The sequence below is a fragment of the Sebastes fasciatus genome, chromosome 23, assembly GCF_043250625.1.
Source record: "Sebastes fasciatus isolate fSebFas1 chromosome 23, fSebFas1.pri, whole genome shotgun sequence".
Taxonomy (NCBI): Eukaryota; Metazoa; Chordata; class Actinopteri; order Perciformes; family Sebastidae; genus Sebastes; species Sebastes fasciatus.
The window spans coordinates 18,711,782-18,783,870 of NC_133817.1; the positions used below are offsets into that span (position 1 = coordinate 18,711,782).

Here is a 72,089-nt window from a genome sequence, read left to right on the forward strand (position 1 = left end):
TTTCGAGAGATAAGTTTTCTATGTCAATATTGAAGCGAAGGCAGTGCTCCTTCGAACAATTCATTTTCACTAGAGCTATAACGTGCTATTCTCTTTCATGTCTTGATGTATGAAGCATTCATGCAACCTAAGCCCCAATTCCTTAGCATTAAGCTATGTATTATGGTCATGCCAATGTACTTCATACATGTATGGAAATGCAAGCCCATTTCAGCGTATAGGCCACCACACCATACCACGATCAACATTCAATTATCTTTGCTATGTGCATTGGGATTAATCATTCATAATACTACGTTGCCTGCGCCGAATTTTTCCTCAGTTCTTGTGCCACTTCTGTCACATAGATATAACAGCTCGGATATTATACAGGGAGAGATGGTTAGCTGTGAGGAAGAAACGTGGTGGGTGCAGTGCTTTACCTGATTTAATGATATGCATAAAAAGCCCCGGCGATGGAGATGCCAGTCTGATGTCGCTCATTAATTCCTCAGTTCAGTGGGCTGTGGACAGACGCGGCAGATTGACAGGGGATGAGGAGACTTCGCCGGCGTCTCCTTAATGCTTTGAAATGGGAAGTATAGTTTAGCTTTGATGCCTCCTACCGCTAAATGGACATGCACCCCCCCACCACACACACACACAGTCAGTCAGTCATCCCCAGTGTGAATACATGAATACAGTAAACTGTACCGACAGGGTAAATTACCATGTGTGCTATCAAGCCACAAAACATCAAAATGCTTTATGACTTCCTGTGAGTGTGAATATGGAGATCAGGACGCTTGGTTTGGTACAGCCTGGAGGCAGGTGGGGTATCTTTTTCCAGGTGCGGCAATCATTGCGGTTCCCATTTAACTCTCCCATGTGTTCAATTAGCGATCATTTTCTCTATAATCACTCACAAACCGAATCCGTGTTTTTAGAGCGTAGCTGATTGCACAATATCGATCAGTGGCAGCACTTACAGTAGATGTTCCTGCATTATGCATCTTAGATAAATAACCTGGCCGCCTCCTCTTATGCATTCCTCGCCCGCCGACACCACACACATAAGCAGGACACCATACATTTTCTCCACAAAGAGCACATTTTATCATAGAGCAGGGAGATGCAAGTGTTGCTCTTGTGCCTCTCAGATCCAAAACACTGCTGGCCCCAGCATTCATAATGCAAGCTGAGCGAGCCACATTCAAAGTGAATCACTGAAAACTTTGGACTTTGTATGGAGGACGTACTGTATATTGAATGCAAAATATGTTTAAAATTCTACAGGCTCTGTTAGGCTGTATGCAGTGGGCAATCTCTGGGTCTGAAAAGTGAAGCCAGTGCAAAAGTGCCTTAAACTTGCATTCTTTCTAATAGCCAGCAGGGGGCGACTCCTGTGGTTGCAAGTCAGTGAAAAAATGAGCCTACTTCTCACTTGATTTATTACCTCAGTAAACATTGTAAACATGAGTTTATGGTCTCAATCACTAGTCTCAAGTCTTCTTCAATACAGCATGATGTTCATTTAGTAAATTATGGTCCCATTTAGAGTCAAATAGACCATAAAGCAGGGTATGGTTTTTAGGGCGTGGCCACCTTGTGATTGACAGGTCGCTACCACGGCGTTGTCCGGTCTGGGAGTTGTCAGCATTTTTGTCTTAGAACTTTAACCCTTTCATAGTGTGTTTTCAGTTCATTAAAGTTAATTGGTCATCTAAAATGTCTTATTCGGTGTTCATTTGTACTTAGCTCTCCCCTCTTGTGCCACTTCTGGTTGCAAAAAAAACAAGATGGCAACGGTCAAAAACCAAGATGGTGACGGCCGAAATACTGAATCCGAGGCTTAAAAAAGGCAGTCCACAAACCAATGAGTAACGTCAAGGTGACTATGTCCACTTCTTATATACGGTTTATGGCTATTTGACACGGTGGTGCTAAATGCCAACATCAGCATGCTCACAATGACAATGCTAACAAGCTGATGTTTAGCAGGTGTAATGGTTACCATGTTCACCATCATAGTTTAGCGTGTCATTAGTTTTACAGGTATTTGGTCATTTGGTCATTTGGTCAAATTAAGAGTTGGACCTGATGATGATGCATTCATCCTCACTCATTTTATATTCATCCTGAGGGCGACATGACATGTTTGCACCAAATATCATGGCAATCCATCCAATAGTTGTTGACATGTTTTAGTCCAGGACAAATCAACCATCGCCATCCCTAAAGCCACGCTGCTGGCAAGGGTAAAAAAAAATCTTCATATATTGAAAAGACAAAATGTTCAAAAAGGTCATTTTTTCTTCATCTTTCTTTTCATCATTATTGTTTTATTACAAATATCACCATCAACAAATACTGAACTCAAGGCCTCTTCAATGAACTTTACAGTGAAAAGCAGCAGGTTTGAGTTGAAAGGCTGCTTATATGATACATTACTTCCACTTCCCTTTCAAGGGTAGCCACTTAATGTGAAACATTTATCAGACGGACCATAAAAATTAATTTACAATAAATAGAAATAACAGTAAACAATATAAATATGAATCTATTTAACATTTTAAACATAATTCACACATTTATGGTTCATAGTAAGGGTTACATAAGTCAACGATTGAATTAACCAGGTATTCAACCGCTTGATGTATCAGAGTTTTGACTGGAAGGTGAGGTAAAACTGTTTCAAAAAGCCCTCCCAGCTTTTGAGATAGCATAATTATATTCTCAGTGCTTTAAATTTTTCAGACGACTCAACTGACATTATCAACACAATGAAAGTGTTTTATGAGATCACAAAGTTTCTCATTTCTCTTTGTGTCGGTCTGGCATACAAGGCGGCCTACAGTACAATCAAATAGTGTCAACTCTGACCTTGATGGTTTGGTGAGACAAACATAAATAAGAAATTACAATAAATTGTTTACAGTACATTGACATTCAGTGTAAAAAAAGTCCTTACAAAAAGTTACAGAGTTTACAAAGTGTGAAAAATATTGTATTTTCCCCATTATAAAAAATGCCACTTTGAACAAGGCAAGTAAAGTCGCTTCATACGCAATGAAACACAAGAATATGAAGAGACAATACATAGTGTACATGAAGTTATTGTGTTGGTTCTGCACTTTTTTTCCCAGTGAATCAGTTTGAACCAATATGCTACCAAAATCCTCTGCTATCAGAAGCCAGCGTGTTACCAAAAAGCCAGTGTAAAAACCGTGAAAAGTTTTGAATGGCTGAGGTCTTGTAATGATAGAGTTAAAGGTGCAGTGTGTAGGATTTGGCGGCATCTAGCGGGGAGGTTGCGGATTTCACCCAACTGAAACTTCTCTCGTGTGCCAATCATTTAGGAGAACTACGGTGGGCGACGCAAAAGCACGTATGGCCATCTCTAGAGCCAGCGTTTGATTTGTCCGTTCTGGGCTACTGTAGACGTGAAGACGACCCGCTCATTCTAGGGTAACGAAAACACAGCAATTCTTAGTTTCAGGTGATTATACACTAAAGTAAACAGTTATTAATATTATATTCCATTTTTGCCAATAGATCCCCCTAAATGCTACACACTGATCCTTTAAAGAACTATTCAAACATTCGTAAAGTGAGAGTTACAAAGTTGCCGTAGGAATGCTACAGAAGTCCTCCAGCAGTCACGTTTTTAATTGAATTTCACAAACGGACACTTTTTTTACATAAAGCAGTAGTTCCTGAAATGCTGATCTTAAAGTGTTCAGTACTTAGAAATTTACAGTACTGTATGTGTCCGCTAGACAGTTGTGACAGATAGGAAAGCGTTATGTACTTTGGAGCCCTCTGGGACTCTCGCCCCATGGGTCATCAGCTCCTGGATGGTCATCCAGTTATCCAAGATCTTTTTGTTTCGTTTCTTCATCATCTTTTTGTGACTGAGCTCCAAGATATTGATCTCCTTCCTGCCCTCAGCTCCGCTGGCCGGCCCCTCCTTTAGACACTCGAGGCGGCTCTTCTGCATGAACTCCCTCCTCTTCCTTTGCTCCCTGGCCCGTGCCAAATGCTGCTTCCTCTCCTCTTTGCTCCAGTAGCGGCCCATCTTCATCTCGCTCATCGCGTCGTCGTCCGTGGTCATGCCTCCGCTCCTCTCCTCTCTGATCCTTAGCGCCCGCTCCCTCAGGATGCGGTCACGAGCGGGCCTCCGGGCCACGTAGCGTGTGCCGTCAGCCCGAACTTTGACCTTCCACTCCAGACGGGGTTCCCCAGGGCGTCCACTCCGGTGCACGGGATCTCGACAGACACTGAGCAGACTCAGCTGGCTCTGGGAGTACTCCAGCGAGGAGTGCTGTTGGAGCAGCTGCATGTAGCTCTGCAAACACAGGGAACATTGTTAGCACAGAATTGTCTTCAGAGGTGCCTCACTCAAAGGCATATCAGCATTCGGTTTTCACGTGTCTTCTTGATTACACCTACCTGAAGTTGCCTGGATCCTCCCTGGCCTGGATAGGGGGTTGTCTGATAAGAACCATAGGGAAGCGCCCTCCTGGAATCTCTGGTCCTCCCTTTCTTCTCACACCTCTCATCGTCTGCAGGCAGGGCAGCGTCTGACTCAGACCGGGAAGGGTTGCTCTGGTCTGGGCTGCTGGAGATAACGGGGCCTGGGTCTGCTGGTCTGCTACGACTGGGTGTACTCTGGGGTTTGGGGATAGGGATGGGGCTGGAGGGTATGGAGGAAGCCAGTCTGAGGTTTTTCTGGTTGGTGATGCTGATGTGTCTCTGCAGAGAATGATCAGGAGATCTCTCCATACCTAGCGGTGTCGATCGCGCACTCTCCGCCGTGTTGTAGGCACTGGAGCTGTCCTTCTCCCGGATCCTGTCGCTGTCCGACCGCTCTGGGTATTCATGGATGTCGGCCAATCTGCCGTGACGCTGGTGTCCGTCTTTGGGGCTCCGTCCCGGTGACGCGGGTTGTGAGGCGTCCAGCTGGTGGGCCTGGCGGAGTTGATGCGCCTGCATGATGCTCTGGCACTCGAGCTCAATGCTGCGCAGTTCCTCATTTAGCATCCTCAACTCCTGCTCCACTCCACTCCCTCCTCCAACACCATCTATGGCATCTCCATCCACTCCTTGCTCAGTGACACTACACTCTATACTGTGTCGAATGGAGTACACCCCACACTCGCCTCCGTTCCGGATTTGACACTTGAGCTCCAGGAGTTGCTGGAAGCGATTTTCTAAACCTAGGACCCCGCCGCCACCACCACTGCGAATACTGACTACCCCTTCATGGCCTTGGCCTTTGGACAATGTCCTCGGCCCCTGGGTGTCCTGTTGCACTACAGTCCCTCGTCTTGTGTGTGGATGCTCTGCCCGCCATCGCTCCCTCAGGCAATGGGCCGGGTTCCTCCTGTGGAGTCTAGCCAGCAGTGGTTGGTGCTCTGGGCTGTCTGTACCGCGACCAAACCCACTGTCTTTGTCTTGATTGTTGGAGGAACAGGTGGCTGTGTCTGTTGTCATGTCTTCTTCAGCTAGATGCTGGTGTATAAAGAGAGATAAAAAACAGTTAGTCCTCCTCAAGGGCAATTTAATTCTTGCAAGACCTTATGTTTGTTGCAGTTCATGATTGTGTTACATAGTGCATTGTGAAGGGAGAATGATCAGCCAAGTATCCCCAGGAATTACGTCCATATTGGCCGATTCTGCAGCTTACGATTTAGGTCCAATCCCAATGCAGGAAGTAATGTGCCCTATATGAAGAGAGGCTGAAAGTCGGGGTGTGACGGTCAAGGTGATGATGATGATTGATGGACGTGTAGCACGTCTGATTTTCATGCTGGAGACTAGAGTTTTCCCTTCCATTTACCGTAACCATGATCTTTCCATCACCATAGCGTGGTGCTTGCCCAACCTTAACCATAGTTTGTTTGCAATAGCCTTGATCTTTCCCTAACCATACCGAAGTTGCCATGCACAGATATTGTAGAAAGCAAGAACGTTGGCAATGGATTTTTGGAGTTTTGTACAATCATACAATATCGACGTTCTTGTCTAGAAAAGGGGTTGGAATGACGGTAAGGTTACATACATCAAATCTTGTGCTCTCACTATCCTTCCTTTTTCTGCCACCTTCTCAAATTTAGTCTCTCCTTCTTTCCTAGCCTGCAACCTTTCCTCCCACTTTCTGACACATTTCTGTCTCTTTTATTGGACATTTTTTCGCCTCTTGTTTTAATGCATTTCCTCTCAGCTTACGCACTCACCTCATCTCTCCTGTCAAAGATACGTTCCTTCTGCTTTCTCCTCTCCTCCAGGATCTCCATCTTCAGCTCCTCCACAAGCTCCTGTTGCTCGTCATCCAGCCATACTTCCTCCTCCAGCTGAAATCACAACATCTTGTCAAAAACCTGTATCTCTCTACCCCTCTGGGTTTGTGTGTGTGTTTGTGTGTAGAAAACTCCAGACAATCACACTTGACAGTTCGAAGGAAAGCAAAAGGCACTTAGCAGGCAGCTATTTGACATGACAGAGGTTTTCGAGACAGGGCAGAGAGCCTGTGTAGGAGTGGGAGTGTTTACCTGGATTTCTGGTCTTGTCACCAGTAGTAGGATGCTCCTTGCTTCTTCGCTTGACAACAAGGCAACGGCTTTCTCTCTGTCTTGCACTTCACAGCCATTAATCTGTACGTCAAAGACAAGAATAAATGGTCACGTTAAGAGGAACGAACTCGCAGAAAGTCCCAACCGCACACCCAAAGAAAGAACCTGTACTTTTATCATCATCATCATCATCCATTTAACTGACATGAATGAAAAGATGAGTGTAATAACCATTGTCCCTATTCTTGCAAGACACACCTTGAGTAATGACACCTTTTTTTCCTCACTTATTTCTGCCCATTTTCTCCCTTCATTAGTCTCTTTTCACACCTTTCTTTCTCGGATCTCTCCATCTGTCTTTCCTCCTTCCACCCATCACTTCCTCCAACTCCACACAATCCCTAGGAAAGGCATGGGCAGGCTGCGTGCTCGGTAAGGGGAGTCAATTGCAAGTGGGTAGTCGGACCTCACGAGAGTCTGCTCTCAGCACACGTCCAGACACACAATTAACTGTTCTCTGACAGGTGGCGTTCATCTTTTCCTCACTAGAGTAATGGGGCTGTCAGCAGAAGATAATAGGGCCAGCGGTACAGCAGGCCCTGCTCTCCACAATCACTCACACTACACAGAAACACTTCGGTGAGAGAATGGAGGTAATCAGAGAGTGCTATGTACAATAAATATGGAGAAGAGGTAATGTTGGTACACTGTTGTTTCAGACTGGAAGCAAGTTGAGATGTTGCTTACTGAGAGGACATCCAGGAAGTGTCCATCAAACTATATTTTAGCATTTTTTATCCATCATGCTTACTGCTTGCTTATTTCAATGATAATCTTATCTCAGAAAATCTAATTTACATGATGCAACAAACATAAATGAGCAATTAAGCTGTACAAGGTGGTGCTCCAATGACCCATATTGGTAGTACATATCAGGTACTTCTCTGTCGTGTGTAGTTCAATTAACTTTTTCTTAGTTTGTGCCTTTTATGTTAGTTTTGTAATTTTCTATTAATCTTTTTAGGGTTAACACACATTCTGGGTGCATGCATAATGATTTTAAAGAATATAGTGACAAACATGCCATCGTTAGCTAAATTATTCGTAACTACAGACCACAATCTATCGACTATTAACCACCTGGCAACCAACCAAGTACAGGATCTCTACCAATCCAGCTTTCGCCCTCAACCATACAGAAACAAAGTCTCCATTTTAGTATTTTGGGATTTAAGTGCAGCATTTGACACTATCATTCGTGATATCTTAATGAGGAGGCTTGAGAGGTGGGTTGGCCTATCTGGGTCAGCACTGGACTGGTTTTTATCATACCTCAAAAGGACATGATTTTAGTGTCTGTCTTGGGAATTTTTAACCTTGCATGGCAGCTGGATTCTCGTAATGTCAAAAGAGAAAATCGGCAAATCAAATATCACATTAAATTCCATCTTGTCAGGCTTCAAGTAATGCGTTTGTGGCTGGCAAGCCAGACCACAAACTTGTTCTGCTTGTTCCGAAAAAAAATTGTCACTTTTTTTATTATATTCTTTTGGTTTTAATTCTTACTAGTTGATTGCTGATCTTGATTATTTTCATTTTTATTCCTACTTCTTAATGGTTTTATTCACATGTATCATTTATGTGCCCATTTTGAATTGTGTTTACTTATGTCTAATGTCTCATTTTTTACAATAGTGTTTGTGGCTGCAACTTCCGTGGTTGCTCACGCATTGTGCAGCACATTTTTGCTTGGAAGGAAAAGTTTTGCTCGCTTGCTATGCATTAAAAACTGGCATTGTGTGTGTATGTGTGTTTTATAACTTGACCAAAATGATAAATCCATTGTAATTGTGTATAGTTTAAGTGAAGAGCCTTGAGTACACTGAAAGTAGAGATATGATTTTGTTTGTCTCAGCACATTGTTCCCCAACAAAACCACTCGGTTCTGTATTACAACGGCCCTATCATGCAGGAAAAATGCTTTATATGTCAACAAAGAACTGAGAGACTCTTAAGCTGCAAAGAGGTCTGTAAGCCATCAGCACAGCTTACAGACAGTGTGGCACTAGAGGCTCAAATAGGCTCTCAGAGTAAAGGCAACAGCCAATCAGAAGGAGGGCAGAAGGTGTTTTCAATGAACTCATCAACTAGTTGGGTGAGGTCAGGCCTACAAGTTTGTGTCTGCATACAAATATGCACAAAAAAAGACAGAATTTCATAAATTTCCATAAATGGCTCACATAATAGGAAATATCGTCAACATGTATAATTAGAAAGATCAGAACTGAGAGTTGTATTCACACAAGGTTCTGTGCAAAGGACGTTCTTAGACACAGACAACTTCTCATTAAGTCTTAACGAGGGACTGTTCACCTTGGCTACTCACACCTGGTGCCACTAATTTGCTGAGCCTGGAGTCAGGAGTGCAAAGCTCTCCTGTATTCCAGCGGGGAAACAATGGGCTCTTTAACTATTTTGCATCAGTAGTAGACTGGATACTGATCCAAAGTAGAAAAACTGTTCGTATAAAAGGTTGCAAACATTTCAGCTGTATGTGTTTAGAGAGAGCTACTGGGTGTTTTTTTCCGCGTAATGAGACAGACTGAGACGGAGAGGAGTGCTAGAGATGATGTAGTGCCTGGTGTAACTGCGACTAAGGGCTTTAATTTCCCCAGTAAAACGAGGTGATTAAATATACATATGCTTGCCCGGACTGGAGACACCAGCTGCTTAGCAATCCCTCTAAAAAGCCTGCCTTGCAAGCAGCTTGGAGGATCTACCCAGGCATGTTTTAACACAGAAAAAGACATGGGAAATAGGTGTTTTTATGGGATTTTTTTTGTAAATATGAAGCTGATATCAAAGATAACATCCTGCTAGTGATGTGAAAAATATTGAGGGTTAAACCTATACATATACGCTCATAATATAACCTGGTGCGAATGAAAATAAGCACCTGTAGAATCCGATCTCCTTCCTTGATGCGTCCGTCTCTTGCCGCTATGCTGTTTGGCTCCACCTGCACAAAAAAAGCATGAAAATCAATGCTGACAGCCGGTCATAGTGCATCTCTGTTTTCACCAAAAAAAACACCACTGATGTACCATTTCATCTCTGCTGTGCTGTCAGGTTCAAACGTCAGTTTTTTCCATAAAGAGAAGATGCTTATTTTCTCTGTGACAACCTCGTATTTTTCATATGATACAGGTTCTTGCCGCTGACATGTATTTGTGCTTCATCCTGGGTTTAGCAGCTGCTGACTTATACACTGACTGAGGTAACATGTAAGTCCTTGACACACAAAAGAGCATGCGATTTATAAATGAAAAAAATAATAATAAAAGTCGCACAGACATGGCTCTATTTTAGTTTTGAACGAATAAACATCTCATATTTTTTCAAAATGCATCCCAGTGGAAATGCAACAACAATACAAGCCCTCAAATTTGATAAACTTTGTTGTTCTTGCTTTGAAGATCAAGAGATATAGCTACATGTGGGTAAAAAGTAGAAATGGGGAAAAGACTCTTCCCAAAGTCGCACCGATGCGATCCATACATACATTTTAATGAGGGGAATTAGCATTTTTATTGTCAAACATACAAAAATAGACGTCGGTGGGGAGACTGCTTTCACAATCTGTTGAGGTTCAGCAGGTTTTTTATTAACATTCAGATTCTTCATCTGGTTCAAGACGAGCAGGTGGAAAACCAGAGGAATCGCTGGCAGAGTTCACAGATTTATACGCATGTAATTCTATAAAGGAGCTAAATAGCGTTACCATCTATATCCTCATAGCAGCTCTTACTTTTCACACTCCTGCCTTTTTTTTGTTCATAATGGGATTGAAACTGCACCTGCAGTCAGATTTTCTAATTCAGTTTTGTAGTGCTTAAAGCCCTCATAATTCATTCAGTTTTGTCTGGTGAAAGTGCAATAATTTGTTTTCATTTTGTCTTATCAACAATTGTGCAAGAGGATTTCTTTTTCCCCCTGTAATATATATTCTCTCTTTGGTATTCAGAGGGGGGGTTCAGTAAATGTGCCATTTAACATACTGAAAGAGAAGGTTGTCGCTCAGAGCTAATTAAAACCTTCAATTAAAACACGTCAAAGGAGGAGGAATTGAGACTGGCAGGACGGGAATCACATTTCAAACCTGACTTCCTCTTTGGCCATGCGTGGCTCATTCAGAGTCGATATTTGACTGGCAAACAATTTTCTTTCCTTCCTTCCCTCAATTCAGTTTTGACTTGCTTCAGGGTGTAAAGATGGGAATTCAAATGGGATTTCGTGCCATCTTTTAATAACTTCCTGCTCCAAAAGGAAGCTGATCATGGGACCCTGAGTTTGATTTAACAAACATGCAGACCTCATCGGGGAGATAGGTAATTGTGTGACAGGAAAAAGCAATCACTAGTAAATCCTAAAAAACAAAACCATGATAACTAGGGCTTTCAAAGTTAAAGCCATAATAACGTGTTAACACAAATTTGTTTTAACACCACTAATTTCTTTCACGCAAAATCACAACTTGTGATTTTTAGGTTGTAGCGGGCTCAGTTTTAAAGCTAGAGTGATAATACTGGTAGCATATGAAACTAAGAAACCTAAGGAATCCATTTGTACCAACCATGTCATACTAGCTTGCAAGAAGAAGAAGCGAAGCAGGATAAATAACGCTCCAAACTTCAAATTTTGGCAAGGAAAAACTGGCTTGGCCATTTTCAAAGGTGTCCCTTGACCTCTGACCTCAAGATATGTGAATGAAAATGGGTTCTATGGGTACCCACGAGTCTCCCCTTTACAGACATGCCCACTTTATGATAATCACATGCAGTTTTGAGGCAAGTCATCGTCAAGTCAGCACACTGACAACTGTTGTTGCCTGTTGAGCTGCAGTTTACCATGTTATGATTTGAGCATATTTTTTATACTAAATGCAGTACCTGTGAGGGTTTCTGGACAATATTTGGCATCGTTTTCTGTTGTTAATTGATTTCCAATAATAAATATATGCATACATTTGCATAAAGCAAGCATATTTTCCCACTCCCATGTTGATAAGAGTATTAAATACTTGACAAGTCTCCCTTTAAGGTTAATTTAGAACAGATAAAAATGTGTGATTAATTTGCGTGTAATCCCGATTAACTATGGGCAATCATGCGATTAATTGCAATTAAATATTTTGATCGATTGACAGCCCCATAGGGATTATACTATTTGTCACCTGTAAGTGTCAGTGTTGGAAGATCAAATAGCGGGAACATCTGTCCCTACCTGGCTGACATAGATGCCGCTGTCCTCCTCATCGTCGGTCCTGTAGCACAGCGTCAAGCCAAGCTTCTCCTGGCTGTTCTGCCTGCACAGCTCCACCTCCTGTGTCAAACACACACAAACAAACCAATAATGTTTTAAACTATAAAATGTTTTCCCATGGTGCACCTGTTATAAAATGAGCCACACGTTTTTTTCCCAGCGGATCTGATGGATTCCAAAACCGTGTCATTTCAACACACCGAGTTTACACATCTGTTTTACAGAGCAGCTGAAACGATACCACCCATGGGAGATGAGGTCCAACTTGATTTTTTATGCTCTACATCACCGTCACTAATCACTCTGGGAGCGTTTTGTTGTTCTGCAGTCATAAGTAGTGAGATTGCTTTAGGCAAAGAGGATCTATGTTAATTTCCTACTGATATATACAATATGCAGAAACCTCAAATGCCTCTCTCTCTCTTTTACACACACACACACACACACACACACACACATACACACTGTTGCATCCCGAAGCCCCTAACCATAACCATAACAACAACATGCCAACCATCAAACATAACCAATATGAGCATTATTCAAGATATAGTTGCTGAATTACTAGTTTGAAGTTACTAATTTTAATTGAATGTTTTGCAGATGCATTCATTAGGGGACATTGTTGCAATACTGTACATGTTCTTGATTGCCTCAATTTCAATTTATTTTATTTAACACAGCTTTTCTTTGTTTCTTTCATGTCAAGGCTTGGCCACTTTGGCGGCAGCGCAACATTGATTGCCCATTTTTCTGACGGCCCATTATTCTGAAACTCAAATTATGCAGAATAACATCGGATCTTCTCGATTTTTACCCTACTGGTGACGGCATGACCGACCACTCTAACTCGTTGCCTTCGTTGGTTGGGCTGATTAGGTTTAGGCATGAGGAGTGAGATTAGTTAGGTTTAGGGTAAGAAAATCAGGGTTAGCCAACCAGAGGCAGAGTAGAGCAGGTCATGCCTTCGCCATGGTAAGAAATAAATATTGCAACCAGAATGGTCCAATGATGTAATTTTGCATAATAATTAGCCATGTGCTTCTGTTCATTGCACGGAGAGTTTGTATTTTCGGAGCAATTAGCCTTCGGAACAATGGGGGTTGGTTTTTTGGGATAACGGGCTGTCGGACAAATGGGCTTTCAGTCCATTGAGACTTTGTTCGGACTATTGGGGTTTCGGGACAATGTCATGGCACCGCGCAGCAAACAAACACTGACATATTAGCACAACAGTCGCCTATTTACACATCCAGCAGACAAGGAGCAAAATTAGCATTCATTTGGAGTCAAGTATTAGATTCTTCTTTTAGCTCTTCTTTGGTCTCCACCAACTCCTGAGGGAGCTATCTATATTATAGCTGCTAAATGCTCCACTGTGTTCACCAGCTAGTTGCTAAATTTGTCTGTCGTTTGGTCCCAAGCACACTAAAGTGGGTTTATCAGAGCTTTTACACTGAGAAAAGCTGCCTGCTGTGGCTGGAAATGGGATTGAATAGAGCAGCGAGAGTGAATCAAAATGCTAAAATTGTTGGCAATAAAAACATTTAGATTAAGCTAACGCTCTTTCGAGCTGAGGGAAATTGCAGTCAACAACACTGTTCCCATTACAGGTTGTCATTTATTTCATTGCTAATATAAACATGAGAATTAGTGTAGCTTTAAGTATGAACTTCCCTTGGATTCTACACAGACTCAACCCGATTAACACCTAAAGTTGCAGTAGTCCCCACACTAGAACAACCCAGCACAACGAACATGTGCACGCGACACAGAGCTCACACAAAAACAAAGCCCCAGCATGCGTCCTGTGCATCAATGAAATGAAAGCCTGTCAGTATCAAACTGCACCCAGCATGTGGCCGCATACAGGGGCAGGTCTTTGATGGCTATAGCGATGGCATTTAACCGTCTCGTCCCGTCCCACAGGAAATGTCTCTAAATTTAGCCCGACTCGCTGCCGGCTTCCTTTTGATGTCTGCCGTGTATAAAGGTAATCACATAAAGATAACTCAAGGGGTAATCTTTATTAACCCCATGCTGCCAAATTCATTTCAGCGCTGTGAAGTTGTGAAAGGAGGGGAGTGGGGTAAAAAAGATGGGGGATGAGGGGTTGGGGGCAAGAATTAAGTCCCGGCGCTCTTTTTTTTCTGTCATGGGAAACCACGATAGCAGTGATTGACAGGGGAAGTAATTAATTTCTGTGGCATTTAACCCCCTGTGCAGACAGCCCTGACCTTCAAAGGTTGGGGTGTGTTAGGAGTTTGTAATATTGTTACTCCGTGCGCTGGTCTTGACTACCCGCCCAGTTTAGTACACTGGCTGATTTGTACACTCCCTGACAGTGAAATAACAGCTGCATACAGTGAGATCAGACAGCATTAACGCCTTTATGTCAGTGCACATTGGGGTGATACGCTGGATTACTGGAGTCAGTTATCGCGCTGTGAAGCGCACTAGTGAAGACGCACGGAGCCGTGGGTGCTGCAACTGTAGAGGCGGCTCCATTTGTGATGATTGGATTTTAATCTGTTTAAATTATGGCCCAACAAAATTCATGTGGTTTAAAATGCATTGGGACAATTGATGGAATTTCTTAATTTACAATATGTGGTTTTCCAATTTTAAAATGGGACAAATCCACCACATGTTACTATTAAGAATGTGACAATAGGTGGCGTGCTGCCTTTTAGAGCCACATTAAACATCTGTTTGTAACATTTTCAGTCTAATATGCACTTACTTCATGTTTCACTCAAAAGAAATGACTGCCGTGCCTAATGTTCATTGGCTCATTGTTTCCCCATTGGAGATGAAGACATCCTTTCAGCTGCCATTATTTTATTGCGACAGTCTTTAGAGCGTAGTGATGATAATTCAGTCAGCCAGGAAAAGCTCAGAAATGAGAAGTTTCCCATTGATACGTTTGGCTTGTTTCAGATTTTCTCATCTGTTTTGATGCTACTTGGTCTATATGCAAACCAATTTGGTAGTACATTATGGGAGCATGGCAGCTGACAACCTCAACACATTTAGCGTTGGCAGCTCTTTAAAGTGTGACAAAATAACCCAGATGATTTCATCGGGATATCTTGGATTGGGTTAAAGACTATTGATTTTTAAACATAAACCTGTATTAAGAACTGGGGATGTAGATTTTGAAAGATGTAGGCATTTATCAGCCAGTGATGAAAATATTATCTAGGATTTTTGGTGCTTGGCCCATACTAGAGACTGGATATTTTGGCCTGTGCTGCATTGGTGTTGACCATTCTTCATTTATGATTTATAAAAAGTGGTACTATGTCTTTCTTCTTTATTTCATTCCCCTTCTCAACTTGCACTGACAAAAGCTCAAAAAGACTCTTTAATCTCGTAGCACCCTGTGCACCCTTGTATTTATTAATAAACCGCAGCCTTTGATGATCCATAGTTAACACATGGTTTATTTTGACTAATCCGGCAAACAGCTAACTGCTGTTTTCTGTTGTCACTTCATTAACAGCTCTGTGTGTAAGCTGATGATCAAACAGAGAAATCATTAAAGGAACAGTGTGAAACATTTTGGGGGATCTATTGGCAGAAATTGAAAATAATATCAATAAGTCTGTTTTTCTTTAGTGTATAATCACCGGAAAATAAGAATCATTGTGTTTTCATTACCTTAGAATGAGCCGTTTATATCTACATAGGGAGCGGCTCCTCTTCACGGAGCCGGCCGCCATGTATCTACAGTAGCCTGGAATGGACAAACCAAACACTGGCTCTAGATAGGGCCATTTTACATTTTCACGTCAGCCACCGTAGCTCTCCTACACGCTTGGCACATGGGAAAAGGTCAATAAGTTGGTTGCAATCTGCAACCTCACCACTAGTTGTGCCAGACCCTACACACTGCACCTTTAAATGCAATGTTAAAATGATTAATTACCTTGCCTGGGAAGTATATATAACTATCCAAAAGGGGTTGCGACTTAACATGATATCCATGACAGTATTTTTAATAACTGTGGATATTGGAATTGGAGTAGCTTGCTAACAATCAAAGATATAAAAGTGTTAGCTCTGAAACTCATTTTCTACATCTGCTGTCTGCTACTTGGCAGTAGTTTGGCAGATTTGGCAGAAGTAGCAGTAGTAGTAGTATGACAGCAGGAGTACCCATGTGGACAATCAGTTGGAAGTGAAGCTAAACCTGTCAGAAGTAATGTTCCTGGGAATGGCAGCCCCATTCTGTTTCATCCAAGAGGAAAGCCATTCGTGTTTCAGTTAGATACACATGGATGGACAGAGGTAAGTGAGGACGGCTGATTTGGTGTGTGTACGACGTCTGGCAGGTGGGGAGGAGGGGAGGGATGGGGTGGGGAGGTGACTGTATGTGTGCGTGTGTGTGTGTTGTAAAGCCGACCTTGTTCTGATACTACTGCTATTACCACACACAAGCCCTCCACCCCCACCCCCCCATCCCACCTCTGACACACGCCGGAGACTCTCTCATCCAGATGACGGCATAAGGTAGAAGGCCACAGCTGGCAGCAGAGGAATCCTAATGACCCACAATGCAGTGCACTGAACCAGGAAGTGCCTATTAAACCAGGGGGGACCATCAATAGTGGCAAACGTCACCCATCACTGTCACCTAACATGACCTCGAGGTCCATCCACTATCTGAGTGGCATGATGCATCTGTTACAATGGAGACACTTGTGGGTGCAGACTGTATTAAGGTAATTAGCAAATGTTAATGTATTTCAACATCTTACGAAAAGTTATTCCTAATTTTTTGTGTTTTTCCTACGAATGTCCAGAAACACGTGATGAATGTCCGTCAACACGTGTCAACTTCCGGGTCGTTTCATGCATACAGTCTTTTCAAAATAAACTTAGATAAACTTAAACTTTAGGCAACAAAACTACTTAGGTTGAGGAAAAGACCGACTTGGTTAGGTTTAGGCAAACAACTATTTAGTTTAAAAAAGATTGTGGTAACTCCGAAAGTGGTATAACTTAAGTGACAATTAAATCAACGTTGATATTTGGTTTCACATGGGGTAAGAACACCGTATCCTTGGCGAATGTCCATGTTTTTCGACCACCCCGACCTCGTCCTTAGGCGCCTAAGTATTATGCCTAAGGATAGCCTTAAGGAACCACTAGCATGGCTGTACATATAAGGTCATGTATTAAATATTAATCCTGAAAAGATGTTTCATCGTCAATATATGTGTGTGTAATTAGCGGCAATATGGACTTGTATGTATTAACACATGGTAGAACCATATAATAATAAAAGAAATGCAGCGTTAATGCATGTTGTTTTGCAAAAGAAGCACAAATTGTGCCGTTAATAGTAATGTATAAGCCTTCTATTTAGAACTGAGGTTTAGCTGTTTCAGTGTTATACAGTATTTCGCATAATGCAGCATTATCGTCTTTTGATTATTCATTAGAAAACGGATTACTCTGCATGTCGCTACCAAGCTACCAGTCTGTAGAAAACATCCTTTCCAGCACCCACCAATGAATGATGATTGGTCCGAAATGGAAAGGGTTCATCCTCTGGGGAGACATACTGTCTCAGGACAGCGTACACTCATACAGCAGAAAGATGCCGAAACCGTACCTCATACTCGTACTCTTCAGTCCTCTCCACCTCTGCTGGGATATTGGACAGGTACTCTGGACATTCATAAAACTCATGCTCCATGGTGTGGATGGAATGACAACTAGAGAGAAAAAAAGAAGTAGAGATAGTTATGTTAAAGATCGTTAATGTATGTTCCCATATGCGTGTGTTTTCGTGGTCGTGGTCACCAATTTGAAATAAGCCAATAAAGTATTGATCGCCTTTTACTGTGTGAGAATGACGTGAGCGTATACCAGTTAAATTAAGTGCATGTTTTAAATGGTTTTCTCGGAGAAAATTAAACAAAAACGTGCCCATAAAATATCCTGATCTTTATCTCATTTTGCAACAAAACCCTGAACAAGCAGTGTAAACATCAACCGATCGCCCCATAAAAGCCATGACCTCTGGAAATTGTCACCGTGATAATTTCCCCTCCATAATCATTGACCCAGACTGGCAGATTTGTAGTGTTATAGGACAAATTGATTTCATCTCCTGTCCAGCAAAGCCCTATAAATAGCCCCAGAATGGACGTAGCGCCAGAATGCCCGCTCCATCAGCCCATTGGCTTTTAATCGCCCAGCAAAAGCTCCCATTAAAGAAAATGGATGTAGCACACAGAAGCAATTATTGCATGCGGGTTTGGCTCCGCATAATGATATCGTGGGGACAAAGTGCTCAGCTATGCTGGGGGTTTCCACACTATGATACAACTGCTTAATTACTACCATGAAATGAAAGAGAACGACGGAGAAGCCTCCGGGAAGCTTCAGGCTCATTTGAGATTGGAAAAAAATATTTTCTGGTTCCAGTTAACAAAATATGGGGTAATAATTTTCAACCTATCATTTCAGTGTGTACATCCAGCTACATTTCAGTAGATGGAAAACTTTGTTGTGTCTAGAAGGTAACCTACAAGTTGCGAAATTCTCGCGAGATGGTTGAGGTTAGGCATTGACCTCGAATAGTTAAGGTTAGAAAACTTCTTGCATTGGTTACATCTGTACAGAGAGTGTTTGCCCTCACCTGTCGGACAAAAGGAAAGGACAGATGTCGGGTACGGGTGGAGTGGCAGGCCGGAGCTTTGCCAGCGCCATGATGTGCTCGAAGGTGATGTCGGTTTGCGTGCAAACGTCCACCACGCACACGTCCGGTGACGAGCCGCCGTGGTTGTGTGCAACAGCGGCCGTGGCTCTGGTGGGGGTTCGCCGGAGAACCTGGACAACGATGGGGTCTCGCCTGATGGCCTCCACCACTGCTTCCTCATGGTCGACCTTGGAGAAGTTGCGCCCGTTCACCTGAAGGACGAGGAGACCAAATCATTAGGACACCCTGGTAAAAAGAGGCAAACCATATTCTGTTCCAACGTCTGAATTCCCTTGTCAGTGACAATAATTACAATATAAACTGTCTCTGACAAGAGGAGACTAGTCGGTAGAAAGTGAAAGCACACTTATTAAATCACACTGCCATTTTTCAAACCCCCATCCATCCAAGGACGATCTGACAGACATGCCTGCTCTTTCCAGCAACAAGCTGTTTCACATTCACACCTGGGAGCCTCGCAGTACTTTTACACGTCTCCACAGTTAGGTGCTGAATAGCTTCCAGTAAAAGCAACTACAAGTTAAGTGCTTTTATAAAGGGCACTTTGGCAGTAATTCCTTGATGGAGGGGAGCGCATTGCATATTCTCCCTTGTTTTTACCCACACGGTACACTTTCCCAGCAGGCTTCAGACATTTTAACTGCTGACCAGCTCCTCACACGCGCTTCTCTAACCTTTTGCCAAATTTACACAGACTGTATAATGTACAAGATTGCAGAATTTGCTGAAGGAAGGAAAAAACTCTTTAATGAGCTCATTCTATCTTGTTCTGTTTTGCACCAATATATTCAAATCAATCTAACTCAAATGCATTATTTACATTGCATTCCTACCATTAAGCCCATTAGACGTAGAATAACAATAGTACTGATTTAAGCAAGTGAGCAGCAAAGTGGTGGGCGTAGACCATGCTCCGTTGGGAGCGTCAGTTTTTAGCAAGCGGCGCCTACTTAATTTGCCAAATCAGAAAAAGGTTGAGCCACGAGGGAATCAGTGGAGAAGAGATGTCACACTGGCAGCTGTCAGTGTGAAAACACACACACACACACACACACACCTATACGTTTATGTGTAACCCAATTAGTTTAACCTCTGCGTGCCGAGGCTGTGAAGTTCATTATCAGCCAGTCACGTCCTGAAATTGATTGTTTGCATTGATTTCGGATGTTTCAGGGTGTCAGAGTGTTTGTCAAGGGCTTAAAATGTGGAAGCATATGCCTAATGTCAGCATCATTATTGGGAGAACAAATTGAAAAATATGAATAGCTACATTGTGAAATGTTTGGTATATATTTTAACCTGGTGGAAGGGCTTAGTAGCAGCAAATTGGACATAATGTTGATGGCATTATAGACCATGTCACAGTTGTAAACGTTCCAGATGTGTCCCAATTTATTTCCTGTTGCAGTGTATGTGAATGGCCAACACATTGTCATTCCAACTCGTCACATACCGCCCCTTGGCACCGTGCCCTTTTCTTTGGCGTCACGGCCCTTGGCGCCACTTTATTTTCGGCATCAAAACCACTATAGTTAGGCTTAGGAAAGAACTCCATAGCTGGGCTTTAAACTACTACATTTGTGCAGTTAAAATGACACTGAACATTGTGAACACGGGGACACAAATCAACAGCTGATTGTAACGTGACACCCGGGACACATACAGCGGTCTCCTGGATGAAAGCCTTGTGTTTGTTGGGCCCATTCAACTCCTCTCCTGCCCACCCGGTGTGTCTTTTCGCTCTTTAAACTACGTCACCACACTCCCGGCGCACTTTCGTGGAGCATTTACTGTTGCAGCGGATTGGTTTACATTGTAGTCAGTGGAACGTGTTTCATACCGGCACTAAAGGGCGCCTTATGTGGTGGTATCGAACGCCAGTGGCAGCGACAAAGCCTCGGTATTTGACGCCCTGGGAATGAGAACGGGCTGGAATGGCGTAAGCTTCCAGGAAGTAAACATGGACCCAAGCTGTTGCCTAGCACTGCAATTCCATTGAAATGGTCCTATTTTTTTATGTCGGTATAGGCCTGCTAGACCTTGCATGGGCGTCCAATGTGTTCCAATGGCTTTAGCTGCCCATCAATCCACATCCTACCGCCATCTGCAGCTATGATGGCAATTAACTTATGGTTGCATCCAACCTGATGACCTTTCTTGTGTTTATGCCACATAAAAGTTCTCCTCCACACACATTAACTGCATTTTATTGTCCTGTCTGAACCTATGTCCATCACAAAAAAACAAGTGTGGAGAAAGTTCCACAACAGTTTTGAGTTGTAATGAGGTCCAGATGGATACATTAATCTCCAATCAGAGGGAATGCTCTGGAAAGCAGGAAGTGATTGCGCGGCTACACCTGCCCGTGTGTTTACCTGCTGTTGTTCCTCCATTCAATCTGCCTGTTGATGAGCTAACTGGGGGCTGATTAATAGCCAGCAGATGTGACAAAGACCGGGGATAATGGCTCAGAACGCGAGAGGTTTTATGCGTGTGTGTGTACATGTTTGTGCGCAACACACATTTTGTACATCCTACACACTGAATTTACAAAGCATTAGGGATAATTAAACCACAAATGAGGAGATAAAGAGGAGTAGACAAGTTGGAGAAGGTCTTTTAAAAGCTTTGAGACAATTGAGATGTATATTGGGGAGAAATGGTTCCGAATTAAAATCATTCACAGATTTTTTTTTTCTTTATGTCAACATACAGATTTCATGACCGGCAGATTTTAAATCATTCTGTAATATATATTCTTAGTTGCCATTCTATTTTCCATTTTTATCACACATTCTGAATTAAATCTTCAGCGACAAAGTGATTCATAATCAAACATTTTCCATGCCATTTCATTTTCTGTTCTATGCATAATCCATAGACTATATAAGAAGTGGATGTAGTCACCATGACGTCACCCATTGGTGATTGTGGACTGCCAATTCGAAGCCTCAAGTTCAGCATTTTGGTTGTCGCCATCTTGTTTTTTTGCAACCAGAAGTGACACGAGAAGGTGGAATTAAGTACAACCAAATACGGAATAAGACATTTTCAGGCGACCAAAATTAACTTTCATGAACTGAAAACACACTGTGAAAAAGTTAAAGTTCTAAGACGAAAAAGCAGAAAACTCCCAGACCGGACAACGTCGCGGCAGCGACCTGTCAATAACAAGGTAGCCACGCCCAAAATCATCCCCTGCTTTATGGTCTATTTGACTCTAAATAGGACCATAATTTACTAAATGAACATCATGATGTATTGAAGAAGACTAGCGATTGATAAATCAAGTGAGAAGTAGGGTAATTTTCTCATAGACTTCTATACAATCTGACCTCTTTTTGCAGCCAGAGGAGTCGCCTCCTGCTGGCTATTAGAAAGAATGCAAGTTTAAGGCACCTCTGCATTGGCTTCACTTCTCAGAGCCGGAGGTAGCCCACGGATATAATCTTTTTCTTTGCGGTTTCTTATGATTCTTATATTATTGTATACTCGTGCAACAGTTTCCCCAAAGAATTAATTTTGTCACAGTAGTGGGATCTTCCTCTCTATCCATCTGTGTGTGTGAGTAGGCAAGCATCCATGGAAGCTATACGTGCAAGTACGACATCCGTACTGAGACGTGTAGGTGCGCGGATTCCATTAATATCAAACAGTAATTCCATTTTGATTACAAGCTCCCTTTCTCATAACTTGATCGCGCTCCTTTGACCAAGCCGACGGAGAGACAATATCAACTCATTGCATCATCCTACACAACCGGCGAAAGCTCTGCGGGAACACTAAAAATAGTAGACTTCACGATAGTCCGTAGGGATGGCCGTAATGAACCAACAGCCTTCATATACCTCTCAAGTTAAAGGTTACTATTGCCAATAAAGAATGGTTCCCAGTAGCCCTAAACACAAAGCTTCTTGTCTGTCCACACACTCTTCCTTTAAAAGGTCAAGGTTCAAAGTGGTGTGCTACAGTTTGGGAGGGCAGAATATACTGAAGATTACGTGTTCAGTGTGTCATCATCGATCTGCAGCCTTTACTGAAAATGCCATTTGCTTGTTATCTGCCCACTTTGTACTGTATGTCTGTTATTACTCCTTGATACATTTATTGCATGTTCTTTGTCTTTTATCTGAATGTAAAAGAAATATTTTATATAAAAATAGTCACATATCTTAAGACCTAATTATGGACAGTCAATATGATCTGAAACAAAAGATTTAGCGGAAATGGAAAGAGAAATACATGGGTCAATACACAAAAGTCCGTACAGGAGAGAAACCCTTTAGTTGCTCAGTTTGTGGCATATGTTTTTGTCGTAAAGCAGATGCAAAGAGACACATGAGAATTCACATAGAAGAGAGACCATTTAGCTGCTCAGTTTGTGGTAAAAACATTCATTCAGAATAGTAATGAGAAGCTCATTCATAGAGCATCATTACTTCTTCCTTTATCTGGTGGTTTCAGTCCTTGCATTTTACTTATTATGCGGTTTTATTATGTTCCGGCTGTAGTTGTGTGTGTTGTGATTATTTCCATTCTTTTTTATCTTGTATGGCCAGGAACTAATTGTCCCTCAGGGATGAATAGCCTAAAGTTTTTTTTTTTATTGAAATGAACTGAATTGGATTCTAAAGTTGACCCAGCTTCTCTGAGTCATACGGTCTCTGTGAAGTAAGGCAAGCACAATATTTGCATCATTTTGCCCTTTTTTCAGGTTAGAGCAACAACACCTCAACATGTCTGCACATCCCTGCTCTATGTGATACATTAACACACATCCTTTGGACCATAATCTCTGTAGCCTATACATTGATTACACATATTCTATTTATACTTTCATGCTGTGAACTTTTGGACATCCCTATGCACAACATTTTGCACATTTCTGCACAAAACTACAACTTCTAAAACTCTTCAGCTCTTTCATTTTAAAACAGATATATTGCCTACATATTTATAGTATTTTTTCCTGTTTTTATTATAATTTTTCTATTCTATATTTATGCTTCTTGACTTTTGCAGTACTTGTATTGCTTTTGTTTCTATGTTCTCTTACTATGCTTATGCTTTGTATGCACCAAACGCCAAAGCGAATTCCTTATAAGTGAGAATCTAATTGGCAATAAACCAGATTCTGATTCTGATTCAAGGGAGCAGGGCAAACGCAGTATTGACAAAAGAAAATAAATTAATTCAGAAGTTTAGAGGGCAATTACAGCTAACATTACTCATACACTACCGTTTAGCCCGACTAGTTAGCCGGTGTTACTTTTTATCTTTATCATGTTTTGGATTTAGCTACTTCCTTATTTATGTGGTATAACAAATGGAAGTACCAACATGTGTGATTCATCAAAAATGACCTAGTTACGGAAAAGTCATGGATGTATAATAAGACCTGGAAACGACGCCGCTCAGCCTTGCTTCCAATTTTTTCCAGTGGCCACTTTTGCAGACAAAAAATCCCCTGTGGCCCAAAAAGCATTTTCCCCATAGACCACCATTGTAAAAGAGACATCTGTAAAACTGTTGAGAAGACATCTCGAACTGCCAACAAGGTCAATTATGACCCTTTATGTGATGATGTTTTGATCCATGGAGGTTTTAAATTTGTAAAACTTTCCTCAAGCCGAGAAAAGTGATTTAAAAACTGACATTATCACAATGTAAAGTCTACGGACCTAGCGGGAACTCGCAGGCAGGGCCAGCAGAAGAACCGTAAATACCCCGGAGGTAAACCCGGAAGCTAGAAAACAGTTTTGGCGTATGCACCAGGCGTGCAATTCTCATTGGAATGAATGGGCGCCATCTTTGAAATAATTCATCTAAAACCATAGACTGTATATATAGGAAGTAGACGGAGCCTCGGTATTTTAGCCGTTCCCATCTTGGTTTTCCGCAACCAGAAGTGACAAGAGGGTGGCGCTAAGAACAACCGAATGCTGAATAAGCTTTTTTTCGGCAAATGTCACCATTAACTGAACTGAAAAACACACTGTGAAAGGGTTAAAGTTCTAAGACGAAAACAGCCCCACAGACTGGACCACGCCGTGTTAGCGACCTGTCAATCCCAAGGTAGCCACGCCCTACAGTGTACCCTGCTTTATAGTCTATTTGATTCTAAATGGGACCATAATTTACTATATGAACATCATGCTGTATTGAAGAAGACTTGTAACTAGTGATTGAGACCATAAACTCATGTTTAGGGGGTCTGGTTTCCAGTTCTTATAACACATCCATTTGAAAAGTAGGTAAATTCACCTCTAATTTACTGTATATGGAAAAAGAAATGTCAAAACGTCAGACTCGGTTGGACCAAATTGGTGCGTTTTGGCTTTGTGGGGCAGAATAATGCGATAGACCGCCTTAATTCACAGCACTGTCTCCTCTTGTACCTCCTGTGCCCTGAAAGTCTGGCACATTATTCTTTGATAGTCCACCTCCTGACATAACTCCACAAAGACTTTTGAGGTCACACGGATAGCAAACGAAAGCAAAGCGAGTCTCTCAGACCAGCTATTAATGTCACATTTTGCTGCCTGTGATGCACCAATTACACACATCATTGACTATACGGGGTTACTAGCGGACCGTGGTGTGTGGTACATGTGTTGAGACGGGGGTTGAAAGTAGCACAGTGAAAGCCAATCAGTGCAGAGAGAGAGCGAGAGCGAGAGCGAGAGCGAGAGAGAGAGAGAGCTCGTGTCAACCTTTAAATGTGTCACAGGGTTGAATCGGTCGGCCGCTAAGACGGCTACGTGTTGTTTCCACTTTTGAATACAAACAGGAGCGATAAGGAAAGCCCGGAGATAAGAATTTATTTGTGTGCGTACATGAGAATGGGTGTGCGCAGAGATAAGAGCGTGATGGAAACCACTCAACCCTCGCAGCTAAATCTGACAGATATGGTGTCATTGTGAGCAAATGGGAAGCAGACAAACACACAGTTTAAGAATTACATCAGCTCCCCACAGACTTAATACAGCTCTACAATGCGGTTGTTTGCATTAGCCGTGTTTGGCTGAATAATGGCAGCGTCTCAGACTGAATAGGCTTACAATGGACCACGAACAATAAGCTGCCGAGAGACCCCCCTTGCCTATTCAACACCGACCTCGTTTTCCTCCGAGGAGCCGCGGCGCTCAGCACCAGCAGCACGCTTTCTTCCATAAATCCCCCAGATCATGATTCTTTTTTGTGAACTTCTGCTCAATACAAGCAAGATTGTTTTTACATTGCAATTGGCATATTGTGATGAGTGAGGAAGCGCAGGTGGCGCGCTCCAATAATCTGTCAAATCTCATTTACTCTTCCTCCTTCAGCTGCGTCGAGGCGGTTCAGGAGGCCGCTCTCGTGTGGCGAAGGCTCACTGTCATAAATGTCTCATTTCAATAATAAAAGTCTCTGACATGCAATATCACCCGGTGCAGCGGAAGGCAAAGGAGATGATGGTTTCATAAATTTGAGTGGCAGGCTGTGCAACTGGTGGGCCATGCTCGGTCAAGTGAATCACATTGACCCCCTCGCCTTGCGTGGGATGAGAATACCACGTTGATATTGATGCATGCGCCCGAGGCGAGCTATGGCAAAACAGAATGGACGGGGTAGAAACAAACCTTTTTTTTTTATCCCATTCTTTTGTTTTCATACAAAACATTCTACTGTACTATCAGCCAAAGTTCAACATTATGTAACTCTAAACTATTTGAAAATGGTCAATGAAGGATTTACAGGCAACTTAAGGCAGCTAGTTTGGTTAACAAGTTGCCCTTATGCCAGGGGTCTGCAACCTGCGGCTCTTCAGCCCCTTTCAAGTGGCTCCCTGTGGATTTATAAAAATGGAAATGAATAACTGTTTTTTGTTAACATTTGAATTTTTATTTATCATTGTTGTAGGTCTATGGTACAACGGTACGACGAAGTATTAGGGCCACATTGAGGAAAAAAAAGAAATCTGAGATTTCGAGAATAAAGTCATAATATCACAAGATTAAAGTCATAGGTTTACGAGAAAAAAGTCGTAATATGATAATAAAGTCATAATATCACAAGATTAAAGTCATAGGTTTACGAGAAAAAAGTCGTAATATGATAATAAAGTCATAATATCACAAGATTAAAGTCATAGGTTTACGAGAAAAAAGTCGTAATATGATAATAAAGTCATAATATTATAAAGTAGTAATTTTACGTGTTATTTTCTTTTTTCTCGTACAGTTACGACTTTTTTTCTCGAAAGGTTTTGATTTTATTCTCATCAAGTTATGACTTTATCCTCGTAATATTACGATCCTTTTTTTTTGTAGTAAAGCTTGCTGACCCCTGACCTATGCAGTTAGCTAGCCTACAGCCAGTTGCTAATCCAGGGGGCTAACTTCTTTGTTTACTTTTGGTTGGACTAGGGTTACCATATTATAATATAAACCTCCAGATGGGGACCATTGTTCATGCACACACGTACATGTATGCATTTATGCAAGCACCATAGGCGTTGTCATTAGGATGGAGGACAATTAGGCCACCTCAGTATTTAGCACATCTACCGAGTGCAACTTTCAGCACCATGGACAGCACCCCAACAGACCAAAATCATGTTCCGTCTCTCACAAAAATCCGACATAACAGTTTATTTGAGAACTGTATAATACTAGTAAACACAAAACACAAGGATTGCTTTGGTGTAATATAATTATTGATTGTCAGATACCTTTACAAACTAAACACACGGTATTCGACAGTGTGCACAAGCGCATGCTGCCGACCAAATGGCAGACTGTGACACATACTCTGCCAGCTATTGTATATTGCTACCTACAGCTGTCTTAATATCTTTTTTTATCTGCATTTCCACTGTGCATGACTGAAAATATACTCTTGCAGTGTGTTCAGAACGCAGTATTTTCATTGCCGGGTACATTACAAAGGAAGGAGGAAGCTTCCTGGAGCTCTTTAGAAAAGACTTGGCAACAACACATTGATTGATTGACATGTAGACAAATCAGCGTTGAATTCTGACACGTGGTGCATTGTTTACGTTTTTATATTGGGTTAATGAGTGGGACATGATAAACATCTATGTTAGGTGAAAAGAAGTATAATAAAATTATTATTTTAATTGTGGTGAAAACCAGGACAATTTGGTAGTGACTGTTGGAAACCGGGACATTTGAGTTTTTTACAGATATTTGTTGGGACTCAGAACACCCAGCTTGAAACCGGGACAGTCCCGGACAAACCGGGACAATCCCGGACAAACCGGGATGTCTGGTCACCATGGGTTGGACTTAGAGACAAGTTTTGAAATGATCTAAAACTGAAGTTTAGTTGCAAAGCTTTAGGATGTTTGCACTGCTTGCTCTGCAATGTTTTTTTTAGCTTGGAAGTTGCCTTGACTCTCCTCAACGAAAGGTGGCGAGTGCCACGTGAGCATCTCCCGCTGTTAACTAGTTGCTAACTTCTCCTAGGTGGAAAAAAAAATAGGGAATTTCTCTTTAAGTTCTAGAACTTTTGTTTGTGAAGGTTTTGTAAGATTACGTGCTACTTTTTCAGTGAACTTTAGTTTCCTTATGACTTTGGTCGGAAGTCAGAGAGTGAAAGAAAAGAACAACAACTCTTTATATTACCTCTCACTTAGGCTACTGTACAATTACAGCACCTGCCATTTCAAAGGATATAGAGACCCCCACAGCTGAGAGTGGCTAAAATGTATAATTCACTACAATTATAGTCAATTTCAAGCTGAGTATGATGCCTCTGTGGGGTAGCTAAATGACTGCTGTTGTGCTGTGATGTGATGCCTTTGAGAGGAGAGACGGCTTGCGAGGGGCAAAGGAAGGTTCGTCAGCACCTACGTCTGAGTCAAAATGCTAAATTTGAACCTCGGGTATAACTCTTATCTGTTCCTGAAGTTAACAGATTCACTCCAGGAATAGAAAAACCCTGACTCAACTTAAAAGTGTGTGAGGAGTTAGTGAGATTTCACCTCTAATGTGCATTTTCAAACCTTCGCTTGTTCGTCTTTCCCCAATCAGAAGCTGTTCACTATGCATTGTAACACTCTGCTGTTTTACATTTCTGCATCGCACCAATTAATCAAAGTGACAAGGTATTTAATGAGAGGCAATTAGAGTGTTAACCAAAATGCAAATCAGATGACGAGAGAGTGGAAAGGGGGTGCGAGAGATGTGTGTTTGTGTTGGTAGTAGTAGCGGCGGATTGGGGTATGTGTGTGTGTGTGTGTGTGATAAGCTATGGCAACAGGGTTCAAGGAGATTTCGCTCAGTGCTCTTATTATAGGAACCCTTATTCACAGAATAGTTTCCTGCCTGTGTTTATGTGCTCGTCTTCACCCATGATTGCATCTATGTCCACGCCTGCAAGTGTCTGCACAAGTTGTAATGAGTGTCCTTCACAGTTTTTTTCACAGACACGGGTGCCCGCACAACAGGCAAAAACAACCAATTAGTTCTGCATGGAGGAAGGCCGCATGACAACATGAAACGTGGATTAAATAGCTGCTGTCGGGACGGATGTTAAGTAGCCCCCGCTCAGGTCAATCCCTTGTACATCACACAGTATCTGTGTTGCAGCAGATTAGACTGTGTGCGCTTTCTCTTGGAATCGCTCTTCACAGTGCTGGCTTGTTTTAGCTTTTTTAGATCTTCACTTCAGAGGGAGCGGTAAAAGTAAAAAATGTATGAACTTTTAGCGAAACAGTGGCATATGCTTCAAATGTTTTTGTTTTTTTTACAATCTCGCAGCAACAGCAGTGCTTCCAACATGTCCCTGTTCAATAATATCTGCTAAACAGGCTGGTGTACTGTCCTTCAACTGGTTATCCTGCATTCAAGCCCCTCCTCGTGAAGCATCGGCACTGCCGAAGTGTCCTTCAACAAGATTGACTTTGCTGTTCTGCAGCTGATCATACATTGTTACCTTCCATTGGAGGGCTAAAACAAAATAAAATTCCCAGAATCACTTCAGATAATCTTCATCATAGCCAGAACTCCATTTTGCACCAATAACCCCTTAAAAACGTAAAATATCTCATCACTACAACCTCCCTATGTCCAATTGTCCCCCATGAAATCAAGGTTGGGCTCAATGCTGCTGGCAGGTTTCTCATTTTTTACATTTTATAAGCTGATGTGTCAATATGTATTTTGTGATGTAGTCAAACTAAACTACTAAAAAATGTTTGCTGTTATCTGGTAAAAGAGAGTGAAATAAAACAAACAACTAATTTTTAAATACCAAAACGACACAAAGACTGTCGGTCAAGAAACCATCTCAATTTAGCTACATGTGCACGCCATTTTCCAGTCACACTAGCTAGGGAGCAGTCCAGCACTGATGTGAATTGCCAGCAGTTTGTCATTATTACCATAAGTGGAAGAACAATATATCCATAATTGCTGCTTTTGAAGGTAATGATACAATAATGAAGTACTAATTTTAGGCATCCCAGTAATTATCGTTAAATGTCTGGTTGTCCGGTTGTCAGATGAACGTTAAGGTTGAATTAAAGTAAAATTCTGGTGAAATATTCGTCGATGTGACAATTAAGTCCTGGTGAAACGTGCGTACTTCCTCACCCTATTTTTCATCCATATATATTTTCTAATTTCTTTAGTGTAATCAATAACATAATTAGTTATATGTCTAGCAAAATAGAGTGCTGCGTTGCAGGGATGGCGTATTTTTGTAGGCCAAGTTAGCAAGGAAGTTAGCATCGCCCTTGTTCCCTCGACAAAAACCCGATGGGATTTTTCCATTGGGTTTGGGATTATTGCAGAAAAGAAGCTCTGTGGTAAACACACATTTATTATACTTACACTTTTTGTTCAGAAAGATAATCTTCACAAATGAACAACACTTTCATGATTTTTGAAAATGCAATCGCCAGAAAAAAAAAAAAACTTTAGGCAATAAACGTACTACACTAAGGTCAGCCCACTAAGCTAAAGGCGGACTAGTGTTTGGCGTGATAACGTTTAGTAGTCTCATTTGGCCACTTTTAAGACACGTAAAAGCCTCAAAATTCTCGAGTAGGATATTTACTGACGTATTTTAGGTAGAAAAAAACATTAAAAATCTCTTCAGCTTGTGTTAACCACAGACCTTATATCAGGCATCTAAACTAAAAACCCATTGACTTCTAGACAAGGGAACCGGAAGTGCAAAAATACTAACTATTCGTGTTTTTAGGTCCTGCAACACTCTATGGCCCTGTTCACACCTGGTATTAACATGCATCCTCAGTGATCGGATCACAAGTGGACAGCCTTAAGTACAGGTGTGAACACACTCAAGACGCATCAAGGACGCATTGAGATCGGATCTTTCAGACCACATTCAGAGGTGGTCTGGGCCACATATGAGCACATTCTTTTAGCAGTGTGTACGTGAATGCGTCCTGGGCCACATTAAGGACCGCCTACTCATCTGATGTCCAGCTGGGATCCGCGGGATCACCGCGCCCCTCGGGTGAATAAACAGGCAGACACGGGCGCTTGTCAGCATGGAAACATCCTCTGTGCTCTACTGTATCCTGTAGACTAGGCACGCGAAGTGCATTATTATCATACGGCGTGGAGGTCCCCGGTGGTACAATAACCTTTTATTTTGATGTTAATGCAATGAATTCACGAATATGTAAGATATTACTACTGACATTCATGTAGTATTACGTCACAACGGCTACTGTATTACTGTGTGTTTACTACGTGTTCATTTGCATATGGGGCGGGGTAGTGAGATCGGATCACAAGTGGCCACTGAAGACGCATGTGGAGACGCATTCTAATGCCAGGTGTGAACACACACTTAAAGCTGTCCACTTGTGATCGGATCACTAAGGACGCATGTTAATACCAGGTCTGAACAGGGCCTTAATGGTAGCGGCTGGTTATACAGGGCAACGGGGGATAGGACCCAAACGCAGAGCAAGGAGGCAGCAGGAGGACTTCAGTCAATTTATTGGGGAAATAGCTTAAGACAGGTCCAGGTCCAGATAATAGATGTTCAAACACAAAAGCACAAAGCAGGAAAGGAACAAAGCAAATATAGGTATAGGAACAGGTCGGTATATATGAGGCTGGATCTAACCAGAGGGAATGGGAAGCAGTGATTGGGTGAAGCAGGTCAGGTGATGGAAAGGAGTTATTGAAGGGCAGGTTCTGAATGATATGAGAATTAGTAAACAGGACAAGCACACAAGTAGACTGAATGAATGAATACTGGGAGATCCAGGAGTCAAGACACTCCGGGTGTAGTTTCAGTATTGTAAGTATTGTTTATTGTCACCCTTGGATGGAGTAGTAATTGGCCCATTTGATGACATCCTCAAAAATGTGTCTCCTGATGATCTTTTATGGCAGCATGTGTATGTCCCTATTGTCTTTTAAAATGACTGGAATGGATTTTTGATCTAATCTTATGAGTACATTTATTTCTCTCATTCTCCTTTCTGCGGAGTGATTTTTCTTTGTCTTGCTTGTCAAGGGTTTATTTCCCCTTTTGTCTGTCATTGTAACTGCAAGTCAGCCCGTTTCATTTAGGCTCAGTGGGTACAAAAAAACACTGTATATTTGCCAAAGCACTCTAAAAAACAGACAGCACATCACTTTCTGTTTCTACCTATGTGTTTTTGTGTGTGCGTCTCGAGGGTTTTCTCCTCTCTAGCTCTTCACACGTCTATCTTTTCCCCCGCCCCGGCGTGACAGTAAGAGACACGCACGCACACATCAGAGACCGCTGACTTGTGACTGTCATTCCAAGCAGCCATTTCTGATGTAAGAGGGGGGAAATCAAAGGTTATCATCTGTCAGGGAACGCATTAAGAACCATCTCATTTCCTGCTCTTTGTACCACTTCCAAATGCAAGGCGCTTCCTTTCAATTAGGCTTCATGAATACAGATACTTCCCCACTGGTGCAACCTTGGAATGAAACATGATTTGTCTTGTATTCTGCATTTTGGAATTACAATATTTTTTTTTATTCATAACACAACAAGCGAATGTGATTGTCAACCTGCATCATCACTGAGGTAATCAAAAGCACATGAAGTCCAATTAAAACATTAGTTATACGACTAAAAACCTAACGTGAAGAGGTTTGCTTCACACTGCTAATCCACGATCGTATCCAGCATCTACTGCAGCCTGGCGGTTTTCTTGATTTTCTCTCATAAAATGACAAATGCCTTCTGTGTGGTGGGCTCATACATCATGGCAGGGCCAATGTGTCTGTGTTTAACTAATAGGCTCTGTGTCCTCAAGCAGCCACGGATGGCACGGGTTATGACAAACTGCATCAACAAGACATTCATTACCCTCAACATCCTAGCAACCAAATCACAATTACCCTGATCCACGAGTGAGCATCCTTCTAGCCCCGCCGCCACACTCTTATTCCTCGCACACCATGTCGGCAATGCATAAATTAGCCTCCTTTTGTCACATTGGGGGGTTGGCGGGTTCGAGAATTAGCTCAGTTTGTTTGGCTTGTGATGAGACAGGGGCGCGCTGACTGCAAAAACTTCTTTTACTGACAAATCAATGGACACTTTCATTTTCACTCTGCGTACATCTGCACTGGGGGGTGTTTTTTTATCTGCACATGTATGCTATTTGTGTGTGTGTATGTGCATCCATGCAAATAGTTGTCTTGACTGACTAATGTACTCGGCCTGCGCCGTGCCAGGACTCTATTGTTGCGCTGTGTCCTCCCCACAGTCATTAGATCGCCATTAATCTCTCATCTGCCATTAAAACAACAGCCAGCGAGCCGGGCTGAACAATACAGTGGCCCTTCCTCCAGCCCCGCGACACACACTAGCAATGAGTTTGAATTAGGCTCTCGGGGGTCACCGATTAGACCCACATTATTCATCCAGACTGCTGAGTTCACAAAGAGGTTATGTGTTACTCCTTTAAAGCTGAACGTACATTCTCTATCCAAGCATGTTTATTCTTGTAGCTTAAAGAACAAGACAAAACCAACAGTGAATTGATCCTACTAACAAGTGTAGTTTGCCTGATATACTGTTGCTCATTCTTAAAAAAGAAGTGTTAAAAACACATCAATGAGCCACTAGGTGACACATTCTTTCATCACCAAGAACTTTGTCACTGTAGTTTATTTTGAGCCAATCCCATAAACACTATTCTGACATAAAAACCCACTAGTGCACCAAATGTGTATTAATCCGCTGCAGAAAATAGTCCCCAACATATGTGCTACTTTCTCCTGTTTGAGTAATGTTCGCTAAAAACTGCAGTGCCCAGCTGTATTCAGAAGTTATTAGGCCTTTTAGAAAGATGAAACTATATATGCGTGACCCATTTTTTAAAGATTTCCTTCAGTGGGAGTCACTGGGCATGGGGTTGAGTGCCACAGAAGGTGGGAGATGGTGTCGCTTATGATTGTTTTCTTTAGAGATTGACCTGGCAGTATGATTTATTTTACACAGTATTTCTTTGGATATGTAGTATTTTGGAAATTGCGCTTTGAATACCAAATTTGCCAAAAAATTTAAGTTGTTTTGGGGAAAAGAAACAACTGTTATTTTTTGTTTGATTTAGCACAGCAGTTAAAGCTGACTTTTAGATGTGGCAATGGCTCTTAAAAGATCCCATTCAGTTTCTGCTGCCCTTGTTTTCATTGTTTTGGGTCTAAGCAACGGCAGCGCTGTGGGTAAGACGTATAAACACACTAGTCAGGGTTTAACGGTGTCATGAAAAGTGACACCACAGGCAAACACAAAGTGAAGAGACAGACAGATTGAATGGATGCTGACTGAATACATCAGGAATTAGCATATAGCCTCTCATCGCTTGAAGCATTTTGTAGACTCAGAACTATGTAACAGAAAAACATTACCAAAGTTCATAATCTTTTTTTCTTTATCTTTAAATTAAGACAGGAATCTAGAGGAAAAATGATTGGACACTGCACTCAAAATCCCAATCTACAGCATAAATCAGTGGGGTAATCTTAAATTTAAAATTCACAAAAAGGGGGTTATCCTTATTTGAAAGAAGTCTTGCTATGAATCTTTGTTATTCACATGAGCACAGATTGGTTCAAGGCATAAAGAGCCAGCTCCGGATGCAGGGGCATAATTAGCAAACATGCTAAAGCTTGGAAAAGTGAAAACATTTTACTGGGGTGCAGGAAAATGAAAGATTTATGCGGTGCTTTTTGCATAAAATTAAGTTTGTTTTTTTAAAAGAAGCCTGGAGTGTGAACTTTCCATTTTTTTTATCCCTCCTCCCACCAAACCTTTGCCTTTTTTTCATTTTAAAGTGATGCATGTTTATGCTCACTGGAAGCACCTAAGCCATTAGCATTATTCATAACACAAAGCTTCCCCAGTCCGCCCCTTTGGTGGAGAAGAAAAACGACCTCACACTCCACTAACTGTGAGCGGGCGAGAAGAGCTCTTCCTGGGATGAAAAATACCTTCATCCCAAAGCATGGTTGGTTAGTTAAGTGAAAGACACACTGCGGTGCAATTTAGCCCTCAAATCAACCCGCCTCAATCAAGACTTAGAATGGATTCACAATTTCAGGCAGGTGAGTGTAAGTCTAAAATATGACTGAATGGTTAATCACATTACTGTACTACCGACGTATTATCAGTCGGATGATGATTAGAGACTCATTTTCAGACTACATCACAGATTGACTCTAAATCAAACCACCGTTTCTGCAAATGGGTCAGAGGCCTCCACGTAACAAGGCCGTGAAGCATGTTGTAATGATGATGACTGACTAAGAACGTATGCATTCGGGAATATTTTAACTCCTTGTGGACATCTTTATGAAGGAAATTATTCAACCCTGTACCTAGACAAGAATGACGATATTGGACTGTTCTGCAAAATCCTGGATTGTGTCCAATGCCAACACTTTTAAGATTCTTGCTTTCTTCGGTTAAAGGTCCCATATTGTAAAAAGTGAGATTGTCATATCTGTTATAGTATAAAGCAGGTTTAAGTGCTATATAAATACTGTGAAAGTATTGAAACGTTCAATATACGGAGAAATACACACAGCCCGTATTCAGAAATTGTGCGTTTGAAACAAGCCGTCTGGATTTCTGTCCATTTGTGATGTCATAAATATACAATATTTTGACCATTACACGTTTTTAAACGTAAACATTCTAAATGTGTTGCAGTTTATTTCCGGTTGTAGTGTATGTAAATGACATTAGCTGACAGGAAGTAAACATGGACCCAAACTGTTGCCTAGCAACGCAATTCTGTTACAATTCCGTTGAAATTCGCTAAAACAGAGTGTTTCAGACAGAGGGTAAATAAAGGTATATTCAGGCAGGCAGTATGAGGAAAAGATTTTTTTTTTTAACATCACAGCATGTAAATATGTTCTAGTTGAAACACATAATACAAGTATGAACCTGACAATGAGCATAATATGGGACCTTTAAGGTTTGGGAAAAGATTATGGTTAATTAAAAGGTACACATTATTGGCAATGTGAAACAGTAGGCAAACTCCGGTCATGCATAAAAGTCAGACGTGCTACACACCCATCCACCATCCTGACCTCCACACCTTTACTTTCCTCCTTGACATAATGGAAGTGTAAGTCCTTGGAATACATGGGCTAGAAAAATCTACCCCTAACTGAAAGAGGATAGAAAGACATTATCATGAGAAAGACAACAGCAATGGTTGTGTGTTTAAATGACCTGGCTGTATATAAGGTATGGCTTTTGTGTATCGAAAGCAAAGGCTGTTGGAGCATGACGTTGTTTTAGTTCGGCAAGGGCAAAGTCGGGGTGCATGGTTGGGTCAGCAAAGTGTGTGACTTTGACACGGGAGACTGAACTCTCATTTCCTACCTGCAGTCACTTGTTCCGGAACAAGGTCAAGACTGAACTGTCAAGCTAAACTTTTAAGCCAACATTGACAAGATCATCAGTCAAATGCTATTGACTAAATGAAGACTGATATGTAGTTGAAAGTCCTGGGGGAAAAAACATGTAAGTGGGCCTTGAGTGTAGATTGTTTGTTTATTTAACCAAACGGCAATCTCTCCCTAATCTCTATAAACAGATTCTGCATTCATATGTAGAATCTGTAGTCAACGGGACAAGATTTTGGCATCGGAAGCCTTCTGGTTTCCGTTTGTAGTCCGAGTAGTATTGACCAATCAAGTTCAAGCAGGCTTCAGTTGAATGGAGGTAAACGGTCCATGTGGAGAGCAAAAGAGGCAGAACCCATTCGCCGAAATGAAATCTGGGAACCCACCGGCTATCGTCTCATAATCCGTCTTTTTATTGGTTTAAAATTAGCTTGTAAACCGGCTACTTAGCTTGTAAACCGGCTACAACTACATTGTAAACAATGAGCAGCGCACAGAAAAGGAAGTCTCGGTCCGAATATCTGCTAACTACACTGGAACCCCAGAAATATAACCCCTTGGCCCCAGATGGTTATCAGTCGTCAGATCGATAGCCAATGGGTTCCGAGATTGATATCTCCCTAAACGAAACCAAGAAGGTTGTGTCTAAACCTTAACCATAGCTTTGGCAGACGTGAAAATATTAATATGTTGCACAAAGACATGGTTTTAAGTTCCTTTGCAAATGCAGCATATTTCTATCAGTTGGGCAAAAGGAATGAACACAGTATTTAATTCTTCTTCAAGGTTTCTTTTTTACCAAAATACACATCTCTCGAGGATTTCTGCTTGAACAATTCTAGACATGAAGTGAATTTTTTTTAGACTCTGCACTTTTGGGAAAACATTGGACCCACACCCAGACTGGTATTTGAATACAAGAGGATGAGCGGAAGTATCCCCTTGACCAACATTTGTGAAATGTTCAAAAAGAAAAGCATGTAATTCCTTAATTGTCTCAACAGTTTTCTCAAGACACTAATTTGCCATCGTGTTCATTGTTCAGAGCTGGACTGTTATGCACTGCCTGCACCACAAATGTATTCAATTCCCACACCTAACAAGATTTCAATGAAACTGCACCACAGAAGACACAATCTAATACATCTCCTCAAACCAACAACAACAACAACAAAGACCCATCCACGGTGCTTCGGCCACTCTCCATCCTGAGGGCATTTCCCACATCAACACACGGCTTATGGTTACACCCCGCGCTGAATGCAATCATCCCCCCTCTACTATGCAGATGGTTTAGTGTCATTCTATCTGTAACTGGACTCGATGCCAGGCTCTGAGTGGGCCTAATGACTCCTAAACCCAAGTTGGTTAAGTGGGAATTCAACACCAGCGCCCTGCTGTAACCTAATCTCCCTTTAGACCACCTGGATCCACCCTGCGGGTTCAGGACACACTTGGCAGTGGCAGTACGACAGCACTATTTGCATTTTTAAAGCATTTCGATCAAGACACATACTGTATGTAGAGTTGTTTAGCTTTGACGACATGTTGTAGAGCAGATGTCAATGAGAAAAACATCATCACCGACACTACAAGCAGTAAATGTTCACGACTCAGAGCCACTGTTCTTTGGAAATAGCTGCAACAAATACTCCTGAATGATTATGCGTGAAATTCTTGGCAAAGAGAAAGAAAGAGCAGGGAAAAAAAGCGTATTTTTATAGTTTAACTGACATTTGGTCTCCGATGGAAATTGCACCATCGCTGCCAAAGAACTCATCCAAAGATCTGACTGAGAGAAATTTTATGCTAATACGGAAGATGTTAGAGGCTTTTTTATGTCTCAGAAGTTGCGTTTTTGCTTTTTTTCTCTCTCCCTGAAACAGCTAAATATCTAGGGGGATATTTTGTGTGCATTCTTGTAGCAGCAAATTTCTGCAACATATCCGTAACAGCTCCAGATGGTTCGCCGTAACATCTGTCTAACCTGACAAAACATAGCCTGCGGCGTGCGGCCATAAGGTGCATTATTGGGTTATTCTGGCACAAGGTTGGCTTCAAACCGTATAACAATCACCGGCTGACAGCGCGCACACTGAGACTAGACAAAATGAGTGTCTCCCCTCCCACACATGACTGACAGACTGTCTGTGTCCGTGCGCTCCGTCGCTACATTCTTCTTTGCATTGGTTTACCCCAACACGCGGGGAGAATTTGTGGCACCGGGGTCCCGCCAAAGTGTATTAACGAGTCGGATAGGCAGACAGTGAGAAACAAGCGGGAAGACAGACAGGGGCAGTGGGATGGAACGGACTTGAAACTGTGTTTGGCGACTGATAAGTGATGGGAGGGAGGAGGAGGTTAAGAAGGAGAATGAGGGGGGATTTAAAGGACTTATTGATGGCTTGTCTTTTCTCGCTCTGGTTCTCTCCCCTCATGCTTTACTACTGCACAATCCCTTTATTTTCTTTCTTTCTCACACCTTTTTCTACCTTTTCCATTTTTCCCTGCACCGCCACCCTTCTCCCTCTACCTCCTATCATCTTTGCCAGGCCACTTGGCCGATTGGTGCGTATGGTAATCAGCTAGAGGCTGATAACAACTGATAAGTCCACTTGTCAGGCGCTGAGAGCTTGAATGACATTTTTACACAGTCGTAAAAAAGAAAAAACACATCGTAAAGCTGATGAATGGATGGACCCTTCTGTGTTGTACATGAATGTACACAGTATGTGCAAATAGGCATATCTACCTCTTAACAATGCCGTGTAGTTGTGTGTGCATGCATCATGTGTGTGGAAGGGAGGCAGGAGGGAGGGGGGTGAGGAGTGTCACTCTGCCCACATAAAGGGCTTTCATCCTGGGCTTATCAGAGCCAACGCAGGGGGAGATCGTTGGCTGGTGGAGCGAAACGGCGACTGTTGCTGTCCCCCCCCCCCACCCCCTATATGCCGGACCCGTCTTCCCCTGACTTTGTGATTCCCCACCCCCACACACACACACACACTCAGCAAGAAAGTGGTTTGTTTGCTTACAGTCAGGCAGACAGATACACAAAGAAAGACACCAGCTAGACATAGACATCGATGTACAGAATGACAAGCTGTCTGTCATCCACACAAAATCAAAAATGCCTCACCAATCTAGTCGATGTAGAGAATGACAAGCTGTCTGTCGTCCACACAAAATCAAAAATACCTCACCAATCTATTCCAATTTCATACTGTTAACACACACACCAGGTTCCTGTTTCCCGTATTAACCCGGCATTAACCCGACACTGAATAATCACCCGTTTCCTGTTTCCAGTGTTGGCCGGCGACCAGAAGACGTGCTACCCACAGCGCCGGCGACGGGGCCATATGCACCTCTAAATCATGCGGTATTACCGCCACGCTGTGCTCCAACGAGCAACTATAACCATGATGGAAGACACCAGATGATCTGTGTTCAACAGCAGAGTTCATTTCCATAATGCTACGTTAACATTTTTTAGGAGGGGAAAAACCATTACACCCTAAGTTTATTTTTTAGCACCTCTAAAAGTGTGATCGTTAATTTTTTTTTCTTTTTTGCGGTAGATAAATATAAGACCGATTTAAATGCGAGCAAAGATGTATGTTTTGAGAAAGCTGTTGCGATATAAAACTGCCATTCAAACCCCACACACAGCAAGCATCTGTGTATGAGAGAGAGAGACTTGTCAAGTGGAATTACACTTACAGGTGAAAAGGTCAAACTCACTGACCCTCGCAGACAGGAAGACAAGTTGTTGGGTCGAAAAATACGGGGAAAAATGGAAAGGTCACTTCATTCTATACTTTCTGAAAAAGCTCAAACTCCCATCGGAAAAACAGAGACAGGCAGTTCAGGACCAATGTTGTGCCTCTCTGGTATACGTGGACAGCTGATGAATCAGGTGACACCACCTCCCTTCATCCCCTGCTGGTCATCTGTAGCACATTTTATGACCCAAAAACATCATTCAGAGGTGAGATCATCTGGGAGTAGAAGATTATATTCATGAACTTGAATCCCAGACTTCTCTGTCACACATTCTCACTCTTAGATCACAGTAATATTTCCCATTTCCACTTCTCTCCACAACCTCTCTGGCCGATGTAGCACCGACATATTTCACATCCCTATTATCTGGATGAAAGTCGCGGTCCAGGTCTTGAGGTGGCCATATGGAGGTGACGGCTGTGTGGGTCTGACCACAGCTTCCCCTCTCTCTGTGTGCCACTCTCTGGACACCATAGGGTGGTGGCGGGAGGCGGGATGAAGGGGTGGCATGTCTAGCCCCCTCCATGCTGTCTAACAGGCTGGACATGTGGCACAGCATCTGTGTCCCGAGGACAGGCTCACACCAAGTATTGGCCTGGGTCACACCCGTACACACCCACCACGTATGTCCAAAGAGGGGAAAAGAGGTGCAAATCAAACTTAAAAGGTAATATAATATCCTTGTGACTGTGGTATATGTATATGATAAAGGAAGTTAAATAAAGCGATGAGAGTACAGGTACAGTTAACAATGTCGTATGATCAAATATTGTGTTCCACAAGACATGAAATGTGTGCATGTGTTAGCCTTTGTCTTCCTCATGAAGTCCAATATGTTCATGCATCGTTTCCTATATGTATAGGTTCGCAATTTGAATCCCATTAACAATGAAAACACAAATACATTGCTGGAAAAATGCTGACATAATTAATAATAAGTAAGGGGTTTGATACAATAAATTCCAGCCCGTTCTCATTCCCAGGGCGTCAAATTCCGAGGCTTTGTCACGCGGCCATCTGCGTTCGGTAGCGCCGCACAAGCCAGTATGAAACGCACCAGGCGTTCCATCAACTATAATTTAAACCCATCCGTGGCAACAGTAAATGCCCCAAGAAAGTGCGCTGGGAGTGTGGTGACGTAGTTTAAAGAGCGAAAAGACACACATCGGGCAGGTGGGAGGGGAGGTGGATGGGTCCAACAAACACAAGGCTTTCATCCAGGTGACCACTGTTCGTGTCCCGTGTTCACAACGTTCAGTGTCATTTTTACTGTACAAATGTAGTAGTTTTAACCCCAACCACGTAGTTCTTTCCTAAACCTAACTACAATGGTTTTGTTGCCTAATCCTAAAGGGACGCCAAGGTAACAATAGTGGATTCGATGCCGAAAATAAAGTGACGCTAAGGAGCGCGACAAAGCGGCGATATACGATGAGTTTGGATGAGAATGTGTTGCAAATGCCTTTATGATTAAAACTTTAAAGATTGTATGCAATATGTGAACCAGCATCCAATAGCTGAACTGAGCCACACAATGAAATCAACCACATCCGACTCAAACTGCACTCAACAAACCATGCCTTCGTTTGGTTTGAATCTTAAATAATCAGTAATTCTTCCATAGAAAACAAACATTACTTAGCAGAAATGCAGAGGAGAATGACACACAGAGTAGTTAGTGGCTTTTGCAATGTTGTGTTACAATAGTGCTGACTTTGGTACAACCAAAAAGGACAAAGCCCATGTGTCCAGAGAGGCTCTGAAGTCCAGAGGCTGTGGGACAATTTAACACAGCCACAAGCAAAATACATGGAATGGCAATTTCGCTACGGCCAGAATGGAGCCCCGCGGTGCGAGTGTGCACACAAAATCACAAATGAAACGTTGAATGTAAATGGTCTGACGAGAGTCATAAATCTCTCAGTGTGGCCGCTGGGCAGCGGGGGTCGTGTAGCCAGCAGTCCTGTCAGAATAGTGCAGCTGTGTGAGCGGAGATAGCCACCGTGGTGTGGGAGACACTATGAAGGCCTCAGGGCTGAAACCTGGAATTGGCCTCTGAAATGCTCTGTTAGGTGCTGAAGTTGAACAGGTCTGTTCCAAACACTATATATCCATTTTTGGGGGGGGAGAAATCATTAGGCTTCCATAAGTCAAAAATAGCTGCAATCCATTTTGTCATTGTTTCATTCAATAAACACATTAAACATCGAGAATGAAAAATCCCCCTAAAGGCTTAAGGCCCCTAAAGAATTAATCTGCATGTCTTTGTGAAATATTTGGTTCTATAAGCTTGGTGACAGAGTGACTAGTTGTTGAACTACTGTAGCTGGCAAACAAGCCGCTAACTATAGCCAGCCGCCATGCTAGCGCTAGTCAGTCACGACAGCTACCCAAGCTTCTTTCTATTTTAATTGTTCTGCAAACCATTCTACGCGGAAGTGCGTCATAGCTAATGAGTGACAACAGCTTCCTCTATTTTGGAGTCTCCGTCCCCTAAAAGGTCAGCGCTGTCAAGACGGCTTGCTATCGGTCAGCGGCACAAATTTGAGGGTCAAAGTTCATCAGACTTAAACTCAATGTGAAAAATGTGCACCATGGTTGTACAAAGAACTGTTGGAGTTGGAGGCGGGCTCCAATTCATTCCTATGAGAGTTACTCAGTGGCACATGAAGCAAAAATGGCTCGACTGCCGAGTGATAAAGTACCCGACCATCTTCCGCAACCATTGGGCCCATAGAGCAGGCACACTAGTGTTTTCTTTAACTCCGCCTCCCAGCCCTCGGTCCAGCCTCGTTCTCGGTCTCATTCACATGAACAGAGGAAGGGAAATAACTCTGGATTCGGCTATAGGAGCATGTTACAGACGATTACACTGTTGTCAGGCTATTAAATTGGCGTTATCAGTCGCTACAGGGCCCATAGATGTGGGTCGATAGGGGCCTACTACACCCACTAGTAGGTTTTTATCATCTACTCATATGGTAGATCACCGAAAGAAGGTATAAAAGAACACAACAGCGACTTCTAGCAACCATATAATTCTTCAAAACACAGGACTTTCACTCTGGAGACTGGAGTTCGCATCGCGTATGAAACCAACAATGCGTAGTTTGTGTTCGTAGTTATTTTAACCCAAAACACAATGTTTTTACCGAAGCTTAACTGTGTTTTTTGTTGCCTAAACCTAAAGAAAGAACCTTTTTGTTTGCGTTCAAAACGGGACGTTTCATTCCATTTTACAGCATGTTAGAACGTGTTTCTTTTAAGTTTCACTTTCACTTTTACAACGTAGTGGGTGTAGTAGGCCCCTAATGACCCACATCTATGGTGCTTGTAGCGACTGATAACGCCTATATAATGGCCTGATAACAGTCGATTCGGGGGACTTTTAGGACCTAATGATTTCTCAAATGTGTCATTGCTCTAATGAGAAACCACATTGGTCCGGACTCACCGACCAAGACACAAGGGAGTGAGACACACACAGGAGGAATTCATCACCAAAGTATCTAGGGACGAACGAGAGAATTACAGTTCGTGCAAAGCTCTAGTCCAGCGCCACTGTGCACCTGTTCTATCCCTGCTTTAGCTACAGTATCAGCATCCTTTGTTTTTCCACTGGTATAATGAGCAGGTGGTGTCCGGTTGTGTAGCACCGTTGGAAGTACAACAGAACAAAAACACTTTTAGAATAGTGGTGTGTGTGTGTGTGTGTGTGTGTGCCAAAGTAAAACGAGAGAGGGGAGAAACAGATTGCTGAGAGGGAGGAAGCCAGAGGGGGAGAGAGACTAATGAAGGTTATAGAGAAGGAGAACGTATGAGAAAGGAGAGAAGAGAAGAAATGAGTCTGGAATGATAAAAGAGAGAAGAGACGGAGGGATTGTTGCGGAGTCTCTCTGGATTTGCAGAATCCCCTCAGCCTCGAGTTTCGGGACAAAGTCACACTGACACACTTACTGCCTGGTGAGCTCTCTTTCTTTCTTTCTCTCTTTCTTTTGCACTGGTACTGAGAACTGTAGGTGTTCGCCGACTGTCACATATACACCGCAGAGCGTTTAAAAGTATGCTCGCTCACACACACACTCACACACACACAATATTCTTGGACGTCTGCCACAGCGCCAGGACACCTAGTGTGGTGCGGAAATAGGAGGAAACCAAGGTTCACTTTTATGTTCTCCACACAAACACCATGCTTTATGACACAATCATGCATCTGCTGTTATGTTATGCCAAATGAAAACTGCCTGAGCTATAGCTGTTATATATATATGTTAGATCTTTTTTTGGTGCCATATGTGAAGTCTAGTACATAAACCACTAAATACATAGAGTATGTATGTTAAGCAGCGTACGCTCTACACGTTATTCTAGATTCAAAACTTAAAGAGGACCTATTATTATTTTTTTCAGGTGCATACTTGTTATTGGGGTTTCTACTAGAACATGTTTACATGCTTTAATGTTCAAAAAACACGTTACTTTTCTCATACCAGCTGTGTTGCAGCACCTCTTTTCACCCTCTGTCTGAAACGCTCTGTTTGAGCTCCTGTCCCGCCCTCTCGAAAAGTCCAGTCTGCTCTGATTGGTCAGCTGGCCCACTCTGTTGCGATTGTTCAAGTGAACAAAACTCTTTGGACTCTTTGCAGCTAGGCAGGTATTATGCAAATGCGTTACTTGGTGACATCACCACATTACAGAAGAAAAGGTGGGACTTCAAGTAAGGTGTTTCAGGCAGTTCAGGAGCAGTGTTTCTGTCGGGGAGAGTAACTCCGTTTGGCGTGGACTTTGAGCTTTGCAGGCCTTTTACATGCACAAAAAAACTATATAACACACTACAGGAAAGGGAAAAGGCACAAAGCATAATAGATCCTCTTTAAAGGAATAGTTTTGCTGGCGCCAATAGCTAGCTAAATTAGCATAGAGGACTGGGAACACGAGGAAAAGCTAAAGAGAGAGTGTGGTCATTTTTACACTTTGGTTTTTGTACAGATTTGACAAACAAGATGGTGAACTTTAGAGGTGCTGGTGGGTTGATTTTGTTACCTTTGAACAGAGCCAGGCTACCTGTTTCCCCCTGTTTCCAGTCTTTGTGCTAAGCTAAGCTAACCAGCTGCAGACTCTAGCTAAATCTTTACTATACAGGCATAAGCGTGGTATCAACCTACTCATCTAACTTTCATCAAGAAAGTGAATGTATTTCCCAAAAATGTCAAACCATTCCTTTAAACAATATTATTTATCATTACAATTTAGTCAGCCACATCCTTTTACATATCTTTAAATAGTCAATTAAAGGTTTTCAATTCACCTTAGCGGTATCAAAGGAGCCATGACCTCCTAGGGTTTCCTTTAACTGACATGGTTAATTTTCTTGCACACCACCCAGGCAGGCAACACAGACATCCACCATCTCATTAAAGCATGGGGGCATTTAGTCAGAGAGCGTAATGAGCTTCAGACTGCAGCGCTGTGAGCAACGTTCATGAAAGCAGCGTGTAGCAGCGATGGAGGGTTGGTGTCGTGGTAATGTATTTCTCACATTTTACAGAGCCCATAAAAAGATCATCAACATCAAAATACAGCCTTACTGTCATTATTATTGGACACAGTTAGAGTTTATTTCCCACCAGGGCTATAAATGTACACACTTTGAATGGTAGTATATGATATGATGACAGTATATTTTACATAACAAAACTAGCGCTCAACAGAACTGCTCACTCTCATTATGCTGTATCCAGTTACCCCCCGCTGTCTGTAACCGTGTAAGATACTAAATGATGAATGAGTCCTCGCTGCTGGCTTCGTATTCGCCCGTACTGTACTTCAACAACAGAGAAAACCCGTAGCACGTGTTTCCCCACAATCAGCTCCACACATATCGCTGCTGTAGAAAACCACATACCAACACTTCACATGTTTATCTTCCTTTGTATGTGAATTTAAAGCTCACATTAACAAATGAAACATGTTCAAATAAAACTTGTTCAGAGGTTAACAAACACATACTTTTCTTCTATATCTAAAAGATTGGCACGTTGGAGATATGTGTTTTTTATCGGTGATTTCACACTTGCTGACACTTCCTATCTAATCAACACATTCCAGCCAAGCCCAGTGCAAGATGACAAGTTATACATTCACAGTGTTTGACTGCTCATTATGACAACATGAGCCTTTTTGTCAAAGTCAAAAGACATATTTCTTATGTTTCAATTTCTGCCTATATATTGGGTGAAATTCTATGAATTAAAAAGGGGTCAAAGGTCAATGAACTCATTCAGCACATAATGGGACATCCTTCTACTATTTTTTTTACATGACAGCAGCGATGTGAAAACCGTCACGTCAAGTTAGAAGAAGCAAAAAAAAAAAAAAGTCCAGTTCTGACAGAGAGGAAAACAGCAGAGAACACATTTCGCTGGTTCTTCTTTGAACTATATTGCTTCTAGACAGTCACAGGCGAGAGGAGATGTGATGAATTCCCCTGGAGCCAGCGCGGGAAAAAAAAAAAAAGAGCTGAACTTGTTCTCACATCTCTTGCTGCTGAGGAGAAATAACTAGCTCCACTCACTTTGATGGAGAGAGCAATACACACACACACATATTGTACACACACTGGCTCTCCGCCTGGCTGCTTGGAAATAACTCATTTTTCTATATTTCTCTCATGTCCCAATCCCATTTCTTTCCCGATTTCTCTTTCTCAAAATGACTCTGATTCCTGCTACCATCATAACCATCAACCCCTCTGAAGTTGATGATGATTCCCACCATCTCACCTCCTTCCTCTTATTTCTTTTAAAGTCTCACTCACCTGTGCAATCTCATACAGCAGTTTGTAGTGTTCCTCCCGTTTCTGCAAGGTGCACAAATTGCAGCCCATTCTAGTTGCCAGGGAAACAGTGCAGAGTGCCCGCCGGAGTGTGTGTGCGCCGTCTGCCGTGTGTGTGAGCTCCCCCTGGGGCGAAACACACTCGGGCTCCTCTTCCTTTGGCTCCCCCACTCCTCTTTCTCATCCGTGTATCCTCAGAGATCCCCCTCTGTCGCTCCGAGCACAGGAAACACACACATACACACACACACCCACGTGTATCAGCTCACTGCTTTAGTAGAGTTCCTTCAGTGTGTGTGTGTGTGTGTGTGTGTGTGTGTGGGGAGTGTATCAGTGGTAAAGATGAGCAAAAAGCACCTGGCTTCTCTTTGCCTGTCACTCCTTCCCTTGATTCTCACTTGCATGCCTACATACACTCTCCACCACCTCCTCTGTCAGTGTGAGCACACGCTCGTACTGCACACACACTTTTGGCTCATGGAGACACACCTCCTCCTGTGGCAGGCTGCCTACACATGCTCTTACTCCACCGGCTCATGAATAGACAGCGTCCTCATTGGCTGTTTAAGGAAAAAGGGGGCTGGGAGAAGAGGGGAGGGGACTGGTCTTATCTTGGGCAGGTTCAGTATCTGAACATCAGTTGTTGTTGCATGCAGGCGAAGTGGAAGGCTGCATGTGTGTGGATCTGTATGTGTATGCTCAAGAGTACAATCTGTTTCCACCAACATGCAAAATCCCCACATTTCAAGGAAGAAAAATTCAATAAAAGGAGTATAAATGTCATCACTAACAGTTAATCAAGTTACTGAAAGGGCTATTTGTCTGCTCCCACATTTGACAACTGGATTTGGCATAGAAATCAATCTCATTTGGATTCAATCAGATAGCCTTTTGCACTCAGTACAATGGTTGGAGGGGTGGTGTTTAGTGGCCGGCATAGATTTACAGTCAGAGAGTGATAGTCACCAAACAGATGCTCCCCCTCTCTCTCACTCTCGCTCTCTGCCGGCAGTTAGACAAGGGCACCGGACTGGGCTGACACACACAGGAAGAAACACAGACCCGTATTGATTGGCTTCAAATTAGCTTCCAGCCCAACTGGCCCCTCTCTCCACCAGGGGGTGAGGGGAAAAAGGGGAGAGGGGAGGAGAGGATGGAGGACTCCACAATGCTGTTAAGATAAATTGAGAGAGCAGTGATGGTATTGCAACCCTGTCACACGAGAGATGATGCTAATTTGCCACAGCAAATGTGTTGTGACTGAAAGGCGAAGCTGCCCAGAATACATTTTTAATCAGCGTAATGAGGAGAAGTTGTCGATGAACATTTTTATGGTTATGTTTAGGCACTTGGTTAAGGTTGGTCTTGTTCTGATATTGAAAAAGTGATTTGAAAAATGAGTCAATTCGTTAACATTTAAAGGGCCAGTGTGTAGGATTTAGTGGTGTGGTTGCAGATTGCAACCAACTGAGTACTCCTCCACTCACCTCTCCATTTCCAAGGCTGCGCTAACGAGCCGCCTAGTGCAGAACCGTGGTAACACCGCGGTATCTTTAAGGACCTTCGCCTCACTCAGAGGCCATCCTTACCATAATAACACTACCGTAGGAGCAATGGAAGTCAGACAGCGGCTGGCGGTACCACGATTTTGCACTCTACAGCTCGCGTTACTGCAGGTTTACAAGCGTGTTGTAGAACTGGTGGCCTTCAGGAAACATAAATATACGCTAATGAAAACAGTTATCAATATTATACTCTTTTCTGCTAATTTTCGAGGGAAGATAAAACAGTTTTTGGACATATCTCTGGAAACATTGTCTAAGCTTCAGGGGGCAGTTTGAAAAACGGCGTTGATAGGTGCGTCGTCTACAAACATTAATAGCTCTGGTTATTAACCATTAGTGATTTAAGACATATGTCCCTTTACAACATTAAAAATTTGACTCATCTCGCTGTTAAGTTTGTATTTCACTCGGAAATTGGAAGCTAGCAAGCTAGGCTAACTAGCTTCCAGACAAAAAGTGATCCTAGATTGTCACTAATAGATACTTTTGCTTCATGTTATTTCAGTACCCACTGAATCAAGTATACAAGTCACACTAAACACCAAGGATGGTTTCTTTGAAAAAACACAGGATGTAAACCCAACTCATTAATGTTAAAATACACAAGTCCTGACCTATACTTTGTATGCCGCAATCTACCTGACTGCCACATATAACTTGCATGCAGCACAGAAAGGTAGCACTTCCTTCCTGGAAAACATGTTGCCAATGATTATAATCAAGACATCAAATATGTGTCCCCTGAAAATGCAATTTCAAGGACAGTGTTGAATAATACACTCATACAGTATAAATTAACATAAAGTAGTCTTTAATTTGTTCCCTTGGACATGCCTACAAATATCTTGTTGTTTGTGTTCTGTCTCCTGGCATTTATGAAACTGCCAGTTCGAGCATTACAAAAAAACATATTGTGTTGTCCTGAGGAAAGTTCAGTCTGCTCTTTGCAAGGACAGCCTTCAGCGTCACAATGGGAAGCATGGCTGACTCAATGCCTAACAATCTTTTGTACTGTGCGTTTTCAATAAACTCAAGTGTTTATGTGCCGAAAAGTTTGAATATTTCTTTCTTTTCAAGAGGTCAGTGCAGCTCACCCTGTAAAATTATTTATTTTACAATGAAATGCACACATTGCACTGACTAACGGTATAAAAATCTGTTATGGAGCGTCCACTCCAGAGGCAGATATACGCGGTCTGCATGACGAATAGCCGTCACCGCTAACACTATATGAGCAGAGAGCACAGATGCGTCATCCTCCTTATCACCAGTCATGCAGGTACAAGGACCGTAGTGGTTCAGTCAAGGGCGTCGGAGCAGATCCAGATACAGCCCCCCAGATAACACTTAACCCTTTCCCTCCGACCACTCTTGTCCCTTTCTGATGAGGTCACCGCTTTCCTCGCCGACCCCTGAAAGTCACTTCTCAGGGGTGACATCACCGCCCTAATGAACTTCAGGGTTCTTACATTTTCTTTTGTTCATTTTCTTCTCGTCTGTCAGTCTCTCTCAGCGCTCTTTTCCAGTGCTGATGTTTGCAGTCTGAGTCTGGGATTAGCAATATGGTTAAACCGCCACTGTGATCATCCATAATCTCAGATTTGCTGACGGACACAGAGTGCTAAACGTGTGTCCAGAACACACAAACACACCCTCATATACCGAATAAAAACCTGAAATTTCCCATCTTGGTCCTCCATTTTTCACTGAAAGTAAAGTAAATTTGATGCACACCGTTTCTACAGAAGGTGACATCATCATTGTGATCATTTACGGCCTATCACCGTCCCTTTTTATTGTTCATATCACCCGCTTTCCATCATGTCTACAATTCCTCTCCTCCATTTCATCACCCGGTTCTATTGCCTCTGCGTACACGAGACACCGGACAGATGTCTGGCTCATGTTCTCATATAAAATTGAAGAGACTCGTATAACTTTAGGAGATGTGGGATTTGAACCCTGCAGATCAGACATTATACGGAGAATATTGCACAAACAAAATGCACTTCATCGCGTTTGATGTCTGACAACTGGACTGGCAATGCGGCGGCAGAGTGGTGTCATACCTGTAAATTTGCATGTTCAATAAAGTCTCTTGACAGGTAGTTAACTTTAAGGTGAGGAAGGCTGGCTCTGGTCATTTCATGTTTTATGGTAAAGTCCGTCAGCGTGATCTGACAGTCAGTCAAAGGTTAACCAAAAATAGCTTGCTGCAGGGGGAAAGTGTTGCACTTCAAAGGAAGCCTGAAACGCCACATTAGCATAATGTCCTATATGGCTGTGATTGAAAGAAAATTGGCCACTCCGCACATTCCTCTCTGAAAATAGAAACTTGTTAGGTAAGCCCTGAACCATTTCGGCCTTGAATCTACAGTAAATCTGAGTATAAACTTTTTAAAAGAAAATTCTGAAGGCAGTCAGATTTCGAGGTATAGCAGGTAATTACAGCTGTGTGAATCCCTCACCAAGATGTTCAAAGGCCACAGTATCCTTGACGACAGACAGAGCAGTGCGTCATGGGTAGGGAGAGCGGATCTAATCAGGAACGATGATCACGCATTCGGTCTGTGCTCAAAAGCCTGCCCAGCAGAATACCAACAAACTGCTGTTAAATTAGTTACCGCTGCAAAACTTTTCTCTCACAAAGTTGCCTTGAAGCACGTCGGCGTATAGACGCAATCCCGGACGCGACGCAACGTTAGCAGACTGAAAACACCTCCAGTACTCATAAATCTTGGTTTTATGATGATGATCTGAGAGTGTCCTTTATGCAATGTCATTTATGATTCTCTTGGTCTCAGTTGATGTTCAAAGTGGCACCAGATTCTGTTTCGGAGGAGTCGGATACGGAGCTTGGAGCACTTTTTTTATGTTTTATGCTTATGCTTTATCCAAAGTTGGATAATGCTAATGCTAATAGGTTCTGATTAGGGCTGTCAAAGTTAACGTGATAAAAATGCAAACTAGTTTTAATACGATAAAGAGTGACGATACTGGTATCATACGAAACTAAAAAACCTAAGGGATCCATTGGTACCCACCATGTCATACTAGCATGTCGCGAAGGAGCCTAAATAATACTCCAAACTTGCACTAAATTTTGGCGAAGAAAAACTGGCATGGCCATTTTCAAAGGGGTCCCTTGACCTCTGACCTCAAGATATGTGAATGGAAATGGGTTCTATGGGTACCCACAAGTCTCCCCTTTACAGATATGCCCACTTTATGATAATCACATGCAGTTTGAGGCAAGTCATAGTCAAGTCAGCACACTGACACACTGACAGCTGTTGTTGCCTGTTGGGCTTGCTTTGTTATGATTTGAGCATATTTGTTATGCTAAATGCAGTACCTGTGAGGGTTTCTGGACAATATCTGTCATTGTTTTGTGTTATTAATTAATTTCTAATAATGAATATATACATACATTTGCATAAAGCAAGCCTATTTGCTCTCATCCATGTTGATATGGGTACTAAATACTTAATTCTCCCTTTAAGGTGCGTTTTCAACAGATAGAAAGTGTTTGATTAATTTGCGATTAATCGTCATTAACTATGGACCATCATGCGATTAATCGCGATTAAACATTTTAATCTATGCCCTAGTTTTCATGTTAATCTTCAAATAGTAGAAACTAGACTTGATTGCATTGTCCAGTCCAATTTAGCTGGTTTCACTTGCTGCTGTTATGAAATGGCTATTGTCAAAAGATTCAATCAATTCTCCACCACCTGTGGTGATAAAGTTTGCTTCTAATGTGACTTTTAGATGTCACACCATGTATGGAAAGATCAATGCAAAAACAGCAGCATTTCTGCTCGCGTAGACAGCTGGGCGTCTCAAAGCCAATGGCGTGAGAAGAGCCTGAGGGCGACTCAATAGCCATAACCCATACATTATTTAACACTCTGAACCATTCATCAAGGTAAAAACACGATTAGAGTGCTACTTACAGCGAGCAGCTAAAGGCCGAGGGGAAATGATGGTACGTGATGGTAATTGAAAAGCGGCGTCCTTTTCTGTTTTTTGTTCTAGTAATTACATTGTAACTATTCATTACAGTCTAATTACTTTGCAGGCCAGCGTTCAGATTCAATCCTCATAATGACTGTCTCTCGTCTACTCATTGTCTCCTGATCCCGATTGTTGAAAGCAAAATGACTGACTCTGTAAAAAAAACAGAGCCCGAGTGACTCCAGTCATTTAATTATCAAATAATGAGCAGAGTTAGAAGAGAAACAAAAGGCGGTCAAGCCCACAAAAGTGAGGAAAAGACAAAACTGGGATCCATTCAACAAAACGCAGAGGGACCTTTTTGTTCAGAATTTGCAGACTGCCAGTTGGGCAAAAATCATTCATTACTGAGTTGTTGTAGAAACAGTGTGTTTAATGTCCAATCTTCTTATGTTCCCTTTGAGCAGCCGGGTAAAGCGAGGTAGACACGTGCGCACGAATTCACACATATACACAAATGGACATAATTAAACCACTCAGAGTTTGGCATCAGACGAACCGTGGCAGCCATTAAAACAAGTCACATCGCTGTTGAATCAGTGGCTAACACTTTCTTTTGTCACTGCTCCATTGAACAAGGCTATTTAGAAAAGCAAATGGCAATTCTTGAACCACTGTGACCACACCCGGAGGCAGCGTTTCCCCCCTTCCTTGCTCACTATCCAATATAGCAACTTAACTACCACAGTGCAGCATGACCAGGGGGAATTTGAGACCCCTAACAGTCTCTTTACTCGATAAGCTAGCAGCCAAACTGGCGTCTGACCAGCTGACCTCACACCACGTCGGCTGGGCAGGGTCAAGTAGCCCATAAGGGTGGAGATGTCCTCAGGCACTGGGACACAGGTTCAGATTTCCCTCCGCAGCTTTTCCTTTGACCATTGAGCAGCTTGAATGCACTCAAAATTGGGCTACAAAGCATGGAATACCTTTTATTCAACTGAAAGACATTTACCTCTTGGAAGAAGTGGCAGTTACTCCACTCCAGTGATTTTCCGAGTCTGAACTGTTTTGTACCTTGAATTGTTTTTTGGCATAGCTCAATGGTTGGCATTGGCTGTCCAATACATTGGTCTAGACTGAAATATCGCATCAACTATTTGATGGATTACCATGAAATTTGGTACAGACATCCAAGGTGACCAGAGGATGAATCCTAATGACCAAGGCTTATTGAAAGAGGCTGGGACACTGTCTTGAGCTAAGGGGTATGACACATGCGCAGTGTAACTGGAGCTGCGGTAATGTATTGCTATTGGCTCAATTTTGGCGAGTGCAGGTTCAGGTTCAGGTTCAGGTTCAGGTTCAGGTTTAGGTTTAGGTTCAGGTTCAGTTGACTTTATTTGCACCACTGTGATAAATTACTGCCTCATAGAGCTGCTAGCATCTCGTTGCCTTACATTCATTCATACTCTGATTATCATCCATTCCAACAAATAAATATAGCAGTGAGTTGTGATCACAGCATCTAAAGCAATTGGAGCTCATCTGCCACACAGCTGAGTCTCAGGGTTCCACCCACGACCAACGCGTGTGTGTATGTGTGCATAAAAGAGATAGAGAGATAGAGAGACATTACTATCTGTGCTTTTTAGCCTTAGGGTGTAAATATACACTGATACCCCCCGTCTGCGCACACACACATTTACACAGGAGCGTTGCTGGGCTCTGGGCCTGACCCTGATGTGTTAACCCAATAGCATAGCTCCAATAAAACTGATTAGAGAAGTCTTCCCCTGCTGCTCCCAGGTCCTGCTGCTGGACTAATGGCACAAGTGGGCCTCTTAATCTTTCCTCAACATCTGTGCCAGTATTGAACCATAAGAATGGATGGAGCACCAGGGCCGAGAGAGACCCGAGGGAGGAAGGGAAGATGGATAAAACAGATATATATCTGTAGACCAATAGATACCTAGATTTGTCCATCTTTTTATATAGTTTCGCTTCTCCATCTGAATGCTGTGCACATCATGCTTTCCTCCACTCGATGCAGAGTGCAAGGAAAGCCAAGCCAGCTGTTCCTCCATTGTCCAGGTGCTTAACAGGATTACAGGAGGGCACAAGGCCAGCCTCTTCCACACACACACACACACACACGCAGACACTTCCATACGCGGACTTAACCCTAAAAACTTCAAAGGCAGGCCGAGAAGCACAAGGACACATCATACCTCGGCTTTACGGGATGGAGTCACGCTTGGCCAAGCATGCAGACATTGTGTTATTGGGATGCTCAGTGTTAGAAAAATAGCGTAAATAACAAATACCACACTGCAAAAAAAAAAAAATACATTGTATTCAGTCATCCAGCCTTGGGTTCTTCACATTATTCTTGAAAAAGTGAAAGGCAACCTGGCAGTTTCTAAATGTCTTGTCATTGTGCTTTGACATTTTCTTCTTGCTTGAAAAATCATTGTCAGGTATAGCAGGTTGGTTCAGCACAATATACTCACATACAGGGTTCAAAACCAGGGTTATAAAGTGCTTCAAATTAAATGACAATGCTAACATGCTAATGTTTAGCAGGTATAGTGTTTAATATGTTCACCATCTTAGTTTAGGGTGTTAGCATGCAAACATTTGCTAATTACCACCAAACACAAAGTACAGCTGAGGCTGATGGTCGTTCATTTTGCAGGTATTTTGATCAAAGTATCGGACATATTGCAATTTTTACCAGACGATGGAACTAGATGAAAAATTCAGGGGATCACCAAAGTTATTGCAATTCATCCTAGGTGGGATATGAGTGTCTGTACCAAATGTCATCCCAATCCATCCAATAGTTGTCGAGACATTTCACCAAAAAAAACACAAATGTCAACCTCATGGCGGTGCTAGAGGAAAAGTCAGCGGATCACCAAAGTCAGTAGGATTCGTCTTTAGTGTACCATCGATATCTGTACCAAATTCCACGGCAATCCATCCAATAGTTGTTGAGATATTTCAGTCTGGACCAAAGTGGTGGACCATCCATAGAGCCGTGACTCTAGCATGGCTAAAAAAAAGATGCCAGAACTAGATAAACCACTAAAGAACTTGTTAAGATTTCTTGCCCGTCTGGAGCACTTTTGATCTGTATCACTCGCTCAGTTCGTTTTTGAAGAGACCATATATGCACTTTATATTGAACAAATACACAATTTTCTGGCTGAGGGAGCAAACATCTAACCTCCTTCTTCACTGACATTTACCACACATGTAACAGGTGAAGAAATGAAGTCCAATTTGGGCTGAAACTCAAACATTTCTTAAAGGTTTGTTGTGCAATATATGGTATGAAATAGGTGAAAGTGCTGTCATTTTATCAACCAAGACCTTGATTCATATGTCATGCAAAACTAACTTTAAAAAGCATATTATCTTGATGCTTTTAATCATTTTTTTATGACTGGGAAGCACTACATTTCTCTTTTGAAAAACATTTCACAGTCTTAACTCTCTTTCTGCCTCCCCGTCTCTCGCATGCACATCCTCCCATGGCGGAGCACAGCCCTTTCGATTTTTATCAGCGCACCGGCTGGGTTTGAAAGGGCTTCCCTGTCGTGAATTAATGTGGCCTTAATCTGGCCCCCCACACACGGTGATAAAGCGGTGTAAGAGACGGAGCGTGTTCGGTCAGAGGACACAAGATTAGTCATACGCCACCGAGCTCGAAGTGGGGCCTGCCGATGTCGCGTGCCGTCTCACTTCCTGGTTCCAGCTGCTGTTGCCCCCGTTTCCTGTCTAATCCTGAGTGAGGACAAGCTACTGCCTGCCAGGAAGATAAGGAAGTGTCCATTGTTTTCCCTGATCCTCCTTATGTCAGTATATTATGGTGCTTCTTATGTCAACGTGGCAACCTGAGGTGTGGTCAGGGCAGAAAAGCACTGGGAACAATGGCTCCATCTGGACAACAACATTGATAAGACACATGTTGAGATGTCATTGTAAACAGAAGAATTCACTTTTTCCTTGCAATTAGCCTTTTTTTGGTTGCTGGAGAAATGAAATATGGCCTTTTTTCATTCACACAAATGTTTTTTTGACGTCAATTCCTTTACATGGCAGCCCACATTTGAATGCCTTGTGTGCGCTACATTGCATCCGTAACAACAGGGGCCCCGAGCCCATGTAGGGAATAAGCACACAGTATTGATTCGAGGGCCTCTGTTGGTTAAGGGTGTGGCCGGCTAACTGGCAGCGGTTGGCCTTACAGTCAATATGCTCAATAAAGTGCAGATTGTAGAACATACAGTGATTTGGCAAATCCCGAGGTACACAGATCTATATTGGGTAAATCTATACAGCGAGTCGGCAGGGGATTTCTAATACACAGACATAAATGTCTATGAGTTCTGTAATCACAGTGGGGCCAATGACGTGCATTGTTTTAGTTGACATTACAGCAATTTGACTAGATGTGTTTAGACCTGCAAGATTATAATGTTACCATTCCTCCAACAATTTAGTCTGATTTTACACTTCTTATCCAAAGTGCTACATATACTGTATGTATGAAGTTTAAAATGTTATTAGGAAATGTTAATTATGTGTAATGCCTTCGCCTTGTTTGGCTTCACATGCGTGTTATTGGTATCAATGGCATTGTTCATACTGTAGACAGTGGGCAACTCTGGGTTTTGAAAAGTGAAGCAAATGAGGAAGTGCCATAAACTTGCATTATTTCTAATAGCCAGCAGGGGGCGACTCCTCTGGTTGCAAAAAGAAGTCAGATTGTATTGAAGTCTATGAGAAAATGAGCCTACTTCTCACTTGATTATTACCTCAGTAAACATTGCAAACATGAGTTTATGGTCTCCATTGCTAGTTTCAAGTCTTCTTCAATACAACATGATGTTCATTTAGTAAATTATGGTCCCATTTAGAGTGAAATAAATGATAATGCTTGGTATGCCTCAGGGCGTGGCTTACTTGTGATTGACAGGTTGCTACCACGGCGTTAACTGGAAGTTGCCCGCGTTTTCTTCTTAGAACTTTAACCCTTTCACAGTGTGTTTTCAGTTCATGACATTATAACCTTTTTGGTCGCCAAAAAATGTCTTATTCAGCGTTTGGTTGTACTTAGCTCCACCCTCTTGTGTCACTTCTGCTTGAAACCAAGATGGTGACAGCCAAAAACCAAGATGGCGACTTGAGGCCTCAAAACATCAGTCCACACACCAATGGGTGACTGACAACGTCCACTTCATATATACAGTCTACGATTGTAGGTCGGTAAGTAGTATGTGTGTAATGTTTGACTTGAAAGTTCATCTTTACGTGGATGGTGAAAAGAATAGAGAAATGTGATAGACATCATTTAGAAAATTAACTTACAGGTTGTTGCATCATGACTGTCATAAAACCACCAGATAAACAAATCCAAGCATCACGCTTATCAGTTACCCAATCCACCCCACAGTGCTTTTTATTTTATGTGTTGCATCTGCTGGAGAGCCACGGGGCGTCTGGGTCCACAAATGTTCCCCATTGCCGTTGCTTGCTTTTTTTAATGCTCGCAATATTGCCAGATATTTGGAGACAGGATGTCTCCAAAATGATCCACACACAAATAAATGTGATTGATTGCTTGATTGACTGGGCGTGCCTTTAGCACCCTGCTGGTCCCAATCTTCGCCAAAAGTGACCAATAAAAATTTTACTGTCCCCACGACGGCCATACAAAAGAGAAAAAAAAATGGCTTTATGAGGAGAAGATGGCCCATCACAGTCCAATTGAATGGTTTCATTTCGTTCTGCAATATATAGTAGTTATGTGTAAAAAAAAAAAAACATTTTGATCCTAAAAGCTCAAAATTACCAACGTGAAATAGCGACAGGAAGAGTTTCACTTGCATGCCTGTGATGATTTTGTCAGAAGTGATGTTATATTTTAGGATGAACCTCTCAGATTTCATGAAAGCATAACACCGAATTAGCAGTGTCTGTGTTTTGTAAGTAACGAATAAAATGCTAAACAGCAACCATCTGTTTGGCATTGACATATAAGTCGTTTCATGGATTATAGACTACATGCTACGTGGTTCAAAGCAGCCTGAACACAGACGGTTTGGTACTCACACAAAGCTCTGCCACCAGCTCTGTTATGACCCCGGAGGTCAAAGGGATGCAAGGATCAGATGGCCTCAGTCTTTACAATGCTAATGAGGATTGTGGAGGACCCCCTTTTTCACAAGTACTACTGGGTATGGCAACACACACACATCAGTGAGGATCTTTTATTGACTACATTCATTCCCTGACCCCCTAACCTTCACCAACCTACTTTAAACCTGATCCTAATTTAAAACTCAAACCTGAACCCTAGCTCTAACTTAAACTAGCCCTTTAAAGGAGCAATTGCGGGTTCGTGAAAATTACTTAATTCACTTCTAAAGTCAAGTGACTTAACGAAATATTTGGTATAGAAGCTTCCTGACGTATTTGCAAGGCAATTTTGTGAACTGTTGGAGCTGGATAGCTAACCGCTAACTCACTAGCCAGCTGGGCCTGAGCTTATCTTCGTTCTGTTTACTCACCAAGCCATTTTGTTCATCATTGCACACCATTTAGTTTATAAAAAAATTATTGAAGAAGGTAATTTAATTTAAAAAAGAAAACCTCATAGTGATTGATGCTACTTCACCAATAGACCATATAAAATACCTAAAAAAAAGCACTGCAATGTCAGAACAGTCTATAGTGCAAACAACAATAAAATCAGAAATTGACTTCCCTGTGAGCACTTTGATAGAGATGATACAGCGACTAGGCTACGTGATGAACTTCTCCTTGCTGAACGGTCTGCTGTTCATCTCAGTAAATGGACCAGGGGTTGCCTCCTTCCCTGCCCACCCGGAGCTTTGCAGAAATGTGGAAGTGGGGCAACATGCCGCAGATGACCCCTCCACAGGAAAGCAGAAAAAGAAGACAGAAGTCTGTCATCAAAGTAGACCGTGTCTGACAACTAGGCAGATACTGTAGGGTATTTATTTTAATGTCGACAGCACGTTGTGCTATTGCATTTCGAGATTATTTTCTATTAAATATTGAAGTACATACATACAGTGTGTTGGCACGCCTGGCTGAGTGGCGCTATCCATGGTACTGAAAGGGGGATTAAATTCTGCCATGTTTAATTAGCATTTAACCTTGTGTTTAGTTGTTTATGATCAAATCCCCTATGTGTCCGCATGACAAAAGGACAAGACAATAGAGTGTAAAAATATTGTTCTACTAACCAGTCTTTATTACTAGTCTTTATAGGCTCACTGTGGTTCGTGATTTATTTTCATTAATAAAAAATATTTCAAAAACATCACCCTCTTTGTCTTTTTCACAAATTGCACACTGCAAAAGATGGATTTGTGTCACTTCGACACGTCGACAGAGGAGGTTTAAATAAAAGTGGCAGGTGCAGCTAAAAGCCTAAGCTATGATAGCTTCTGCCATTTTGGACTCTCTGGCTTTCTGATGCCTTTGAAGGTCAACACCACTTTCAAGATGGCTTGCTATTATTTGTCAACGGCGCAAATTCGCAGGTCAAAGTTCACCAAAATCAGACACAAAAAAAGTTCCACTGATTTACTTCCCCCCTCGGCGGAACGATCCAAAATCATGGCTACTGGTGTGACCAGGCCGTAACACGAGAGCTCTCACAAGGATAAAGCCACAAGAACATTCGGCCGTGATGTTTACAGCTCTCTTTTCACCTTATAAAATCTCTTGTTTTTCTAATCCAGCAGTAGCCTTGTCAGTTGTTTATGATCCAATATCAAGCCATTCTTTTTACAGCCACAGGGACAGGGGAGAAGAAGGTCAGAGTGGAGGTTTTTATTGGTACATACCAATGGTGAAAGTCATAATGCTGTCAAAGGCTTTTCACAGCAATTTAGCTGCTTGTTAAAGCCATATCAGCTTGTCAGATATGATTGGACTTGTCACATATTCATGAATTAATGCACCTGCGTGCTCAGTATGTGCCATATGTTTTAATCAAATCAATCTCATTTAAAAATAGTAGGGTGCCTGGCACTTGGGCCTTATTTGTTACCTCCCTCACTTGACTTGACATCATGCCGGGGGTTGTCATAGCAACCGTGCAATATGACAGAGCTGATGACAGAGGAGCGCTAAGCGAAGATCTGTCACTGAAATAGCCTCATATGGTGGAGCCGTGCTATAATGATGTGTGTAGCCTACCTGTGTGTATGTGTGCACAGATGAATCAACACACTTCTTCTTCTTCTGCTGCCTCCACAGAAAAGCCAAATTATTTTGGTTTGATTTGACCTGGGAATTCTCCGCTGACCACAAACATGACAAAGAGGCGATGTCAAGCGTGTTTGGACAGTGTGTCGTATATTGATGGCAGACCAAAATGAACAAGGTTTCTCGATGTTGTTGTACTTGACTGAAAGTCAGGGTCGCAGGAGTGAAAGTAACCCGCACAAAGACTTCTGGCAATAATAAAACACATCTGACAAACACTGTTTGAGAAGCACCGTCACTTCTTTTGTCATCTTAGCAGGAGGTTGGTGGCAGAGCGTCACATACATAAACACAATGGATAAGGCATTTCTTCATTGGATACTGTAAATCTCTCTGGTTTAGGGAGAACGTGGGGACAGAATGAATATTCGATCTGTAATTATGTTCACATTAAAAATGCAGTGTACAAGGCACAACAGGCATTGTTTTGTGCCGGGGGTACTCCAAAAATGCACTCTGTATATGCTCTGGTGACTTGTTAGTAAGCTAGGCTTGTTGTTCTCTTTGCTAACGGAAACTAGAGAAAAATAGCGAGCCATGCTGAACAGGACACCAAACCATATACTGTAAGAAATAATGTGTGGATTTGATACCATAGATGGAAAAAACGTGGATAAAGGTTTGTTTGCTAATTGTTAATTCGCCAACATATTTTAGGATTAGGCTACATGAATTGTTTTTTAAATGCTTCAAACATATTACATACATATCCAGGGGTCGGTGTATACCTAAAACGGGTAAAGGTTATTTAAAATGCATTGATTTTCAAAGTACAGGGTTGTAAAACGCAATGAAACAGTAATTTTATGCCATTCATAACAACAGTCACAGTCAACCCAGGACACATCACTCAGTCCTGAAACCTCTATTACGCACAAAAGTCAACAAAAGGCGTTGGCATAGCGACATAGAATATTTATCTTAACACTGTATAATTATCTATATAGGGGTAAATTTTCCCCGCTGGCAATTAGAGGTATAAATGTCTATTTCTTTAAAAATCTGCCTTTATCTTTGCAATTTTTAATAATAGGGGGTGCTGCATAACACACTTTAAGGAAAAATCACAGACTGGGGGACTTGAATATTTTATTGAAACAAAGTGACATACAATCAAAAAACAGCTGCGGTTCAATTTGACCTGTTGTCGGTACTAGTGTTAAATAACTTCAAACTTGATTTTTTTTAAAAGTCGGAGCCATAAGGCCTTTACACAGTGGGGAGTTTTTTTTGTGCGATTAATTCACATATCAATATAGTGTTTTTAGGTTATTTTTATGAATACTTTCGTACAGAACACAAATATTACGTTGCGAAAAAGCAAATTTTTTTTTCCAGAAGGAGGTCAATTTTTCTGAGATTTTTTCACACCGCGGATAAAGGCATCAAACAATCACGTTGTGCAGAATGGGTTGAGTTGCACCTATATTTATGAGGATTATAAAACAACAACTTGGAGGCTCAGTAGTCCGAACCAAGATGGCAAACTTTTCTTTCAGACTGGACAGGCATTTTCATGTTGTTTAGTTTTGTTTTTTTAGTTTATTATTTTATTTTAAAGGGACAGTGCATATTAATAACATTTCTGAAAATATGCCCGAGTTAACAAAAAAGGCAAATTTTCATCTGTAGTCGTGTGTACAGACCTTTACTCTGGTTGCATTTGTATCTAACTGTTGCGTCAGACCTCATGAAGCACTATAAACTATAAAAGATCCTGTGATCATGTGTTTGGTAAATGCTCTCAGTTTGGTCAGTTGAATCAGTAGCTCTCTCTGTGGCACTTTCTTCTTTTGTTGACTTTTAGTGGTCGATTCATCAGAACGGAGCATAAGGGGCATGTTAGGGTCACCCTGTGTCCCAGTGGGGCTCCTCTTCGGTCAAAAAGATCAAAATGGTTAAGAGGCTTAATCTCATGAGAGGGAAGCTTGTTTAGTGGATCCAGCGTGCCACGAGGTCACAAAAGGTGTCAAAGTTCAAAAGGCACCACTCAACCTTTCATTCTTTCTTTCCAGTGTTCTTTCTTCTCTGTGAAAACAAACTCACCAGGTGAAATGTTTGAGGAAAAAAGAGTTCTGTTACTTCAAAAAAGTTGGAGTTTAGCCCTGAGGTTGTCCTCACAGAAGTATCTTGGTTAAAACTACCAGAATGGTAAATAGCTCCTGGTCTCTGATTCAACAGCTCTCTGCAGACTCAAACCTCTCATCAGCCATCACTCTTAGTACTGTGTTTTTCCATTTCATACAACATTTCAACTGTGGTGCAATGCAGTACGTTTTTTTCCCCCCTATGTTTTCTATACAGTTCAGTCGAGTACAGGAACTCTAGAAGTGTGCTGCTAACACATCCAGACATATTTGACATTGCTTTTTCGCAGTGCAGCTGTAGCACAGCATGTGTGTGTAAAGGAATATTTGAACTAGCTCTGACTCATCTCGCCCCTTTCACTCCAGATATTACCACGTATTACTGCAGGGAGAAATTGCTTTTTGATTGATTTTGATTCTCATACTTTTTATATGAGGTTTAACACAGATAAGAGAGAAAATATAGCAATACCCGTGCGAGCATTATAGGTAATTAAAAAACTGTTTGAAGCACCCAGATAAGAAATTCTAAACTTGGTCCGACCTCATTGCTGAGTATCCATGTTATTTTTGTATGGTTACTTGATCCGAGAGGCCATGTTTGGGTTTTATGATAATTTCAGCTCGGTCTGGGCTCGCGGCATCCATGAGTGTCTTCAAGTGCCGCAGTGGCAACCAAGACCACTCAAAGCTTTTAGAGCTTGTGGGATAAAAATACGAAGAGCTCTATTAAAGGTCCCGGCATCCAATCATGCCAAACATAGTCATGGCTCGATGTAATAGGTCCTAATGGCAAAATATTAGGTGCATTTAACGGGCCACTTCTACAGTGGTCAGGTCTCTTTGCTTCCCCAGCCATTATGTTTTCATCACTACCTCTAATTTTCCGAGAATTTTTCAGTATTTGTCATCCATCCATCCATCTCTTGCTTAGGAAACCGTTGCAGCCTCATAACACACACAAACAGAGAGAAAGAATGTCCACAAAAGAAACGGAATTGAAAACCAGTGAATGAAACGTGAAAGTATGTGACATGTACCATGAGATGTCATATCACACAGCAAAAATAATAGAATTGCCTGCAATATAATTTCCCTTGATTAAATATTATGTCATTGTGACCTGAGCCGTTACCAGATCCTCCTGATTTTAATATGCAGTAATGTCATCCTGCCGCTGTGTCTTTGCCGAAGATAGAACATATTCACATAGTGTGAGTTGCAGCACATATCTCATTAAATTACAGGGCAAGTATGAGTGAGAAGATAATACCAGAGAGACTCTTGTGGGCTACCTCCGGGGTCTGAAAAGTGAAGCCAATGCGGAAGTGCCTTAAACTTGCATTCTTTCTAACAGCCAGCAGGGGGCGACTCCTCTGGTTGCAAAAAGAAATCGGATTGTATAGAAGTCTATGAGAAAATGACCCTACTTTCTCACTTCATTTATTACCTCAGTAAACATTGTAAACATGAGTTTATGGTCTCAATCGCTAGTTTCAAGTCTTCAATACAGCATGATGTTCATTTAGTAAATTATGGTCCCATTTAAAGTCAACTAGACCATAAAGCAGGGGATGCTTTAGGGCGTGGCTACCTTGTGATTGACGGGTCGCTACCACAACGTTGTCTGGTCTCGGAGTTGTCTGTGTTTTTGTCTAACTTTAACCCTTTAAGGTGTGTTTTCAGTTCATGAAAGTTAATTGTAACATTTTGGTCGCATTAAAATGACTTACTCAACGTTCGGTAGTGCTCAGCTCCACCCATCTCGTGTCACTTCTGGTTGCAAGGAAACCAAGATGGTGACGGCTAAAATGCTGAACTAGAGGTTTCAAAACGGCAGTCTACAAACCAATGGGGGACGTCATGGTTACTATGTTCACTTCTTACATGTCTTTGAAGTAAACATCTTACTTAGAGTACACATTATGCTCTTGTAGATAGAGATAGTTAAATAATGCATTAGATGTTGCATTGTGTTCTCTAAAAACTAGCCTATAGGTGTTTTGAAAAAAAACATCAGATGCCAAAACTGTAACTGTGTCTTACACATTGTATTTTTCGAAAATACATTTCTTAGCATACATATAGAGTAAATCTATTCTGTAATGAAACACCTAATGGCTACAAATCCATTAAAGGTAATTATGGTGTTTCCTCTCTGTAACTCTGTATAGTGATCCCACCCTGTGTTCTGTATTGTGGTACCATATATGAATCTGAACAAAGGATTAGTGCAATAGCAGATGGCTTGACCATTAAAATCTTGATTTTGAAGGTTATACGATGCACTTAACAACCTTACTGACCAGTATGGTTCACATAATAGCCTGTGGCTGGTGTGTATGGAGACTATAAAAGGAAGAGTATATTGGTATGAAGTGCAGAAAAGAGATATGATAAGAGGAGACATAAAAAGTGGTGTATAAAAAGGGAAAAAAAGGGGGCAAGACGGGAAGAAAGAAGGATGGACAGATGAAAAATCCATTGATTGATGAAAAGACAGGGTTGGCTTGGCCCGCTCTGGGTGAGACAAATAGCAGTAGCTCTGTCAGTATCAAGTATATGGTGTGTCTCCCTGTCTATCCGTGCCCGTCATGCTCCCCGGCTTCCAATGCATGACAATTATCCTGCTCCCAGACTGTGTGGACAATAAAAAAAAACAAGGCTACATGAGATGACACCCTGCCAGTGTTGTAGCACAAAACTTTAGCTGTCGTCAACAAGTGATTTGTGCCAGAAACACTTCTCGAGATTTCCTCATAATTTGGAGTTGGAGTGACTGTAATGCATGGGCAGCCTGCTGGCTTGTGCATATTCTCTCTTCATCTCTAACATCAGTGTTGTGCTTGAGGATGGTTGGTGTAGTGTGAGTGGGGGAGAATGGACCAGCATGCAGGCATTGATTTTCCAGAAAAACAGATTTCTTTTTCAGACCGGCCACAAAAAGGAAAAACATTTAATTTGGTTTATCAGTTAGGGTTCTCTGCAGACAATTAATGAGGAAAAAACCTTCCAGTACACAAAACACTGGCCTTCCTCCATTCCCCTGGAGAGTGAGGAACAAAGAGACCAACCAGTTTGCTGCCTTCCAAGAGCTTTTATACCCTGTCACCTGCTTTCTGTGGCCAATCCGGGAGGAGCTCTGGAATTAGTGCCACTCTAAGCCAGGTGGCATCAATCTCCCCTCATTTTCAAACCAAGGTGCACCTGAGACGAGTGTGCACCCTCCTCTCAGCATACAAACCAACATTAAGTCAAGTAACTTACAAATTGGGAGTGGAGAAAATAGGCTCCATGACAATCAGTCAAAACTATATGAGAGCTGTGGGAAAGATGTTGTTTGAGAGATTATTTTGCACCATAGTTCGCCAGAACTGAAATCTAGGATTCAAATCTTAAGAAGTTCTCTATAAATGTAAAAATTCATGACTAAATAAGCAACAATGAGACCAAACGTTTGGATAAAACATCCCCACAGTAATTATTATTATTAAGAGTTCAACACTGTTAACTGTGTGGGTGTGGTTCAATCACATTTGATTGACAGAACAAGCAAACAACCCCACAATTGCAACCCTGTCCTTCACAAAATTACATTCCCATTAGAGCTGTCAAACAATTAAATCGCAAATTAATCACACATTTTTTCTATCTGTTCAAAATGTACCTTAAAGGGAGATTTGTCAAGTATTTAATACTCTTATCAACATGGGAGTGGGCAAATACGCTTGCTTTATGCAAATGTATGTATATATTTATTATTGGAAATCAATTACCAACACAAAACAATGACAAAAAATGTCCAGAAACCCTCACAGGTACTGCATTTAGCATAACAAATATGCTCAAATCATAACATGTCAAACTTAAGCCCAACAGGCAACACCAGCTGTCTATGACTTGCCCCAAGCTGCATGTGATTATCATAAAGTGGGCATGTCTGTAAAGAGGAGACTCGTGGGTACCCATAGAACCCATTTTCATTCACATATCTTGAGGTCAGAGGTCAAGGGACCCCTTTGAAAATGGACATGCCAGTTTTTCCTCGTCAAAATTTTGCACAAGTTTGGAGCGTTATTTAACCTCCTTTGCGAAAAGCTTTAAAACTGAGCTCGCTACAACCTCCAAAAGATCGATTGCGTTAATGCGTTAAAGAAATTAGTGGCGTTAAAACAAATTTGCTATAATGCATTATTATCGCGTTAACTTTGACAGTCCTAGTTCCCACACAACTACACTGCATAACAAAAATACGTTTGGAGGGATGCAGTTTTAAACAGTTTTAAACACGTGATTAACGTTGTAAATTGAAATAAAACAAAACGAAAACACAACAAAACTACTTAGTTAGGTTCAGGCAACAAAACTACTTGGTTAAGTTTAGTAAGAAAAACTTCATGATTCAGCTTAAAATTACTTAAAAACACAACAAAAGCGGAACGTTTGACTACGTTTCACACGGGACACAAACACCGATCTCCTGGGGGAAATTTCAGTGTTTGTTGGACCCATCCATTTACCAGTAGTGGACTTTCCTGCTTGTTATACCCATTATTATTCAATAAAGTTTTTATTCAACCTAACTTTCATTCACAGTTGCTCGATATACATCACCTGCTCTGGCCGTCGCTTGTTGTGCTACGTCGCTTGTTGTGCTACGTCACTCATTGCGGCCCCTCGCCGACTTACAGAGGTATTTGTGATACTTAAAAGACTAACGTAATCCGCGACAAAATATATTTCCTTCCAAACGTAAATGAGAATGCAATTTAGATGTATGAGAATGTAATTTTTAGTAAACAGGGCTGCGCAATTGTCATCACATTGACTCAAATTTGCTAACTGATTGATGCACGGAAGTACGACCTGACATCACCTGTTTCCAAATAAGCCACGCCTACTTCAAACCAGTGTGACAAAACAAAAACAGAAATCTTTCATGTGAAATAACCAAAACCGTTACAACTTTGGCAGATTTTTTTTCTGGTCATGTTGGACTCCATTGCTCATGGTGAGAGAGTGATTAAGAAAATGGGTTTTCAGGGTCTTTAAGCTCCACCATTGCTAATGCATGTCAATGCAAAAGCAATTTGTCCTCCACATATAGCAACTGGCAAATATAAAATGTATAGCATCAAAAAAAAACTTCAATAATAAATAATGGGGTTGCTCCAATTATCCCCTTCACAGTGTCTAATATGGATTTATGACTTTAGTCAGAAGCCTTTGTGTCCTTTCACAGGTCATAAACTGGGAGTCACAAGAGGTCAGATGAACACTGGAGGTCATCTCGAAACACATCTCGTCCACCCTTTTGTATTCACCGTTATCTTTATATGCACATTATAGAAAAATACGTACTTCTGGTACACCTTAAGAGAGAATGTTTCCTTTGCAAATGAATAAACAATAGCAGAGATTGCATGAGGAAACCTCAGATAACCTGTTCAGTTTGTTGTAAACTCTTCAAAGCTGTGAAAGAATTAGACTGTTTCTCAATTACAAAAGCTTCAAAGGCCACGCAGCAGGATATGAGAAATGAGATATTGGATTTTCCGCACCAATAAAAAACACACAAGAGCGTAATGAATGGATTTGTTGTATTATTTAGCGTGTTTTTCTGGTTTCACTTTATATCATTTAATGTTTTTTCACTTTCAAACTTAGAGCACCCATCTATTCCTCTTGTTAGCCCAATAAAAAATTGGAGAGGGTAATGTAAGTGGCAACATAAATTTCAATTACTGATTCCAATTATCTGGAATTGGTTTCACCTCCATCTCGCAAACAATGGCAAAATAAAAACAAGCACCATTAACTTCCACACACACTCACACGGACATACACGTTGCATATGCACACACACTTTTACACGCAGAGACACACCACAGGAATGATATCATCTTACTAATTAATGCAATTATTACAAATATTAAATGATAGAAAGCAATTTGTACGCAATCATGAGATGCTTACGCCTATTAAACAGCACAGTGGGACTCAGAGGGTCGGGTACATTTGTCAGTGTCTGAGCAGAAGGTAAAGTACACAAACACCATTGAAGAGCAATTTGGGAAATGTGCTTCACTTAGTTGTCAAGTTAGATGAGAGGATTGATAGCTGGAGCCTGTTAACTCAAGATGCTGCTCCGAAATTTTGGATGGTGCAACTTATGGTGCTTTTTTCATGCCCATTAGGGAGATTGATTGAAAGCGCATTTTGAAATTTATAGTAACAGTATTATTAAGAAGCTGATATTTATACCAAAATAGGCAATATATCATGGTTTATTGGGAGATCCCAAGAAATATTATGTAAAATCAGACATTCAGCACCCCCGTATAGCCCGAATGGAATGATCCTTTTGTTTCATAACCACATTTTTCTGCAAAGATTTGACTGTGAGATTGGAATCAAATCAGGCTCCCTAGATCGAATCGTCAAATAGTCAACTTTTCTGGGTCACCCCTAATATTTTTAAGGAAGTAGTTTGACATTCTGGGAAATACATGCATTGGCTCTCTTGCCAGGTGTTGGATGAGAAGCCGTTAGATTAGATTAGATTAGATTAGATTAGATTTCCTTTATTTTCATTGTACAGGTACAACGAAATTGAGTTTGCAACTCCCCATCACATACACAATGTATTAAAAGACAGCCTATAAATACAGGGTACTGTATAAAGACAGCAATGAGGTTAGTGACCAGTGTCGTATGTGCAAACTGTCATAAAGGGCAGTAAAAGTAAGTAGTCAATATAAAACAATATAAAAGACAATGATTATAATAAATAATTAAATACATAATAAATAGTATAATCAGTCGGCATGTGCAATATCATAAACAAATACAGTTCAAAGGGAAATTGCAGTCAGGTTAAAGTGCATGGTAAAATACAACAAATAAAGTGCATCTAGTCCATGTAGTTATGGAAGGGGGGGCCTTCCATAACTGCCATAACTCCATAAGTGGGGGGGCAAGAGAGAGAGCAGGCGGCTTAGTTTGGTACAAATTAAGGCTATTAATGAGGAAACAGCTAGCCTAGCTCTGTCCGAAAGCAAACAAATTCACCTATACCAGCACCTCCAAAGCTCACAAAATAACACGTTATGTAGTTTGTTTATTTAGTAACAAATCAGTTTCATCTGTTTTTATGGTATACGGTTTTGCACAGATTAAACAGACGTGATATAACTTGTTAATTTGTGAGCTTAAGTGGCGCTTTAAGTGGTGGTTTCGTGTTTGTGCTAAGCTTATCAGCTGCTGGCTGTTGCTGCAGCTGCTTCATATTACAGATATGAGAGATCTATCTTCTCATCGTACCCAAAAAAAATGTCAAACTTTACTTCAAACTGCAGTATCTTGCTGCGGAGTGTGTAACATTATATTAGAAAGCTTATTTTGAAGAGTAATGCTGTATCGCATTAAAGCCCCATTGAGAGATACAAGCATGTCTGATTGTATTGGATATACATTCCCTCTGTAGGCTTTAATGACCCAAACTATTAAATGATGTAGCCAAGTACAGTGCACACATGTACTTCAAAGGGGCACTGAAATTAATAATGAGTGAACCGAAACACTGATTTCTAACAACATGTGGCTTTAATGTATTCTCTTTAATAATTTTTCAATATTTTTCCTCGGGTTAATCTTAAAAGCTCTGCTTTTTTTTTGCACCACAATGTTGAGATTTGGTTGGAAATTTAGTCCATTTAGGATTCTAGTAATTAAATGAAAATGTATTATTCCCTTCAACACATTTTGACAGCACTTAGCAACCGTCATTCTTTTCCTCAGTCACATTAGGACACATAGTAGAGGCACAACAAGCACATGTTCCTCTCACACTGAAAAGCATTAGAGTGAACTATGTTGTATATCATAAATTCACATCAATGTATTACATAGAGCACAGAGCTGCTGCTACACACACACACACACTCACTGATCGATACCACAGCCAGCAGCTGTGTTAAGGGTCTGCAGTTTTGAAGGTAACCTTGTTTAAGGATACAGCTATAGAGCTGTGGAGGCTGATAGAGATTTGTGTTATTTGTTTCACTACATCCTTGCAGCGGAGACCTGTTGACCCTTCCGTTCAGCTGCTGATTATCTTTTCACTGGCAGAGAAAAATATGTTTCTCATTACGAGCATTGGAGATTGATTGCGGTCTCCGTGCTTCAGCGCGGTGTGTCTGATTGGCCTGCGGTGGAGATAATTGCAAGTCTTGTTGTCTGAGGAACTGGTTCTCGTATGCAGGCTTGTCAGTGCTGGCTGCCCACCGCAGAGCCCAGTACTTTCATCCGTCTCCGGGTCTTTGGGTCACAGTTTTATTCTTCACTGCACATGCAAATATGCTCCTCTGAACAATGCGTTCTATCTTTAGTTAAGGAAAGGGGATTCAAAAATAACTGTCATTATAGAATGAAAGGTTGGACGGTGTTGCTCATAAAAAATGAACTGTCTGCTGGCGGCTTCAATGCCGTGAATAATGACAACCGCTCTCTGCTCTTTTTTTCCTCCTTGATTTTCTGTTTTAATCTCTTCACTCTTCTATTTACTACTCTGTTGCTCTCTCTGTGTTAAGTCCATATCATATTAGACTTGCCTCTTCTTATTTTCAAAACAATCTTAGCATTCTGTTAGCTTTGCTCTGAGCCTGGCCTACTGACTATCTTTTCCTATAGTGCCCCCTTGTTCTGGACAGCATCGTTCGCACGAAAGCCGTATGAATGGCACAATGCGCAAGGCGTTTAGCGTGCGATTAGGAACAGCCTTTCTTGATTTCTGCATGTCGTTTGTAGGCCATGTATCTGCACTGACTGTAATGTAAATGCATCCGTGTATAAATGCTACGGTAAGAGCTAGTGACGTAACATAAAAAGCGAGAAAGACCACTTATGGTGGGCAGATGGGTCCAACAAACACCGGACTTTCAACAAGGAGACCGGTGTTTTGTAAGTTACGTAAGTGACGTTAGTAACGTGACGATTGTCTTGTGTTTTTTAGCGACGTTTTTTTACG

At 41.8% G+C, this 72,089-nt stretch overlaps 1 protein-coding gene across 1 annotated transcript; it reads right to left on the bottom strand.

Annotated features, from left to right (window-relative positions):
- Positions 1-2,317: 2,317 nt before the first annotated feature.
- Positions 2,318-47,326, bottom strand: pdzrn4 (PDZ domain containing ring finger 4). The gene is made up of 9 exons (XM_074625949.1): positions 47,119-47,326; positions 18,532-18,803; positions 17,500-17,602; positions 11,838-11,936; positions 9,511-9,573; positions 6,534-6,635; positions 6,219-6,335; positions 4,432-5,493; positions 2,318-4,327 (listed from the first exon to the last, which is right to left on the bottom strand). Exons 1-9 carry the CDS (start codon positions 47,185-47,187, stop codon positions 3,755-3,757), a joined length of 2,460 nt encoding a protein of 819 aa, XP_074482050.1. The 5' UTR covers positions 47,188-47,326; the 3' UTR covers positions 2,318-3,754.
- Between the last annotated feature and the right edge of the window lie 24,763 nt (positions 47,327-72,089).

Excerpts from the sequence above, each read along its gene's own strand:
- pdzrn4 (XM_074625949.1), bottom strand. The coding sequence starts at position 47,187 with ATGGGCTGCAATTTGTGCACCTTGCAGAAACGGGAGGAACACTACAAA. Across the intron at positions 11,937-17,499 it reads CTGAAGAGTACGAGTATGAG|GAGGTGGAGCTGTGCAGGCA; the intron begins GTACGGTTTCGG and ends TGTTTGACACAG. Across the intron at positions 5,494-6,218 it reads TCTTTGACAGGAGAGATGAG|CATCTAGCTGAAGAAGACAT; the intron begins GTGAGTGCGTAA and ends TTTATACACCAG.